We start from the raw sequence: 72,089 nt of genomic DNA, 5'->3' as shown, positions 1-72,089 counted from the left end.
ACAGAAGTGTTTCACTTTAAAGTTTCACTTTAGTGAGTGACTGCTATGTGCCTGGTCACAGAATTTCACAGAGAAGCACTATATAAGGTACAAAGAGTATAGAGCCAAAAGTATCAATGGAATCCTTGAAATAACAACAGTGAAAGTAAAGAGGAGTTTCCAGCAAGAAGAGATCCTGAACAAATAGTCTTCAAGCAGCAGATCTGGGACAGCAGAGTAACATAAAAGATAAAGGGTAACATTATCAATGGAGATCAAATTTTAAATCAAATTAAAATAAGACATTATGACATTTCTAACTTTTCCAAATATTGGTATGACTCTAAAATATAAGTAATATGACTAGAAAACAACAGAGTGACACAGATTCAGTTCAAATTCATTAAATACTGTGTGAAATCCTAGGGAGTCTTAACATCCTCCTTGGACCACTTTACAAAGTATATTTGGTTTTTCTTCTGTACTGTACATAATGAGCTATGCAACTCTCTTGTTCTTTGACTAATACTACGGTGGGATTTTATTCTGTGATGAGATGACAAATTTGAAGTGTGAAAGGAGGAGGCAGCTGGTTCACAATCTTGAACACAATATTTTATAGAAGCGATTCTTTTACTTTCTAGTCAAAATAAATATTATAAAGTCTCCTTTTGTAGGAATTCAATCAAGAGATTCACAACTGTTCTTCTAATTTTTTTTTTTCAATTACTACTTTTAGAAGTAAGTGTACTATAAAAGATGACACATTTTGATAATGAGAGGAAGAGGCTGGGTCCAGAAATTGTATAGGAGTCAACTGGCCTCATTTGATAGTGCCTTTGAAGAACAGTGAAAGGGAAAGATAAATTAAAAGTGACTCAGCCTGAATTACAAAGTGGGACAGAAGGTATAGCCTTTCATAAAGTCTGAGGCTTGACATCGAACAAAATAGGAGTTTTCTGGTTGAGAGAGAAGTCTCAAGAATCTTCCATTTTGCCACATAAATTGCCCACACCTGACACTATTATGGAAAGCACAAACAATTCACAAGTCATGAAATTTTAATCAAAGTCAACTTTACATTTTGACAACATACCATTCCACTTTTATTGCAAAAGTAATGAAGCTACAGAAAAAAAAAATGTTTTTTTTCACCTGTCATTTTGGGATCAGTTCAATTTCAGGCATGTTTGGTTGTTTGTTTTTTTGCTTGGCATTTGTTCTCTTCTTCTGATAGTTGCACCACCAATACCCCGCCATGACCCACCAGGGAACACCTTTTCTCCCACATGTAGGCACTTCTACCCACCGGTGGGAAATAGAACCGATGTCCTAGGCCCAGGCCCATCTGAGCATCCCATTCACTGTTCATCATGACAGGTGCTTATGAGTTAATCAGAACCAATGAAACAAAAGAATACTAATAATGATGGAATTTCTGGGCAAGAAACCTGCATTCTACCACCTGATTCAGGCTGAGGTATATCAGATCCAAAGCTGTTATTCGTGTCTTGGAAAGACAGAAAATACCCCTGAAAATGGAGTGAATCAGGACAAAGGAGAGCCTGGAGAGAGAGAAGGGGAAATATATATATGTACACATATGTATGTATATGTATGTATGTATGTGTGTGTGTGTGTGTGTGTATATATATATATATATATATATATATATATATAGACATTGTTGGAGTGCTTCCATCTAATTGCTATTTACGTGAAACCTGAACTTGATATTACAGTTACATCAACCAATAATTCCCCCTTTAAGCCTGTTTGGTTTGAATTTTATGCCACTTGCAAACCAAGAATCCTAACTAATATACCAACTGACTTTATTGATGCCCCAAGTTCAGCATTAGCATTTAATTTTTATGGAGAATTGCAGTGGCTTCTTCCTGCTCTTCTTCCAAGGTACTGATTTGCATACTAAGTCACCAATTTATCAATTTCAATCTCACTTTTTATGACTGGGTTTTCCTCTTTTCTTTCTTTCTTTCTTTCTTTCTTTCTTTCTTTCTTTCTTTCTTTCTTTTTCTTTTCTTTTCTTTTCTTTTCTTTCTTTCTTTCTTTCTTTCTTTCTTTCTTTCTTTCTTTCTTTCTTTCTTTCTTTCTTTCTTCTCCCGTTGGTTGGATATAACAAATCTTTTTACAATAGCTATTTAAAAGATTATGGAATAAAATTTGACACAAGATTGGTGTTCTCTGGGGTCAACTTAATCCAAGATTTTTTTCTGAAAGAAACATTTTGGGGTTCATTCTTTTCCCTGCCAAAGTATATTTAAGATTTGTTAAACAAATGATATATGAGTTACACAACATCCAGGGAAACACCTGGGGTATTATATACAATGTGTTCTTTAAAAAATTATAATCAAGGAGCACCATCAGTTATGTGTCCGACTTTGGCTAAGGTCATGATCTTGAGGTTCATGAGTTTGAGCCCCACATCTGGCTCTGTGCTGACAGCTCAGAGCCTGGAGCCTGCTTCAGATTTTGTGTCTCCCTTTCTCTGCCCCTCACCTGCTCACACTGTCTCTCTCTCTCTCTCTCAAAAATAAATAAACATTAAAAAATTATAATCAAAACATTCATTTTAATAAGCCTCGTCAATATCTGAACTCCTTAGCTAGACATTCATTTCATTCATTGTGCCAGTCAATGTTGACAATTGCTAACTACCTCTTGCACTATTTCCCTTCTTACATAGTCTGCTTCTGTCAGACTTAGAGCTCACTATTTCCTGGACTTATAAAAAAGTGTTTCCATTCCCATATCTTAGTTCTTTTGGAATATTTCCAGGTCTTTATTTGCCGATTACTGTATTTTCCAAATTTTACCAGTTTTTCAAGAGTATGTTCACCTGCCACTCCTATCACAAAACACTTCATTCTTTCCTTTAGAGATAATTTCCTGTCCCCCTGAACACTGAAATATTTTCACCTATATACTTTTCTTCTTGCATTTAGCACAATATATTTGTGCTTTTTCATGGTTTCATTTGCATATATATTATCCCTCTAGAATGAAAAAATTCTACACACTTTTAATCTTCAAATATGATTCAGCATCCAGAAGAATGGTGTTTACATAATGAAAAATAAATATTATACGTTAAATTAACTAAACAAGGAAGCCATTATAGTACAGTGGCTTTAATGCTTTGGTGACCTAAATAAGCAAACCAAAACCTAAGCCTGCAAATGCCTCAAGGTTAAGAAATCGAAACCTAAGGATAACTAATCACAGTCAACCAGGCTTTAAGCTATAGCCAATCAAATAAATTCCTTTCTTTGCTTCCAAACCTTCTGTATAGGAGTCTTGAATTGGTTTTACATTAACAACACTTTAGAAAATTGCAGTGTAGTAATATTTTGTAAAACCTGTAATAAAAATCTATACAATATTACACTTCATAAAAACTGATGCTATGTAGATATCATTTAGTTTTTCTAATTCAGGTAGAGTAGTTTTTATTAAGAATTTATTGTTGCATGACCTCTAAACATCCTGATTGATCCAATTAGTCTATGTCATTGTGAAGGATAGAGAAGCAAAACAAAGATTATGATCTTGAAGAGCTTTTGCTATAGTTTTAATGGCACATAATTCATTCTTTGAAAACAAAAATGTCCAAGAATTATAGAGAATAAATTTGTCCTAGCTAATGGAGATATTAAAATTTACTTTTGGCTGAAATTATTCAGATAACTATTTTGTTTCCTTAATTCACTTTATCTATATGGGCATAGCTTGAATGATTTGCCCTAAACATAGTTAACTAGGCATTAAATTGAAATTTAATAGGATCATTATTGAGGTTAAATAGATACTTTAATGATTTCTTAAAAGACACTTATGAGTATATAAAGCAATATATTCAGTATGTAGTTATAAATCCTCAACAAATATTTTACATTAATAATATATTATTTAATACATATAATTAAATTTCATGAGGATCTAGTTATAATAGACATGGGTTCTCATTAGGTGATTGTTAATAAAACAGATTTTGGGGGTCTGGGCTGTGCAAGAACTAAATATTGACATGCTTACTGGTCAACTGTCTCTCACAAGCATTATGTGGACTTACACTACTAAGTGTTATATGAGTTTAAATTAATTCCTTTTAAATTAATATTGTGGAATTTGATCAAACTATTATTTCATTCTCCGTATCCAGTTATGCCATCTATTATATATACTTTACTTGGATTTATGATTTTCAAATGTTCTGCTGTATCATTACATAGTGGTTAGGATATAGTGTCAAGGGTGGAATTTTTTGAAAATTGTATAACAAATAAATGAAGAGCACTAACAAATGTGTGAATAAATATACAAGATATAAGATATCAATAACAAAAAGATCTTTGGAAAATTCCAAAATACTCAGAAACTGAATAACATACTTGTTAAATAATTGGTTTATCAAAGAAGAAATCAAAAGTAAAATTGGAAAGTATACTGAACTAAATGAAAATAAAAATGCAACATATAATCTGTGGGATGTAGATTCAGCTATAAAATAATGATGAAACATTATTAACAACTGATAAGCATTTTTAAAATATCATTAAATGGATATATATTAGAAAAAAAGAAAGACCTCAAATCAAAGATCTTGTCTTTCATCTTACAACATAAGGAAACAAATTGAACTACATTTAAATAGAATATGTAATAAAAATCAGACCAGGAACCAATGAAATAGGAAAAAAAAAAAAAAAGAGGAGACAGTTGAAACTGAAACCTGGTTCTTTGAGAAGATCAATAAAATTGATCAACCTCTAGTCAGACTGATCAGTAAAAGCTGAGAGAATCCACAAATTACCAAATTCAGGAATGAGAGAGGCAGTATGACGGATTCTAGAGTTATTAAGAAGATAATGGGTAAATCTTATGGCAACAGAAAGCTGATCTGCGGTTGCTTGCAGATGAGCCGCAAAGGTGGGAGGGACAGGAACGCGTCAGGACAATGAAGCATGCACAGACTTTGGGGATGATGATTATGTTCATTATCTTGATTGCCATGATTTTCCAGTTGTATTCATAGGTCAAAACTTATTAAATTCTACACTTTAAATATGTACAGTTTATTTTATGTCAATTATTCCTCAATAGTTCTGTTTTAAAAAATAAGAGATGATGAAGTCATGAAAAAAATCTAGGGGCACCTGAGGGGCTCAGTCGTTTAAGCGTCTGAGTTTTGATTTCCATTCAGGTCAAGATCCAGGGTTGTGGGATCCAGCCCCTGCATCAGGCTCTTCGCTGAGTGTGGAGCTTGCTTAAGATTCTCTCTCTCTCCCTTCACCCACTCTGCCTTCTCTCCAGCTCACGCTCTCTTGCTCTTACTCTCTCTTAAAAAAACACGGCAGAGCAACAAACCAAAAAACCAAAAAACCAAGAAGGTAAAGGGGATGAGGTTATACACAGAAAGGAAAAGCTGTCTTAAGTTAGGAGACTACAAAGGATAAACAAAATGAAAGAACAGAGTGAGGATGTAGGTAGCAAATGCAGTGATCACAGTAATTGTGTTGGTGAAAAGTGATGGATGAAATTAAAAAAGAATTCCTCATATTAACAATGTCTAGAAAATTTAACTGTACTTATCAATCATGATTGTGGAGATTTATCTTTATAGCACAGAGTTGGATAATTCATTTTCCATATGACCTATGTAAATAGCAGGATATAAGATTTTAAAGGGTATGCCAATTATCTTGCCTCGCTACTCCAAATTTGCCTTGCTGTATACGCTCGCCCATAAGAGACAGAACTCTAAGCATCCTCCCTGCATGGTAAGCGGCCTATTATACTTCTCAGTAGAGGTTAGTGGGGAGACACGGGTTGGGGGGGAGGGTTGGGGAAACAGCTTTCTAGCTGTTGTCCAGGGCTGCTTGGTGGGTTACTTGTATGCAGATAAGAACATCTGGTTGATCGCTGCCCCAACATTGTGGCCTAGACTAGGCCTGGCAATAACCTTCAGTAGGCCCTGTATAGGAAAATCAGCTCTGGAGAGACCTCCCACCTGCATCTGCACCATGATTTCTCAGGCGGGACATTGTGGTGCTTTCCAGGGCATTCCCGGAAAGGTGCTTCACCCTCAGCACAGTGACGTTGCTTCCTGCTTATACCATGACTGCAGACCAGCTCTGGCCTGGGCAAGTCATTAAGCTTCTCTGTCATCCACTAGACCAAATGAAACCTTCTCCAACAAAATCAGAAACCCTTCCAAGTTTTCCTTCCCTGGGTACTCTCTCTTATCCTTCAGGCACCATGTGGAGTTTCCTTATAGTTTTCATAGTTCTTTATATCATGCTTTCCCTGGTTAACCTACTGTGTGATTTCTAATTCCTGACTTGATTCAGACGTAGATAGTAAAACACTAGCATAGAGGATTGTGAAAGATACTTGAAACTGAATCCCAGTAAGGAAATGGCTCTTCCTGACTGACAGAGGAAACAATCCTCCTCTTTTCATCTCATTTTAGGCATGCCAGAAAAATATCAGCCAATGGGAAAAACAGTAATTATGGTGGAGAGAATTAAAAGACATTGTGGGGGTGCCTGAGTGGCTCAATCAGTTAAGCGTCTGACTCTTAATTTAGGCTCAGGTCACGATCTCACAGTGAGATCGAGTCCCGTGTGGCATTCCTCACTGTCAACATGGAGCCTGTTTGGGATTCTCTCTCTCCCCTTCTCTGCCCCCCGCCCCTTGTGCTCATGTTCTCTCCCTCTCTCTCAAAATAAATAAAGTTAAAATAAAAGATAGTGTGATTTGTTTAATGATTAAAGAAACTATTGAATGATTTTTTATATTAAAAAAATGTTAGTTCCCAATTGTCCATTGCTAGTAAATACATACAATTGATTTTTCGTGTGTTGACTTTTTATTCTGTGACTTTACCAAACTTACCTTTGTGATATGTGATATGTTTTGTGGACTGCCTGGGACTTTCTACATAATCACGTTACCTGAAATTAGGGACTATTATTTCTTTCTTTCCAACCTCTATGACTTTCATATCCTTTCTTTCCCTTATTTCACTGACTAGGACTTCTGGTACAATGATAGGTAGGAGTGGTAAGACGAGATATTTTTGTTACCAATCTTAGAAAAAATTTAGTTTCTCACCATTAAGAATGATATTATTTGTAATTTTTTCTGTAGATGCTTTTTATCAGAATTCTGAAAAAGTCCCCGGCTATTCTTAGTGTGAGATATTTTCATCTGGGTAAATGTTGAATTTTGTCAATTTTTTTTTTGTCTATTTATATAATCCCATGTTTTTTTTTTCTTTGAAAAACAGTTATACATATTTTGAATTACACTTTGATTGATATTTGCATATTAAACCAATTTTTTATTCCTATGAGAAATCCTGTATTTTCATGGATAATTCATACATTTTGTATATTAATACTTATTTTTGTAAATTTTGTTTAGAATTTTCATGCCTATGTTCAAGAAGAGTAGTTTAGTTGTATTTCCTTTTATTTTTCTGGTAATACTGGCTTCAAAGAATTAATTGGAAATTTCCTTCCCTTCTCTTTTCTACAAGAGTTTTTCATAGTTGCTATTATGTTTTCCTGAAATATTTCGTGGAGTTCCCCAGTGAAGCCATTTTGATCTGGAGTTGTTTTTTTTGTTGTTGTTTGTTTTTTTTTTTTGTTTTTTTTTTGGAAAGGTTTTTAGATGCAAATTCAATTTTGTCCATAGGTATAGACAGAATTAGGTTATCATTTCTTTTTGGATGTGCCATAGCAGTTTGTGGCTTTCAACAAACATTCCATTTTATCCAAGTTTTAAAATTATTGTTACTATGCTGTTCATAATATTTATTGTGTATACTTTCATGATTTGCAGAATGTATAATGATATCGCCTCTCTTATTTTGGAAATATTAATATTCTCTCATTTTATTTTTTGATTAATCTAGTTGGAAGGTTTTTTTAATTGATATTCTAAAATAAATATATTTTAGTTGCATTGGTTTTCTTTTCTTTCCCATTTAATTGATTTCCTATTTTCATTCTGATAGTTTTTTTTCCTTGCTAATCTACATTTAATTGTATTTGATCATTACAGTATCTTAGCATGGAGATTGAGGTTTTTAGTTTTAGACATATTTTTTGTAGTGTAAGCCCACATTGATATTAATTTCCTGCTTAACAGCACCCTGTATATTTTGTTACATGTTGTTTTAATTATCATTCATTTCAGAATATTTTTAAAATTTTCATTTTGATGCTTATGTTTGGATTGTCCAGAGATCTTTCTGTCAATGATTTCCCCTTTATTTCCATTATGGTCAGAAAATGCACTCTGTGTGCCTTGAATCCTTTTAAACAACTGAGACTCGTTTGTGCCCCAGAATATAGTCTATCTCGGCAAATGTGTCATGTGTCCTAGGAAAGAATGTGTATTCTGTTGATGATTAAGAATCTCTGTCAATTAGGTTAATTTTGCTGACAGTATTGATCAAATCTTCCATATCCTTACTGATTTTCTCTCTCCTGGGTCTATCTCTAATTGAGAGAAGAGTATTAAAATGTGCTTTGAATTGTGGATCTGACTTTTCCTTCTTTCAATCCTATCATTTTTGCTTCATGTATTGAAATGTGATGTGCATAAATGCTTAGGACTATTATAAACTCTTGAATGACTCACCTCTTACTCTCATAAAATAGCCATTTTATTTCTGGTGATATTCTTGCTCAATCATGTACATTGTCTGATAGTAATATGGCTATACCAAACCTTTTATGATTATTTTTACCATAGTATATCTTTTTCCCACACAAATGTTTAAATTATACGTGTGTTTATATTTAAAGTGCATTTCTTGTAGGTAGCATATACATACATCCTGGTGTTTTGTTCAATATGACAATCTCTCACTTTTAATTGGCATATATTTACGTTTAATGTGATCATCAGCATCTTTACCCTTAAATCAATCTTATTATATGTTTACTATTGAGCTCATCTGTTTTGTTCCCTTTTTCTCTTTTTCTAACTTTTTTTGGGTTATTTTTTATGTTTTTATGATTCCACTTGATTTGTTGGCTTATTATCTGTTACTCTTTGCTTTGCCTTGTTAGTATTTTCATTTCTTCCCCCTCAACCTTTGTGTTATACTTGTCATATATTTTATCTTATTTATTTATTTATTTATTTATTTATTTATTTATTTATTTATTTATAGAGTTTATTTATTTAGTTTAAGAGAAAGAGTACAAATGGGGGAAGGCCAGAGAGAGAGACGGAGACAGACAGAATTCTAAGCAAGCTCTGCACTGACAGCATGGAGCCTGATAAACCATAAGATCATGACCTGAGCTAAAATTAAGAGTTCGACGGTTAACCCACTGAGCCACCCAGGTGCTCCATCATATATTTATCTTTGCACGTAACACCTCTGATGCATTTTTATTGTGTTATTTTCCTCTGCTGCTATCACAAATTACCACAAATTGAGTGGCTTAAAAAAATAAAGTTATTACCTATGCTACTGTAAGTCAGAAGTCTGACATACGTCTCATTGGTCTAAGCAATTCTCCATCATATGTGAATTACACCTATGGAGTGAATAGACTCCTCTGGAAAAGAAAATAGATGTTTTTCATTGTGCTTAAATCTATTTTTCTGTATGTTGTTATTGTTTGATTATGTGTTGGTTTTAAAATTAGAAAAAAAATACATGCTACAAACATGTATATATTAATATATAGAAGAAATAATGATTTAAGATATATATTTCATTGTCTGTCACCCTAAATATTTTTTGGATTAAGGTAGGATGTCAAAATATTATAGATTAATTTGAGAATATTTTCAATTCAAACAGTTATACGAAAAGAAAAAGCAGTGTTTTGTGGGAAGATATAGATTCACACATAATAATCTAATAATTAAAAAATGAAAACTAATCTTCAATCTTATTCAGGATGTGCCCTTATTTTACTATATACCTGTAGGTAGCCAAAGTTGTCAATGTTTGTCCCTTGAATTTAATTAAAGGAATTTTAATGGTTATTCTATCTTAACTTAAAAGAGCTACCATGTAAATTCACCTTTGGAAGCACTCCATATATAACTCTCACTTAAGAGTTTCCAATATTTATCTCAATTTTCATAGCCTACTTCAAAACTAAAGCATTTTTCATTCATTTGAGTTCCAGAACTGGTACAATTTAGCAACTAAACTTTGCGAAGAAGACATACTCTTAGTAATATATGACATAGCCATGCCCTCTCCATTCGATAGTCTTTAAAAGTGGTGTTGAAATATACTGACTAAATAGAAGTCATGAACTATATATTATGGATTAGGAGTGTGTATGCCCCATGGTGACTACCCCTATACCATCCTCTGTTTATTAGAACTAGTTGGGAATATTAAAAACTTTCAGGAAAATAAGGTGGAGGAGAAAATGGTGGGGGTGGGGGTGGGGGTGGGGCAAGGACAAGGAGGAGGAGGCTTGAGAACCCTGTCATTTCCCATCTTTGAACACATCACTCCCCATTGCTGTTGAGGACTAGCTGATCACTTTAGGCATCGATGCATTTGTTTCCTCTCCATAAGTATAGTCTATGTGGTGTCATTTGTATTCACCTCGGGCAGACACAGAGCCTCTGCTCATTTCATCAAAGAACTATTTATGAGGCTGTAAAAAAGATGAGTTTCTCCGAATAGTCTCCAAATTAAACTTTTTAAAGTTTAATGTTGGCACACAAGAATAATTACAGTTATAAACCATTAAACATTTAGAAGAAATTTATAGGATTGGAGGGAGAAAATTTACAGCTGTGGCCTAATATAATAAATTTCCTCTGTAAAAGCAGAACCACAGAAACATTTCTATTCTGGACTTCAGAAAAAGAAAATGCTTTATTAACATTACCCAAACATGGAGGCACTATATTCGGACATTATTTATATAGAAAGATGAATACCTTTTTAAGATATAGTTAATTAACCTTACAAGCAAAAGTCAACATATATATTTTTAACATCAGTAAATAGAGTGCACTAAACTCATTTGTAAGATTAGGCTATATATATTCTCTTATCCTAGAAGAGAATCCAGTGCCTTATTTTTATTTCTTCTAGGAGTTATTACGCATCAATTAGGGTGGGTTGGTGCTGGTGGTAAGGAAACTATGAAATGCAGTAATGATGTTTAAAAAAAAATTACCCACTCCCACAACTACAGTTCAGTTAGAGTTTGTCTTTCTACAAAATTCTAGTATGTCTTCATAGTACAGAATATGCTTGTTCTTTACTGTGTCTGCTCTAACAAGGGCTGCATTCTAATGGTGCATTAGTGTGATAAAGATGTCAGGCAACCACTCAGTCCCTGTGAGAGAGTATCTGGTCACTAAACAGACTGGCTATTCCATTAACTATAATCATCCACTGCTTAGAATTCAGTTCTATCAGCCATGCAACTTTAAACAGAACGTAAAATACACAAGTATTATTTTGTGACTTTTAGTAGCAATTAAAATTGTTCTTCCAATAGATCTTGTACATGTCTTACTGGTTCTTCAGTATTTTCTTTATTTTGGTCTTGTTTATATAAATAACGTGTTTCATTAATTTTATTACCTCCCTGGTTGTGGTTGCCCACCTCCTTATTGAATTACCATATCACTTGTAGTTTTAATTAATTCTCTTGGGCATTCAAAATAAGAAGTAATATCATCTACATGTAGGGATAATTTTACTTTCTCCTGCTTAATGTTTATCCCTTGTTTCTTTTACAACATTTAGAAGACTTTTAAATGATTGTGATGATAAAGGAGGTCTCTATGCGGTTCCCTGGTTGAAATAATAGGTAAATACATAGGTAAGTAAAATTATGCTTGCAAAATATTTTTATAAGAAAAATCTTTAATGAGTGTTTTTTGAAGTGTGTGTCTCATCACTGAGTTTTCAGAATCTAAGGAGATTATCACATACTTTTTAAAAAAGTTTTGGTCTACTGCTGTAGTGAATTATGCTAATAGACACATTAATAAAAAGAAATGCTTACATTCCTCTAATAAGCCCCACTTGTCCATGTTGCATTATTGATGATGATGAAGGTGATGATGATGATAACAACTGAACTCTCTGAAAATTGTCCTAAGGATATGTAGTAAAGAGAAACATTCATTCAAGGAAATCTTCTAAACCTTAGTAAGAATACCAAGAGTTTGTGGCATTTGAAGGACAACCTAATCCCTTGGTACTCCCCAGGTCTGCCTTAGGCAACCTGGCCCTGGGTGGGTGTGGAAACAAGGAGGCACCCTCTCCCTGTAGTTCCCTGTCTAGGACTATGATTTCATAACAAAGGGAGAAGGTCACCAGGGTACCTTGTCCTCCCTAGCCCCAGGTTGCAGAAACACTCCTTTAGGTGAGTGCTGTCAACCAGAACAGAAGCTCCCTTCAATGTCAAAAACAATGCAGACCTTGGGAGAAAGCAATTAAGAGAGTCTGGTTGCTCCATAATACTGACTACCACCAGTTAAACAGTGGAGTAATCAGAGATTTAACAGAGAGCAAACTGGGAGAAGGATAAGAGGAGCCCCCTGAGATCACATTCAACTCTGGGAACCAGAAAGATTGTGCACATTCACAGGGCTGTACCCAATGTCAGATTGGGAAATACTTGAAAACCATCCGTAAATCTCACACACATCCATTAACAGAGGGAAGAAAACCACTGGCACAGGGGAGTTAACTAAAATCTTTGATTAAATGTTGGCTAGACATTAAGTTACTCTAACTAAGGAACAACCTCTTGGAAGTTTATTTATGTCAAAATGAAACAACATGCACCTCTGGCCATCTGGAAGACTCTATGCATACCCAAGGCCATGCTTTCTCAGAAGAAATCAGAGTGAGAACTTCCAAGCTACCAGCTCTTGGCTTAATGTTTGCTAAAAATCGACTGCGATGACAGCTGACAAGCCACATACACATCCAACAATAAAGAGTGGAAATCAAACTGGTGAGGGGATGTAAACACACTTTTTGATCAGTAAGTGACCTATGGGGAAACCCTTCATAGACAGGCTAAAAGATAAAACAAGAAAAAGAGACATCTAAGCAGGGACATCAGAGGATTCAAATTGCATGGAACATAAACTTCAGAGTCATTTCAACAAAGTCATTCAACAAAAGAGAAAATGACCAATCACAAAAACAAAAACTCTCTATATGAGTTTGTGGGTGAAACTCAGTCTCCATAGTTTTGACAATATATTATCTTAAGGTAACAGTTTTCAACCAAAAAAACTATGGGACATGCAAAGCTCTACAATGTGTACTTGAAACAGATGAATGTAACATACAACACAAACTGTTTCTGTGGGACCCAGATTTTGGATTTAGCAGATTTCCAAGCAGCTAATATTAATTTATTTCAAGAACTAAGCGAATCACAGGTAAAGAATGAAAGGAAATCATAATAGTGATATCTCTCCAAAAAGAGAATATTATCAATAATGAGATAGAAACTAGAAGAAAGAACTAAGTGGAAATTCTACAGTTAATAAGAACAAAAAATCACCAGATGCTCAACAGTAGATTTAATGAGGCAAATCAAAGATTGAGCAAACTTGAAAAGAGACTATAGAGATGATCAGTCTGAATAACAGAGATAAAAATAAATGAAGAAATATAAACAGAGCCTTAGAAAAATGTGGGGCATCATTAAGAACACCAACATACTCACAATACCAAAGGAGAGAAGAGAGACAAAATAATAGGAAAAGTTTTTGAAAAATATGGCTTAAACTATTCCAAATCTGATGAAAAATATTAATATATACATCCAAAAAAATATAATGAATTCCAGGTAGGATAAATATAAAGAGCTCCACACTCAGTAATATCACAGTTAAATGTTGAAAGCCCAAGATAAAGAAAATATTTTGAAAGCAGATATAGAAAAACAACTTATCACAGTTGAGGAAAACCTAATAAAATTAATCACTGACTTCTTATCAGAAACAACAGAGACCAGAGAGTAGCAGACAACTTATCAATGTTGTGAAAGTAAAAAAAAAAAAAAAAAAAAAAAAAAAAAGAATCTTTCAAAAATGAAAATAAAATATGAATAATATGTTACCACATCTGTGTTATCAGAAGTAATGAAAGAAGATCCTACAGGTTGAAGGAAAGTAACAGCAGATAATTCAAAGCCACATGACAAAAACCAGAGTGCTGGTAATAAAAAAAATAATAATAAAAATAAATTAAAATAATAGAGTGCTGGTAAAAAAAATATCTTTATCTATATCTTTATCTATGTCTATCTATCTATTGGTAGTAATAGAAGACAGTGTGATTACATATTTCTTCTCCCTCTTCTTAACTGACTAAAAATTGAATACAATATATATATACAATTGCATTATTTAGGGTTTACACACACACACACACACATATATGTTTGTGTGTGTAAATACATATATATATAAACATGTAATTTGTATTATATTATACAAGTGTATTATACAACAGCAGCACAAAGGAGGCAGGTGGGAATAAAGATGGAATAGAGTGAAAAACAAACAAACAAAAACCAGTAACACAAATCTACAGGAAGAATTAAGAGAATCAAAGCTGGGGTGATGTAAATGTTCTATATTAGATTTTGGTCATAGTTACCCAGTTCTGCAATTTTATTAAAAAATTGAATTGTATGCTTTAATAGGTTTCTAGAGAAAGTGTCTTTGAGATATGCTATTAGTGAACAGAATTCTCACAAAGAAAATATGCAGAAGGCATGAAATAGTACATTTAAAATCTGCAGATATTCAGGTATAATATGTGGTGTGGTAAATGATGGAGTTTGTAACAGGGGTAATAGATAAGCAAAGGTTAGCCAATGAAAGATTTTTTACTACATGCTACAAGACTAGGACATTTTTATTTGTCTAAATGAATCTTAATTTGAGAAGACAAAATAAACTTTTGTAATAGGTCATCAGAATATTTGTATATTCATTCGTTCATTCTACAATATGTATTTAACGTATGTTAAGTAAAAGCACTTTGCTCGGTGTTAGACTTTATAAAGTTGCTTTGCTTGTCTGAGAGATTAAACAAAGACCAGTACAACTAAGTAAGGTTATAACAGAGACTTTAAAAAATGTTATAGATTGAATTGTCTATAGTGATTTCATAGACATCAATTATCAGAATAGCCTGTAACAGGAAACTGTTGAGCCATAGTATACGGATTAAGAGACAAAAGAACAGCATTTTCAAAAAAATCCCATCTACCCTGGACATGGAGTATATTTAGTTGTCCAGTAAGAAGAAAAACAAAGAGGGGGAATAAGAAGAGAAAAATAGCCAGATAAATAAGTTTGCACTATAAATAAAATCATATTCAGAATAACATTTAGTAACCTCACAGTCTGTGAGACACAGTTTTTTTTAGAAGCATGTTTATTCAGTTCTGAAGAAGTAGCACACTTAATGGACATTTTGAAAAATCCTGTTTCTTTTTCTTATTCTATTTGTGTATTGGATACTGTTTGAAATGGAAGAAGGGAGATGGCAGAAATTTGGAATGGTGAGAATCAGAGGGAAAAAAAAATAAAGATTTCTTTAATAGATGAGGCTGGTGCAGCTCCTTATTTCACTGTCTTCCTGCCCAGGATTTGTTGACTGGTGCAATCAAGTGAAGGAGCAGTGGTGATGGATGTCAGATGATTATAATTTCTGTGTTGTTGTTTCAGCCATCACAAGTCTGAAATATTTTCAGAATGCTGCAGCTGCAACTGATGCCATTTCTGAGCAATGATCATAACAATTTGCAAATATACATGGATTAGCGTCGTACTAATGTGAGCGTTGGAAACCAGTACAGCGCGCAGCTGTGTATTTACAGTGCGTAAATGTCCAGTCCTACGGGAACGGTGCCTTTGTAGCAGGACACGACTACCCGACGGCCTTCAGAATGGCACAAGCAGAAATTAAAAATTAAATGCATACCTGGAAACTATATTATCTCTCTCTACACACCCAAAGTCAAGAAATTAAAAATTAAAGTTTATATCTATGAACCAACTTCCTCTGTAAAGAATGTTCATGAAACTCTGGTTTGATTAGCTGCTGGTTGAATTAAACCAAAAGTAACGATTAGAGCTTTTGAAAAAAAAAATCATTTTTAAGCTGAAAAGCTTCAGAGAAATTGGTTTCCCATAAAATTTAATTCTTACTCCAGAATGGAGCTTCACCTAAGCAGTCTTTTAAGACACATTTTATTTTCCCTAATACAATTCACAAAATGAATTATGGCTCTTACCCATAGAAAAGCAAAACAAAACAAACTAGCAGGATAATTCAATTTTTTTTTCTCAATTATATTTTGTTTAAGTTCTTCCTCTCTTAAAAAGGATATATATCTTTAGGGAGAACAAAGTGATGTACACTGAATTTTCTTTAATAATCTCCTTTTGTTGGAACTGGTCTATTTTTAATGTTTTAAAATTTGTTGTTTAGCACATTGCTTCGCTATACAAACTAGATTTCAAAGCACATCAACTGTTCAGATCATCAAAATATTTTTCATTGGTGTTTCATAGTTTCTTGTTGTGATATTCTAAATGTTATCTATAAAGAAGGCATATGTGGAAACAGAAGTGTATCTACTTATCCTAATAGTATCTAGTTCATCTAAAGATTCAAAAAATGTTTGACAAATTTCAGTATCCTTTTTCCTTCGATGTTCATCAACACTAAACAAAGGTGAAAAGTAAGTAAGGTTTATACGTTAGTAATCTAGATACAAACTCAGTTGCCCCAGTCTATAGTGTACGTAAGAATTAGTGAGGCTCCTTTTAAAAAGTATTGGGCCTTATTCCATAATTCTCAGGTCTAGGACAGGCCTGAGGACTCTCTATTTCTACAAGCTTCTAGGTAATTCGTTGTCTTTCACCAAAGAATCACAGAATTTAAAAATGCTGCCCTGGTACAAGATTTAAATAAGAATTAAACAATGCCTATTGCGTGCTGTATGCATAATACATTGCCTGGGGCTGTTGGACATAAAACAGAAACTGAAGTCCTAGTCATTCATTTGAAAAAGCTAATGATACAGTTTGGGAAAAATTAAAAATGCACGTGAAGAAGTAACAGTGTAAAAGTGGTGATCAATCAAATGAACAGTATTTACTGAGGAACATTACTGTTAAAGGAGACGAGTGAAGGCTAGATTGTTTGATAATATGTCATAAAGATGATAAAATATAAGACTTCATCGGTTCTTTCAAAATGAGAACAATGTGAATACTCAGAAGTGAGTGGATACAGTCTTTTTGGTCACAGCTGTAGACTAGCCAGCTATGGAGGTAGTAGGAGATAAGAATAATACTTATATGTTGTGAGAACTGAGAAAATGCATCAAGTAAGTAGTGTGACATCAAATTATGAAGAAAATTGGATCCCAGGCTGAGTAGCAGATTTCATACTGATTCCTGTAAAACTTTGTCTCTTGCATGTTCTGAATATGTAGGCTATTTAATACAAGAATAATTCTAATAAAGTTTGCGTAATGATGAATAAAATACTGTTTTATAAAATCAAGAATGAGAATACAGAAGTGATTGTTGCTTACTTAACAATGTATTCTAATCTCAATAAACTATGTCCAGCGGAGTTTTTTTATTTTAAATCTAGAATTAGAAATGACCACAAAAACTTTTTCATCTATTTCCCTCATTTTCGAGTGCACAATTTTAACAGTAGATGTCATAATATCCAATTCCACTCTTTTCCTAATACATCAAGGTGCAATATGTTGAAAAAAGACTAATATTATATATTTCAGTTATGGTTATTTTATTTTAGGACATGCAATTAAAATTGTAAAAAATCAAGTTTGTCTATAAAATACTTCTGTAAATAAAATATAAATGAATTTTCTCCTCTATTCAGTGATTTTGACATTTAAATTATTCTGTGTTGAAATAATGGTATATGCTTTTCATTTGTACTTTTTATGAAATCAGTGATGGCCTATAAACACTAGATAAAAATAGAGATGATCAAGAACATAAATGGAGGAGTTGCCCTAAAAAAAAATCACTGTTTCTGCAATAAGGAAAAAATAAGCAGAGAATGGGTTGAAATATGAGAATGGGCAGATACAAGGAAGTGGTTGAAGAGGGTCTCTCTCTACCTGAAAATATTGTCACACTGGTACGAAAGTAGCAAGCTTAAAATCTGAGGATTGATATTGATGCTCCATATGACCATCGAGAGAAGTAGGAAATGGACCTACCTTGATTGAAAGTTTTACATTTTTTAAAGCTTATTTATTTATTTTGAAAGACACAGAGGAAGCAAGTGGGGGAGGGGAAGAGATAATCCACTATCAGTGCAGAGCCCCATGTGGGGCCTGAACTCACAAATCGTGAGATCATGTCTTGAACCAAAACCAAGAGTTGGACACTTAACCAACTGAGCCACCTAGATGACCCAAAAGTTTTGAATTCACTTATATATCTGTGTCAAATACCGAATGTTCTATCATAGACCCTCAGCTAGGAATCCAAAGGTGAATAAAGCATGGGCTTCTTCATCACCAGGCTTCTTCATCACCAGGCTTTACCACAGTAGTAAAAATTTGAGTTAGAAACATGGGTTTGTTGAAGAACCAATCACTAAACTTATGCTTTTCTTCTTTGTATGTTTAGTCATCAACCAAAATTAGAGATAGAAAGCATAGTGACAATTTACCTACATTGGAAGTTGACAGTTGGGGGTGTGTGTGTGTGGGGGGGGGGGGTTGTCTAAATAGAAGGGAATGGAGAGTGACAAAGGTCAATGTGTGGGTTAAGAAATAATAATATGGGATTATATTAGGAAAGTCACTTAATCTTTAAATCAGTTTCCTTATTGGCCAAATGGAGATCATTGGATTTTATAAAGTTCCTCTATGTATAAAATGGGATGATACACATAAAAGCACCTAGAAAGAAAATACTCTTCATTTACATCATCTTAGAAAAGTCTGTGAAAGAAATAATTCCTCCGTTTTGTCCTAAATTGACAAAGACCTTCTAAGGTAAAAGATAATAATAGATTAATAAAAGGAATAATGGCAGATTTCCATTATCTCATTTTTCCTAGTTTGATCAGTGATGTTCACTGTGTTGGATGGAAATGTATATTTATTCTTAAACAGCTTTTGATGTTCTATGACTGAAAGCAGTTAACAGGCAATCAAGTTTATTGACCTGTGGAGAAAAATGGATAGTCTTGAGCTCTCTATAAAGGGTATAGTAAATCTAGTAGCTGTGTAATTAACTCATAATTATGTAAGCAATAAAGACATAATTATAAGATTATTAATATGTGAAAATTATAAGAAATTTTCTGGCATTTAATTAACATTTACCAAGGCAGGCTAGAGCAAATTAAATATCAATTAATAAAAATAGTGACATTTATATAGATACTCTATTAGTTGTCATAATTATTAACTTGTTATCGCTGGCTTTTAAAATTCCGATTAAGTGCCTAAATATTCCTTACAATTTTTATGTGTTAAAAATCTAATTATATTAGTGTCCTGTAATTTAAAATTGATTACACAGCATCTCTCAAAATAAATCTCAATACTCTCTTAACTGTCAATTGATGCATAATTGATGTGTACTAGTTTATAAAGCCAAATAAACTCTTCCACAGAAACTAAGCACTCTTAAAAATTCTCTCTTCATTTAAAGTATCCAATCCTATAAACCTCTAAATAAAAAAAAAAAAAATTTAAATGAAGGAAACTTGTCCATTGCAAAACACTGAATGTGGCTCTATGCCTTTGGCTCAGACCCACAACACAGAAGAAGTGCTCTCACACATATAGCTGACTGCCTAAACTGTATTTATGTAAAGTTATTTTATGTGTTTTAATCTTAATCTTACTGGTGGTCTTGGGAAGTTTACAGGTATAATATCATTTCCCAATCAACCAGTGACTCTTGTGATCAAAAGATATAAAAATATGCCTACATAGTACTGCTAAGGTGAAAGATACCTTAACTTTACTGTGAAATATTCACCACAGCACTATTAATCCCAAACTCTCACAAGTCAATTATTTTACCCATAACCTCCCATTACCAAGATGAAATAGTAGGTAAGATATCCTTTGTTTCTTTACATCCATCACATAGTGGTAGAAATGAATGCTGTGGCTTTTACCTAGAATTAAGCTCAATTTTACCAAAGTATAGTCTGCAAATCGTGGCTAATAAGAACCAACTTGAAAAGATTTTATAGTCTTATACACTTATTTTTTTTTTCTTCAAGAGTCAAGGTATGCACTAGCAAATAGAGAAGGATGAGAAATCCTGCTGTAAAGAAATCTATTTAAGTTTGTCAAATAGCATTTAAACACACAACTTTTATTTTATATAATGCATATTAACCTATCAACAAACTAGAACACAGAAAGACTCTAGAAGAAAATTTTATTAAAAAAATAAAAATAATCCATGTAATGTTTCCTAGACTATCTTAATCCTGAGAGCTTTAGTTATGGAATATGGTGTATGTGAAATAAAGTGCTAAAGATTTCAGTTTTCTGCTTAATTTATAAAGTTAAGGAGGAATGTGTTCCTTTTAGCTAAATCTGTGCCATCTTAAGGGTGTGTGTGTCAAAAGTGTCATTTTAAAAAAAAAGAATGTTTCATTTTTCATTCTGAATTCCACTTCATTCCTTGTTTTATAATAGCATAACCTGGCTTAACAAAAAAGGTAGGCTTAAATGTTTGACTCTCATCAGGTAATCAAATATTACAGACATATGAACAGTTTGATACCACATTAAGAGAAAATATAAACTTTTCAACTAGAAAAAAAAGTAAAATATTAAACTCGTTTTTAAACATTTTTAATTAAAATTAAATTAAATTAAAATTTAAAATTTTTAAATATATTTTTTAACATTTATTTTTGAGAGAGAGAGAGAGATTATAAGCAGGGGAGGGGCAGAGAGAGAGAGGGAGAGACAGAATCTGAAGTGGGCTCCAGGCTCCAAGCTGTCAGCACAGAGCCCGATGTAGGGCTCAAACCTATGAACCACGAGATCACGACCTGAGCCGAAGTTGGGTGCTCAACCAACCGAGCCATGCCGGCACCCCAAGATTAAACGGTTTTAAGTAAATAAATCAGGTAAGTTGTGATACAGTCAATGTATGAGAAATATATGGAAAACCTTTATGGAGTGCAAATAATAACAAGCCGATGATAATAAAGCAGAGCATATTACTTCTGTATCTGAGATGTCCTCTTCAGGAAATATGTCTTTGACTCCCATTTTAAATATTATCTTAACTATCATAACTGCCACTTAGATTTTGTGGTTCTAATTCAAACTAAACTGTTATTTTTGCTAATATCCCCTTAAACGATCTTGGAAATCAGCTTTTTTCAAAATTAAAATTGGCATCATTTACATATTATAGCACCTGTCAATCTTAAAGAATCAGACTGTCCACTTAACCTGAAACCTCCCTTAGGTTTCAAGAAGTAAAACGTTGCCAGCATTTCAGGTGGCCCTGGCGCAGCTCGTTGCAATTAAAATTCCTTTCTTGGGGTGCCCAAGTGGCTCAGGTTGAGCACCTGACTTCCATTCTGGTCATGCTCTCATGGTTTGTGAATTCTAGCCCCGCATCAGGCTCTGTGCTGACAGCTCAGAGCTGCAGCCTGCTTCACATTCTGTGTCTCCCTCCCTCTCTGCCCCTCCCCTGCTCGCAGTGTCTCTCTCTCTCTCTCTCTCTCTCTCAAAAATAAATAAACATTAAAAAATATTAAAAAAATAAAAATAAATGAAATTCCTTTCTTTCCCCACTGGATACAACCACTATTTTGATGGCAATGATAAATAAACATTTTCTTCCCTTTTGGTATAGTTTTACCAACTGAGTATGTATTTTCACACATTATATTTTGCATTGCCTACTTTTAAAACTTCATATATAAAATCATGTATACTCTTTTCTCTCTAGCTTTATTTATTCAAATTATACCTGGAATTTCATCCATTTTGTTGTATGTCATGAAGTTTGTTCAATGCTCTTTGCCTATTCCACAATTTATTTATGCATTCTACTATTGTGGATGTTTTTTATTTTTTCAGTGTTTGGTTATTATAAATAATGCTTCTAGGAACATCCCTATACATGTGTACATGCATGCATTTCTGGAGTAAAGAGGAATTACTTTATGGACTTTGGTTCAGTAAATATATGTTCCATGTTGGTAGATATCACAGCACAGTGATTTTTATCAATTTGTACTTCAGACCAAAGTTCATGGAAATTTCCATCTATCTACACCCTCATTAAACTTCACTATTGTGTGTCATTTTTATTTTGACCATTCTTTTGGCTGTGTAGTTGTATCTAATTTTCATTTCTGATGAATAAAAAGTAACACCTTTTAATATGCATACTGACCCCTGGAAAATCCTCATTTGAAGAGCCTGTACAGGCCTTGTACACATTTCTTATTAGTCTGCTTTTTTCTTAGTTATTTGTGGGACGCTGTATATTATCTGGGTACAGGTCTTGACTTATGCATCGCATACATCTTCTCACACTGGTTAATTTTCACCTTCTTCATGGTGTATTTTAATTCATCTTAATGGAACTTAATTCACTGAATATCCTTTTACATTACATTCTGCTAAAAACTTTGCCTGCTCCAAGGAAATAAATAAGAATGTTTTCAACTAAAAGCTTTATTGTTTAATTTTTCTCCTTTAAATCTATGATGTATCTGTAATTGACTTTTGCATATGATAAGTATAAATCAAGGGTTATCATTCCCTTTTTGAAAAACATGTATGTCTAATTGAACTTAAACCATTTAAGAGGTAATTTTGACCTTTTCTTGCTGTAGTCATTTATCAAAAAAAAAAATGATACATATCCTATTGTTTATTATCTGTCCTTGTAGTAAATACCACAACTTTTAAAATACTCCATATTTATAATGGATTTTGGTGTCTGAATCTTTCATTTCTCCAGCTTTGTGTTTCTTCTTCCAGTTTTCCTTGGCTGTTCAAGGCTTAAATTACCATGTACACTTTAGAAAGAAGTTATGGATTTACACAAATGTACAAACTTTTACAGGATTCTCATATGATTTCATTGAATTCATAGGATAGTTTTAAAATTCATAGGATAGTTTAAAATACAGGATAGTTTTAAAATACTATATGTTTCAAATAGTTGAACATTTTCCAATCCAAGAAAATTTATTCATATTTTTAAAAAAACTTCCTGTGTTTTGTATTTATAAGGGTAGATATTTGTGCATACATTTTGTTATATGTATTCACAGGCATTTGATGTTTTCTAATGCTGTAATGAATGCCACCATTTAAAAGCTTCTCTTCTGTTTGTTTTCTAGAAAACCAAAACAACCTAGTTTCACTGTTTTTACTCCATAATGGTTTTACATGTGTATCTATTCGGTATCTATGTAACAGCCTTGGAATAATTTTTATTATAATTGTATTGTTGATGTTAACACCACAGGTCTTCTAAATTTGGTATACATAGCCATGTCAGTTAAGACTTAGAAAAAGATACTTCAGGAAAAATACTCTCCATCCAGATCCCAGATCCACGTACAGGCAGATGTTAATATGTTGTCCCTCATTAGTGGTATATCTTTTTTCTTTCTGGTCTAAAGTACTGCTCAAAAGCTATCACTTTAGATATTCTAGTTTTACTAAGCTACCGTTTTCTGTCTCCTTAAGTCCAAGCCTTGTCTCCAATCCTCACCTGAAGATGAATATGACAAATCTTCACTTACTAGGAATGAAACTGCTCTTGAAACAAGAGGCTACCTGTTATTTCTCGTGTGTTCAATGCAGAAAATGCAGGAGGATTTGTACTAAATGAGATTGGATTTTTTCAAATTTAAATCTATGACTCAGAAACTGCTATATTAAGATAGGTATGGTTTGGCATAAGATATTTTGAAGCTTCCATTATGTCTTTGTATTTACCCGTGAATGGGCGTGGCAAATAATGAACTGCTTTTTACTTAGATGCTCCAAAATAAATAATGAAGAATTGTTACTTAGTGTCAGTAAATTGACCTACTTCTCTAACTGCTAACTTAGTTGACACTTCTGTAGAGAGTTTTCACTTTAGCATTGAAAACATAAGGGTTAACAGTGCTCAGGTTTCAAGGGACTTCTGTGCATACAAAGTAAACTGATACAGGTGCAGTTAAAAATAAGTTAAGTGTTGGATTAGCTATCAGTAAGGTTGCTGAAGGAGACATCAGATATGCACAGCAGTGACATTGTCAATAATTTGGGAAGTAATTTTTCTAGAGTAATCAGGGGTTGATGCAATCAATAATAAACTAGACCTATGTTACTTTCTGGATTATTCTAATATTTAAAAATTAATATTTACACAACAGACAGCTAAGATATTCATAATTCTGAGCTATTTATTAAAATCTGAATCCTAGTAATGTACTATGATATTATATAGGCCAGGCAAAGTATGAACTTAAGATAACTGAATGCATATGATTTCTAAAAAAAAAAAAAAAAAAAAAAAAATTCTGACTGAATTTGAAAAAAACGAAGAGTAAAAAATCTCCATGTTTCCAGCAATGGAGGAGTTGATGTGTGAGGAGTAGGAGTGGTAGTTATTCATTGGCTGCACCCATTTAAAATTCTACATTGTTGGGGCGCCTGGATGTCTCAGTCAGTTAGGCATCCACCTTCAGCTTAGGTCACGATCTCATGGTTTATGGGTTCTAGCACCGTGTTGGGTTCTGTGCTGACAGCTTGGAGCTTGGAACCTCTTTGGATTCTGCGTCTCCCTCTCTCTATGCCCCTCCCCCACTTGCACTCTGTCTCTCAAAAATGACTAAACGTTAAAAAAAATGTTTTTAATTTTACATTGTATTGACTGTCATGGTAACAATGGAGGTGGCTTACTGATGTACAATAATTTATTATAGATATGTAACCAATGAATATTTATGTTTTATTTTATGACTAAAGCTATTTTACATTATCTATATCAATCATTCATTAAGATTTGGATATGATAGGTAATCAGTAAGAAGTCATTGCTTTCTAGAATAATCCTATAAATCACAAACATCTACCTGTTATTCTACTCATGCTTCATTAAAGTTTTAAAAAATTCTTCTTACAGTATATCAAAATCCTCAGACCTGTACTAGGTAAACACATCTTCTTTGTTTCATAATCCAAATTCAAACCAAACAGAAACACTGATATTTTTAGAATGGTTTTATAACCAACTGACTTGGATATGGTATAAAAATCAATTTGTGTTTATTTAGCATACGATATGCAAGCCATGATGCCATCCCTTGAATATTTAAACATCCTTTTAAAGAGTTGGCCCAGGAAAAAAAACTTTTCTCATATTTTTGGAGATTAGCATTTCATCACAGAAGTTGATTCCCAAAGAAATTATCAACAAGGAAATATTGTTTTGGAAACCTTTCCTAGACTTGTTTTTACTTTATGTACCATGTTTTTACCCTAATACATGGATAAATAATTCAGTTTCTAATATTCTTATTCAGTAACGATTTTTATTTTTGGAAGAGGAGAGGGCTCCTAAGTCCTTTTATTTTCTTGGAGAGCTTTCTTGATAACTTGCATGTTTTCTGCCCAGAATCAGTCCCTTTGCCACAAAATTCTGGTTTCTTCTAATGGGAAAAGATAAATCATGATTGTTATTAGTGCTAGGTAAGCAAATGGCTGTTGTGTTAGTCATTGTTCTATGATGTTTTTAATGGATGGAACTAAGGATATACATTAAGAATACATACTAGCTAGGAACTGTGTGTGTGTGTGTAGATATTGCATATAAGTATCTTAAGGTATAATATCTAACGTTTTCATACTGATATTTCTACTCTATATGTGCCATTACAATGTTTTTTACTTAACCTCTCCTACGTCACATCTGGATCTCCCTACTCCCACTGGGATAGTTCTAGTTTTCTAGAAGACTTGAGATGAAAAAATTAAATTTTCCTAATTACTTATTTTCAGTGTCTTCTTTACATTTACTAGTTTTAGATTAATATTAATATGAGCTATTGGGGTGCCTGGGTGGCTCTGTCGGTTAAGCGACCAACTTTAGCTCAGGTCATGATCTTACGCACGGTTCGTGAGTTTGAGTCCTGCATTCAGCTCTGTGCTGACAGCAAAGATCCAGCCTGCTTCGGATCTGTCCCCCTTTCTTTCTCTGCCCTCCCCAACTTGTCTTTCTCTCTCTCAAAAATAAATAAACATTGAAAAAATATTAGCTATTACTCCTGTCATCACCAATTATTTTTTACTGAAAACAGTTAACAGTCTTGATACATGCTACCCCATTTTCCTCTCCATTTTTCAATCATCGTACTGCATCTAAATTACCAACTAGGCATTGCATGCTATTTTGCCCCTTTTTAACTTGCATTTAATTATGATACTATAAGAATGATATATTTAATACTCACCACCTCTTCCCTCACTCTCTGTCTCTCTGGTCATTTTGTTTTCTGGAAGCTTGTTCTCGAGTAAAATCTTTAGGACCATGTTGCAGAAACTATATTCTCCGAGTTTTCACTAGCTGTAACATTTTTACTCTGTGTGGGATACATGAATGTCAATTATCCTGGATTTAAAATTCATGGTCCGCATGTTCTCTCCTTGAATAACTGAAGTATCTGACTCTGTATGTTTACATTAAAATGACTATTGAAAAGTCTGATGATATTCTAACTTAATTATCACACGCCCTATCTTTTCTTAATTTTAAGTGCATCAATTTTGCTAGAAGAGGTCTTGATCGTGATTGTCAATATTCTCAGGTCTGCAGTACATCTATTAATGTCAAGTTTAAATGTTTTCTGAAGTTTCCTTGAAATGTGCATTTGTGTTATTTTCTCTGTTGTTTCCTCAAGTTCTTTAGGACCTCTAGTATGTCAATACTCTTTATCAGTCTGCCATACATATCCCTTTCTCTTGAATCCTTTATTTCTTTTGTTATTTTACATTTAATTTTGTTTCTTATTTTCTACATCTACTTAGAATATTTTTTATTGTGTTATCTTGTCATGTGTTTCTTCTAGTTTAGTCTTCAGTTTTAAAGCTATCTGATATTATTTCTAGGTATGTTTGAAATCCTGCCGCCTTACTCTTGAGTATTTGTAGTTGTTATTTAATTTTTTTGTGTGTATTTTCTTAATGTCTAACTTGTTCTCATATAGTACATTGCAATCTGTGTCCTTTAATTGTTTTCCCCTTGGTACTTCAATACTTTCAATAGCTGTAAGGATGTTACAATGATCTCTATTTCCTTCAAATAATTTTCTATAAAATTTAACCTTGCTATTTTTTCTGATACAGTTCTTTTTGGATTTAGTTTTCTCAAGCATAGAGAAAAAAAGACTTCACTCAAATAGGTTTTTCTAACTTCCCAGAGCTCCCCCTTCTGTTATTTTAGGGTAGTGTTAAAAATTACCGTGAACTGCTTTCTGAGATTTTTCTCCTTCCTGTTCCCCTCCTCCACTTTTCTTGGGACCTTCTCTCGCCTGTCTCTGTCCTTGGTCTCTCGCCTGCTTAATTATGACAGCATCCCCTGCATTTTTTCCTCAGTAAGGAGGGAGCCTTCAGTCCAATGGGACCAGGCTTCTTCAGACTTTCTAGACGTTACTACCAGTCATGAGAGTTAAATTCTTTTGGAACAGAAAATAATCCAACTGTTTTGAGTGGGACTGAAGCAGAATACTGTTCACTGGTCTAGACATTTATTACCATTCTCTGACTAATTTATCAGAGTAAAAATAAAATGTTGCAATATCAACATGTATTCACAGGAAAGAGGTAGGTTTTTGGGTTTTGGCTTCCCCATCCCCCTCTTTATCAAAAGCAGAAAGTGAAAACCCAGATTTATTTTCTTTCACTGCCCATTTTCCCTGACTTCTGCTTTCTCATTTTAGGAAAATTCACTAAAGTAAGTTAGAAATGAAGGCAATCTTGGAGAAGATTCTGAACAAAGATCACGTTTATGTAGATATCCAAACCCATTCAGGGTTGTCAAAATTAGATGAGTTGCTATTGTTGCCTGATGATGGCATAGAAAGTGAAAATGATACCGAAAGTTTCCATAATTATAGGCCACTAATTCTAAATTCCCAAAAGTAGGAGATGAATTTAATATACGTAGTTGGAACATTAAAAAAAATATGTTCTTGTGCTTATGGTTTTGGAAAAGCCATTTCTTTTTTTATTTCTATTTTTTAATGTTTATTTATTTTTGAGACAGAGAGAGAGACAAAGCAGGAGAAGAGGAGGGGCAGAGAGAGGGAGACACAGAATCCAAAGCAGGCTCCAGGCTGTGAGATGTCAGCACAGAGCCTGATGCCAGGCTTGAACTTATGAACCATGAGATCATGACCTGAGCTAAAGTCGGACGTTTAACCAACTGAGCCACCCAGGCACCCCTGGAAAAACAATTTCTAATTTAGCATCAGTGAATGAAAGAAATGGATATGTTTAACACTCATGTTAAAAAAAAATCCTGTAAATACTAATATTGTAAACAAAGGTATTTTCTTACATACATGAACTATTATAATTTCATGATGAACACACTGTCATAATTTTACTTTTCAAGTCGCTGTTTGAATAAGCTATATTTTATCTGAATATTTCATGCCATTTGATTATGCAGTATGTACATACTGCAAAATGCCAAAATATGTATCGAAATGCAGATGCTTGGAGCAAAGTCTGAATAATATTATGGAAGTAAGATGATCACCACAGTGCTTTAGGACACATATTCAATTAAGCAACCATTTGTTTAAAAACCAGGGGACCAAAATGTTCATGTTTTATTCAAAATTAATATCTCCTTAAGGAAATTCTAAAATATCATGGAATTTTGGTCCTACTTCTTACTGTCCCTCCCCAGGTGTTTGTTAATCTTACTGATAAAAACTCAGTAGTTGGGATTTTCATTGCTAACCATCAGAAGTCTCTTAGAAGGATGTGCATGTTCACTTAACAGGCACTGATTTTACAATAAGTTAAAGTGAATAAATCTTATTCAGTAAAATGAATGCTCATCTATACAAAGGAAAGCAATTTTTTCAGAATTCCAAATACAATTTCAAGAGGTACATAGTGTGCCTTTTACTTTCCTTCACACATAAATATATGCATTTATTCACAATTGCTTATATACATAAATATATAAATTTGTAACTAAGTGTACATAACATTTAATAATTCACAAAAATTAGTGAAATATTTTATAATAGCTTCATTACTATATAATTTACATACATATAGTTTACCAATTTAAAGTGTACAATTCAAGGGACACCTGGGTGGCTCAGTCAGGTAAGCATCTGACTCTCGTTTTGGCTCAGGTCATGATCTCACAGTTTTGTGAGTTCCACCCTCACTTCTGGCTCTGTGCTGGCAGCACGGAGCCTGCTTGGGATTCTCTCTCTCCCTCTCTCTCTCTGTCCCTCCCCTACCTATGCTGTCTCTGTCTCTCCCAAAATAAATAAACTTAAAAATGAATTAATTAAAAAAAAATAAAGTGTATAATTCATTGATTTTTAATACATGCAAAGAGTTGTGTAATCACTACCACCAATTTTAGCATATGTTTATCACTTCAGAAAGAAACCTTGTATACATTAGCAGTCACTCTCCATTTCTTCTTAAGCCCTTACTTTCTCCCCTTCCCAAAGCACTAGCCAATTGTTAATTTGCTTTCTATCAATATAGATTTGCCTATTCTGGACATTTTATACAAAAGTAATAATTCAATAGGTGGTATTTGTGACTGGCTTCTTACACGTAGCATGTTTTCAACGATTATCCATTTTACAGCCTCTATCAATACATCATTCTTTTAGTTTATTCCTAAATACTACTCCACTTAATGGATACACCATGCTTTGTTTATTCATTTGTCATATGTTCATGGACAGTTTGGTTGTTTCCACTTTTTGGCTACTAAGAATAAGGCTGCAACACACATTTCTGTACACATTTTTGTGTGAACATATGTTTTCATTTCTCTTGGGTATATTTAATAGAATTGCTGGGTTATAAAATAATTCTGTTTTACATTTTGGGGAACTGCTAGAATATTTTTCAAACTGGTGCATCATTTACAAGCCTACCGGTAATAGCTGAGGGTTCTAATTTTCCACACTCCTACCAACACTTGTTAGTATCTGTCATCTTGATCATACTCGTCTAGGTATGGATTAATATCTTGTTGCATTTTGAATTTTAATTTCTCTGCCATGGCAGTTTCTCTGCCTTTTTATTATTGAGTTATAAAAGTTCTGTATATATTCTAGATACAAATTCTTTATCAAATATGTTATTTGCACATGTTTTATCTGATTCTTTGGGTTTTTACTTTCTTGATGGTATCATTAGAGCACAGAAGTTTTTAACTTTAATCAAGTCCAATGTATTTACGTTTTTTCTTTTGTTGCTTGCACTTCTGTTATCATTTAGAAAAACCATTTTCAAAGTTTTAGTCTTATTAGTTTCTAAGCTTTCACTCTTATTATTTAGATATTTGATCCATTTTGAGTTTTTGTTTTTTATTTCATTTTATAAATTTATTTTATTTTAATTTACATCCAAATTAATTAGCATATGGTGCAGTCATGATTTCTGGAGTAGGATACAGTGATTCATCCCCTACATATAACACCCAGTGCTCATCCTAACAAGTGCCCTCCTTAATGCCCATCACCCATTTAGCCCATCCCCCCACCCACAACCGCTCCAGCAACCCTGTTAGTTCTCCATATTTAAGTCTCTTATGTTTTGTCCCCCTCCCTGTTTATATGTTGTTTTTCTTTCTTCCCTTCCCTTATGTTCATCTGTTTTATATCTTAAATTCCACATATGAGTGAAGTCATATGATATTTGTCTTTCTCTGACTAATGTTACTTAGCAAAATACCCTCTAGTTCCAACCACATTGTTGCAAATGGCAAGATTTCATTCTTTTTGATTGCTGAGTAATATTCCATTGTACATATATGCCACGCCTTCTTTATCCATTCATCTGTCGATGGACATTTGGGCTCTTTCCATACTTTAGCTATTGTTGATATCACTGCTATAAACATTGGGGTACATGTGCCCCTTCAAAACAGCACATCTGCATCCTTTGGAAAAATACCTAGTAGTGCAATTGCTGCATCATAGGGTAGTAGAATTCTATTTTTCATTTTTTGAGGAACTTCCATACTGTTTTCCCGAGTGGCTGCACAAGTTTGCATTCCCACCAGCAATACAAAAGGGTTCCTCTTTCCCTGCATCCTCACCAACACATGTCATTGTCTCAGTTGTTAATTTTAGCCATTCTGACAGGTGTGAGGTGGTATCTCATTGTTATTTTGATATGTATTTCCCCGATGATGAGTGATGTTGAGTATCTTTTCATGTGTCTGTTAGCCATCTGGATGTCTTCTTTGGAAAAGTGTCTATTCATGTCCTTTACCCATTTCTTCATTGGATTATTGAGTTATTTTTTTATATGGTAGGGGATAGGAGTTCAATTTATTTTTTTTATTTGACTATCTAGTTGCCCCAGCTCCATTTATTGAAAAGACTATTCTTTTATCATTGAATTCTTGTGGCAACCTTGTCAAAAATCAATTGACCATAATTGACAGGGTTTATTTCTGAACACTAAATTTGATTACATTGATTTATATGTCTCTCCTTATGATAGTCCTACACTGTATTGTTTGCAGGATCCTTGTAACAAATTTTGAAAACAGGGAGTGTGCATCTTAAACTTTAGTTTTTTCTTCTTCCAAACTGTTTTGCTTATATGGGCCTTTTTTTTCCTTTTATCTCTTTTTCTCTCTTACTTGTCTTTTTTTTTTTCTTCTTCTTCTTTTTTTCTTTGAATTTCTATCTGAAATTTCAGCCTGTCAATTTCTGCAAAAAAACCAGTCAGAATTGGATAAGAATTGGGCATGACATTGAATCTGTAACTCAATTTGGCAATAATACCATTTTATCAATATTAAGTCTTCGAATTTTTGAATATAAATTTTTTTCATTTATTCAGATCTTCTCTTACTTCTTACAACGTTTTGTAGTTTCAGAGTAAAAGTCTTACATTTATTTTATTCAATTTATATCTAAGATTTTATTTTTTTAAATATTTTTAAAATCTCTCATCCAGCATGGGGCTTGAACTCACAACCCAAGATCAAGAGTCGCATGTTCCTCTGACTGAGTCAACCAGGTACCCCAGAGATTTTATTCTTTTTGGTACTATTACAAATGGAATTGTCTCATTAATATTTTCTGGATTGTTTACTACAAGTGTATAGGTATATAATTGACTTTTTAAATATTAATCTTATATCTTGTAGCCAATGTGAACTTGTTTCTTAGTTCTAGTTTATTTGAGTGCATTCCTTAAGATTTCCTACGTACAAGATTATGTATCTACAAATAGAAATACATTTATTTATTCTTTTATAATCTGTAAAACCTCTTATTTCATTTTTTTTTGCCAAACTTCCATTACTAGAACTTCCAATATAGTGTTGTAGAAATTGAAAGCAGGTATCTGTGTCTTATGCCTGATCTTAAGGAGAAAGCATTTACTCTTTCCTCATTTAGTATGCTGAGTATGTTTTGTAGATGCCTTTTATAAGGGTGAGAAAGTTCTCTATCATAGTCTTTTTTTAATGTTTTTATGATGAAAGTGTGTTGAATTTTTCCAAATGTTGTTTCTTCATCTATTGGCATGATCATATGGCTTTCATCCTTCATTTTACTGATATAGTGGATTTTTTTTAAATTTTTTTTAACTTTTTTTTTATTATTTTTGAGACAGAGAGAGACAGAGCATGAACGGGGGAGGGTCACAGAGAGAGGGAGACACAGAATCTGAAACAGGCTCCAGGCTCCGAGCTGTCAGCACAGAGCCCGACGCGGGGCTCGAACCCACGGACCGTGAGATCATGACCTGAGCCGAAGTCGGACGCCCAACCAACTGAGCCACCCAGGCGCCCCATATAGTGGATTTAATAAACTGATTTTCAGATGTTAAACCAAACTTGCATCCCTTAAATAAATTCCAACTATTAATGGCATATAATCCTTTTTATGTATTGCTTAATCAGTGTTTTCACATTTTGTTCAGGACTTTTACATCTATACATTGGTCTGTAGTTTTCTTAACTTGTTTTATGTCTTGTCTGTTTTTGGAATCAAGGCAAAACAGACCCCATATGGTAAGCTGGGAAGTATTTCTTCCTCTTTATTGTTTGGAAGAACTTGTGAAAAAGTGTTATTAATCATTTTTTAAATATTTGGTAGAGTTCACCAGTGAAGCCATTAGGGCCTGTGCTTTCTTTTGGGTAGACTTTGTTTGTTTGTTTTTAACTAAATCAATCTCTTGTTATAGATGTATTCTGGTTTTCTTTTTTTTTTCTTGAGTTAGTTTCAGTACCTGGCAGCTTTTTAAGAGTTTGTCTATTTCACCATTGTTTTGCAAGTTTAACTTTATCTCATAAGTGTTAATAAGCTGCCTTAATTTTTAATCACCGTGAAGTATTTCTCACTTTCTTTGTTATTTCTTCTTAACCCATTGGCTATTTAGGAGTGTAGCATATAATTTTCCACATATTTATTAATTTCCTAAATTTCTTTCTTGTTTTGACTTCTAATTTAATTCCATTGTCATTAGAAAACATAGTTTGTATAATTTCAATTCTCTTATATTTACTGAGTCTTGTTTTGTAGCCTAGCATATTGAGAACATTCCATGGGCAGTTGAGAATATTTATCCTGCTGTTGTCGGACGGACTGTTACATGGATGATTGTTAGGTCTAGCTGCTTCAAAGTGTTCAAATCATCTATTTCCTTGTTGATCTGTTGCCTGGTAATTCTATCCATTATTGAAAGTAGAATAGTGAATTCTCCAACTATAGTCGAATTATCCATTTCTCTCTTGAATTTTATAATTTTATGTTTCATGTTAATTTAGGGCTTTTTTGTTAGATGCATATGTTTTAAATTATGATATCCTCCTGGTGGATTAATTTTTTATTATAAAATGCCCCACTTTGTCTCTAATACCATTTTTTGTTGTTGTTGTAAAGTCTATTTGTCTTAAGGTAAATCTGGCATCTGGCTCTCTCCCAAGTAAGTGCTGTCTCCTTTTTAGTTTGTGTTTTGTTTTTGTTTTCTGTGTATTGGTCCCATTGTCTAATGTTTTTATATTTCTCTTTTTTTTTGTTGAAAAGTGGACATTTTAGATAATATACTGCAACAGCTTTAGTACTGACTCCCATCCCACCACAGAGCTCATTTTTATCATTTTCCTGCTCATTTAGTGATTTGGCTGAACTATTTTTGCAAAATCTATTTCTCCCTCAATGAGAAGTCTGCTATCTTGCTCTTTAGAGGCTCAGCCTTAGACATGTGTGTTACTCTTGGATGAAAGTAAATTTTTTCAGGATTCTCCTGCTCTCTTCCCCCGATTTCTTAGTTAACCTACCTGCCTCTGTTGGTATCATATATAGCTAATAGGTTTCACTAATAACAGATGATTGCTGTATACAGTTGATCCTTGAACAACATGGGTTTGAACTCTACAGGTACACTTATATGCAAATTCTTTTTTGGTAAATATAGCATAGTGCTATAAATATTTTTTCTCTTATGATTTTCTTAAAAACATTTCATTTCTCTAGTTTACTTTATTGTAAGGATACAGTATACAATACATATACAAAACACGTGTGAATCTTTGGTTTAGGTTATTGGTGAGGGTTCCAAGTCAAAAGTAGGCTATTAGTTGTTAAGTTCTTGGGGTGTCACAAATCACACACAGAGTTTTAACTGTGTGTGGGGAGTCAGTCCCACAACCCCCATATTGTTTAAGCGTCAACTATAATTGTTGGCAATGCTTTGGAGCATACGTTACCCCATAGTGTGATTGAATTAAATTGAGCCCCCTTTGCGGGGGTAGTTTTTGAGGCAAGTCTTTGAGGTTTGTTCTGATACCAGGAGGGGCTTTCTTAGCTATAGATTTTCTCAGATAAATGTTTCCTCATTTTCTGTATACCCTTAGGGTAATTGCCATAGACATTCAATGATTTTTCAAATAATTGTCACCAGTTTTGCTTGTTTTGTTAGAGAGAGGGAGTCCATGGTGTTTCTCACACTACCATTTGAAAGTAGAAGTTGTATATTAACTTTTATAATAGAACTTCCTAAAGGGTATAACCAAATTCAGAGTCACAAGTTTATCTGTTTGGGGGCCTTTTATAATCATCATTATGAACACAAGCAAAAATACACATATTAGTGTTCAAAAGTCCAGGATAACTTAACATCTAACACTTGAAGTTCCCTATTCCATGGTGTTAACTTTCTCCAGAACAACCCATTGTCTACTTTATCCATTTTCCACATCTTGTCTTCTCCTATGATCTGTCCTACAACCCAAACCACAGATTTAGTTAGGATGACACTAAGGAATAAAGACGCAGTGAGGCCAAGTTTCCTCTGATCCATATTTCCCAGGTACCAACTTGCTGTTCAAAAAGTATGATTATATAAGAGAATTACTAGATGTAAACCCCGAGAAATAGACTTTCAGGCTAGGGGAATAGAGCAATGCAGAGTAGAGAAAGATAAGTGATGAAAACTTTCAGTGCATTTGGTAACACAAAAAGCAACTTGAGGAGTGGTAAGTATAGATACAAGGAGGAGAAAGCCACAGCCCTGATTCAACATAGCTATAAAGGATCCAACATACCTTGAGGATACTAGAAAGGCTGCACATTATATGTATGAAAGAGCAGAAGGGGGAGACAGTGGTCCAAAAATATGGGTTAATTGAAATTCAGGACATGGAAGATCACATCCCAACCAAGTTCTTATTCTTCTGGATCACCAAATGTTGTAAGTAGGCTTTGTAACAAGGTCTACTTCTTTAGAGAAAAACTCTTGGATTTTTTTTTCAGGGATAGAAACATGCGATTGTGCCCTCAAAACCTATAAGATCTTGTCCCCTTTTTTTCTTTGCTCAATATTGCTTGAAATTATTTTCACTAGAGATTTTCCTTTAAGCATAGTGTTAAACTCATACATTCAAGTCAAATTCTGTCCACAAGCTGTCAGTGACCTCCCAAATCACTTAACTTTTGTGTGCTTTGGTAGCAGTACATGTTAAATGGAGATAACAATAGGACAACAGAAGATGATTAAATGTCAAATCACACAATCTACAGAAAGCTCACTGTTATTAATTTGACAATTTCCATCATAATCAATTAAAAAAATAAATTTTCATTTATTTTCCATCTTAATCTATTTTGATACTAGAACTGTGAGAAATCAGTAAGTCTTTGCGTTTTGAGTTTAAAGAGAAGTAAAGAGGGGCACCTGGGTGACTCAGTCGGTTGGGTGTCCGACTTCAGCTCAGGTCATGATCTCACAGTCTGTGAGTTTGAGCCCTGCGTTGGGCTCTGTGCTGACAGCTCAGAGCCTGGAACCCGCTTCTGATTCTGTGTCTCCCCCTCTCTCTGCCCCTCCCCTGTTCATGCTCTGTCTCTCTCTGTCTCAAAAATAAATTTAAAAAAACATTTAATCAAAAAATAAAAAATAAAAAAATAAAGGCGAGTAAAGACAGGACACAGCAAGGGAAAAGTTGGTGTCAATGGGATGCTTTAGACATAAAGGTGAAAACTAAGAACATATCAATGTGAGAACAATATATATCATTTATTAGTAAATTTTGTTTGTTCTCATACAAGTAGAAAGCCCTTAAATTGAAAAAACTTACCTGTCCCTGTGCTAAATAACAACAGTAAAGACATTGTTTCCTATGCTAAACAATCCTGAGGTCAAGCTAAAATAACAAAGCTGCTTTCTCCAAGAAATATTTGCCACTAGAAGACTGGACTATGAACCACATAACAGTGTACTTCTCAAAACTAAAATCCTGCTCATCACATACTTCAAGATCCCTGATTTGCTGTGTCAACCAGTCCTAAGCTGTTAGATCAAAAATTGTGACCAACCTTCACCAGTGCCCTTCCTTGCAAGATGCACCTAAACTACTTCAGTCCAAGTCCTAAAACCATATTCTTCTCTGATTCCTCCCTCGAAGGCACCATAAAGACTCTTTCAAGTCGGATTCTCCCTAAAGGACTAAATCTGATAAATTTAACTTTTTAAAAAATATTTTTTTACCATTTATTTATTTATTTTATTTTAGTTTAGTTTCTTTTTTAATTTTTATTTTATTTTTCAATATATGAAATTTATTGTCAAATTGGTTTCCATACAACACCCAGTGCACCATTTATTTTTTTTGAGAGACAGAGAGAGATAGAGCATGAGCGGGGGGAGCAGAGAAAGAGACAGAATCTGAAGGAGGCTCCAGGCTCTAAGTTGTCAGCACAGAGCCCCACGCAGGGCTGGAATTCACAGACCGCGAGATCATGACCTGAGCTGAAGTCAGACGCTTAACTCACTGAGACACCCAGGTGCCCCATTTTAACTTTTTGATCAAGAGGTTTTTCTGGCAGTCTCTTGGGAAGGCAAAACATGACAATACCTTTCATGGATACAAACATACATATTGTGTGACTCAAGCAGTTAAATAATATAGAAGAAACCTGATTTATTGGATAACTTGACTTTATGAATTAATCTTAACTTTTAAATATTTTTAACATTTTTGAAATAATTCTTTTGAAGAATTATTATTCACTTACGTAATTTATATATTCTAACATTTATTAATGAAAATGCAAGATATACTCTAGCATTACTCTAGTAAATACAGAGTTTTATTAACTTTATGACTATATAAATTTACAACTAAAATGTGTGATTTGTAATAAAATTTAAGTAACATTTTAAAGACTTTCCAAATGACCACATAGGGAATCTGGCTGAGTTTAATATCCAACCCTCAACATATTTATGCCTACATAATACCCAATGATTAGGACTGCAAAACCATATTTATTATACTTTTACAGGTGACAGTTAATAAATGTTGTTGAATACCTCAAGGGTATCTAAATTATCATTTCTTGGTTTTATATTATACTCAATTTCTTACTGTAACTTTCCTCATAAATATGATGCTGTAATAATTACAATCTCCTTCTGTGCCCTGTACATCTTTTCCAAAAGAGCATGACAGCATCATATGACTTGAAATTCTGATGCAGATCAATAATATAGGACTGGAGAATGTTTCACTTTTTAAATGTAAGATTCAAGAAAGAACTGTTAATGATGGATTAGAAGAACAAACCACACTGATACAAATTTGGATTGACAGGCTTTTTCAAGTATGGTTTAAATAATACTAAGTTTATAGAACAATTCCAAATAAAATATTTATTGGAAGATATTCTTCATCAATTTTCTATTACTGATGGATCATAATTTGTTCATTAGGTCTCCTACTGCACACGTTATGATATCAATCTGTATAATAAAAAATTTTCCTGGCAAAACTTATACCCATAGGATCAAAGCAATTTTAATACTACTTGCTTTATCATATATTCTAAATTAAATTGAGGTTTGCATTAAAGGGGTTTCTCTATATTAATCATACAAATGAGGCAACTGAATTATAACTAGAACATACAAAATACGCAGAATACTTTTCAAAGGTACAATTCCAAATTAAGCCCAAAGCCTTGAACTTTGGTTCTTTTTTCCTGCTATTAAATAACACCATTAAACAAATAAATGTGTAAAAGCAATTGCTTATTCTCTTTGGGGATAGCAATAAACTCCAATCCATGTAAAGAGATAATTTGTTTTCATTCTCTTCAAAAGTGAGATACGTTTCTTTAGATATCAACATTGTCCCTGGTCTCATAAGCTTTTACCAAATAGAGCAGATCGTAAGTTCTGAGGTTTGATATTCAGTGATTACTGTAGCTGCATATATGTGGAAATGCTCTTTCAAGCTTGTTTTATTTCCTATTTGCCACACTTCATACCACAGAGTAGTACCTAAAAGTTAAATGCATTTTCTTGAAATGAGCCACATGATGAAACAGTGCATAAGAAGAAGGCAATAGGGTGCAGTGCAAGTGCGCTGTGAAAATGAGTAAACCAGATGTCAGCAATGCTTGAGCTCAGTTGTGGATGTGTTAATTTTCCCCTAGATCTGCTCAGGAAGCTGGCAGCCAGAATCCCTTGTCTCACAGATCAGGGAAATAGCTCAGAGAAGGCTCAGAGGCAGAAAATGCAATTGACAGGGGAAATTCATTGAAGCCCTTCTTTTTTTTTTTTTTTTTTTTTTTAAGTGAGATTATTTTTAAGTAGTTTTTTGTTATTGTTGCTTGGTTGCTTAAAAGTAGACTTTACCAATACAAACTTTAACATATAAAAAGTAATGAAACAGAATAGAAGAGGATTAAACTCCATGTTGCCTGATTGAGCTAATCAACCTCTACTTGTTATTGGATTGGATCAAAAAGAATGACAGGGGGCACCTGGGTGGCTCAATCGGTTAAGCACTCAACTTCCACTCAGGTCATAATCTCACAGTTAGTGAGTTCGAGCCCCGAGTTGGGCTCTGTGCAGACAGGTCAGAGCCTGGAGCCTGCTTCGGATTCTGTCTCCCTCTCTGGCCCTCCCCTGTCTCTCTGTCTCTCTCTCTCTCTCTCTCAAAACAAAAACAAAAATTAAAATTAAACAAGAAGAAGAAGAGAAATGAGGTTAAGTGAGTTAGTGAACATTATTCTCCGGGTCTACGGCAAAATAACCTGTGTGCTTAGATTTTATATACAGTGTTTACTCCTAATCAAAGTGAAATGTTTCAGTGAATATTTTGCATTCATCCTTGCAATAGTTTATTAAGAATGGAAAACAGCTATGTCTGGGTCACCGCCATCATGTCTGCATGTAATTGATAACATTTTGGTTTTGAACGAACTAGTTTTGCAACTCACAGAATCAACACTGAATGTAAAAATTAGTCTTCTTTTAACACAGTTTTCCCCTAACATTTATTCAGAAATGTTCCAGAGTCTGCTAGCTGTCCATCAATATCTATTCTCCCCATCACCTGTAACGGAACTATGAAAGTTTATTTGCACATCTGGTTGCTCAAAATACTCTATTTTACAACCTCTCTTGTAGTTAAGTTTGTTTCTATGACTAATTAATGGCCCAATGATACATACTGGGAGTGGTGTGTACAAATTTTACAAAATGCTCTTAAAAGGAGGGGGTGTAAAACTTCTGTTTCCTACTTTCTGTGGTTTGAATGCAAGCATGGTGGCTAGAGAGCTGGACTTGAAGCTAAAGGATCCATCTGGAAGCTTAAGGCTTTGAAATTAAGAAATCTCTAACCCTGACAGCAGGAACCAGCCACGAACCCCTAAAAAATGAGGGACTTTTACGTGAGAGCCAAACAAATTTCTTTTTTGTTTAAGCTGTTGTTACTATGGCTTTTGTAATTGTCAGCCAAACCTTATTCTGTTATAGCCCTACTCTGTACCAGGAACTGTTGAAGATAGCACAGGGAAAAAACTTTTCTGCTCTCATGGACTTATTCTAGTGTAGGCTAATAAAAATGGGTTAAAGGGATGGAAAGATCCAAGATGGAGGGTTTTCCCTTTCACAGAAGAGGGCCAGCAAAGCTCTATGAAAAAGTGACATTTAAGCAGAAAGCTTAAGGAAGTATGGAAGTGAATCATGCAGAAACCTGAGGAATGAAATATTTAAGATCCCGAGTAAGTAAGCTTATTTCCCTTGAAAGATTGGATGAGCAGTCAACATGTGGCTGTGCCAAGAGCACAGCGAGTAGTGGAGAGAGTAGTAGAGAATAGAAGATGTCACAGGTCATTAAAAGACTGTGACTTTTATGTAGGTTAAGATAAAAAGCTATAGGAAAGAGTCTTGTACAGAGAACTAACATATTCTGGCATATTGATAAAGGTTACCTTGATAACTGTGTTACATGACCAGAGGAAGTTATAGTCTTACCAAACATTGAAGGGAAATTTAAAACTACGTGATCCCCTAATGCAATATTTTTGCTCAAGAACAGAGAATGTGATGACTTTTTCTGAATACAATCCTTGACATGAACATGTGAATTGCTATGATCCGTATGCAGAGATTTTATATGCAGCAATATGTATGCTATTGCCATTTAATCTTCACAACAAATCCTAAGGTATTTCGTATCCCCATTTTACATATAAGGACAAATTTCCCAAGGTTACATAAAGAATAATTAGGAGAGACAGATTTCAGACTTGGAAAATCTGAATCAAGGCCCTCTCGCCTCCTCAGCTGGTCTCTTAACCGTTATGCAGTGTTACTTTCCAATTAGATTACACCTGTGAAGTGACTTTTCAATCAATGAGTAATCGTATCATAGAAGTGACAGAACATATGAAACAATTCACATGTTAAGCACCATTGTACTTTGATGCATTCTGTGTCACCAGAACAGAGATTTTTAAAATACAATTCTATTTCATTTAAACCTATGGTAAATGAATGGAGTACTACAAAAAGGGTTAAAGAATCCCAAATCCACAGTAGTTAATAAACGCTCTTTGGGGTTTTGTTTATTTCTAACGGGTGGAGAATTAATTTGTCATGTTCCCCAGGGGTGCCAAGCTCCAATTAACACCCCACGTGTGGTTAGTACATTTGTAATGGGTTGGCTGTGTAGCAGTATGATAGAAAGAGGCTCAGGCCTCGACACTTACAGTTGCTGGGTCCACAGTTTCTGGATCTCGCGTTAATCCAGGAGTAGACTCAAGGACCTAGAGAGTTCATTAGGTGCTTAGTGAAGACAGGAACATCACCCATGGCCATTCTCTATTTGGAAGAGATCCAAAAAAGTCTTTTGATTAGATTACATCTAAGGATGCAGTCCTGGGTTACTAGCCAATAGGTAGGACTGTTTAAAAAAAGCATTTTTGAAAATTCAAAACAGCCCAAATTCTTAAGCTATAAAATGTATGAGATTCACACCTACATAAAATGGTATCTGCTAGTTTCATCCAACTTTTGTTCAATTTACTCAACAATCAGATTACAATAGGCTCTGTCATGAGGCAGTCAATCTGTAAAACCACATTCTGACTTTTTTTTTTATCTTATTTTCATACCAGAATATAGTCAGGTACTATTCAAAGAAATGTTTTGATTGAGTTCTAGTTTGGGATTATTTTAATGATTTTGACTAAGGTTGCTGAAAGGATAGAATTTCAATTTTCAATTAGCGCTATATTAATGTAATAAAAGCCAAGCTTCTTTGCCAATTGCAAGATTATTTCAGTCATTGTTAATGTCCCCTATCCTTTGTATTTAACATGGCAATGCTAGTAACTTGGAGTGAATTTAAAATGATGGGGAAATAACTGTAAATGTAGAAAAGTGAGATATTAATAAAATAAAGTAAAATGCTGAGAAAGAACTGAGAGGGTACAATGATATAAGCGACGTGTTAATAAAGAGAATTATGCCAAGTGCAATAATTACCAGTCATCCCATGGTACAATTCACCTTTAGTATTAATTGCATTTCAGTCCTTTTTTTTTTTTTTTCCAGAAGTGTGGGAACAGGAGTGGCAAATTATGCTGCTTAATCACTCATTTATAAATGTTTCATTTCATTTAATATAGTAAAATACATATAACCTTACTTTAGACAAAAGTCTGGAATTATAGTGGGTGTGCCAAAAGGCAATTTTCACAAAAACGAATTACTCTTTGAACAATTGCATTTTACTTAATTTATTATGTCAATCCATCAGTGCCTTAGATGATCATACCTATCGAACAGCATTTTTTTTCCTTTTCTGTATCCCATGCTCCTTTCTACCACCATTGCCCATTCTGGTCCTGTCGTAAATGATCGGCTTAGGGATATTTTATTTCAACTGGAAACCGTATTTTGAGTGAATTCTCTGACAGGAAGCAATAAGAATAGAAACTCTCTTTCTGGTCATCTGCTGGAGTGCATAGTTCTATTTTTAGGAGACTGGAAAAGACATTGCTGTAGCTATCATTGGTCACTGTGAAGAATGCGGGCAACAGGGCAGCAAGAGAAAAGACTAAGAAAGCTAACAGGGAGACTGAAAGTAGACAAGCTTTTTCCTCCAATAAGATCATGAAATGATTTTGCCTCACTTATAACGTTAATGAAACAAGTGGTCACTTTTGTTATTATTTGTGTGTGTGTGTGTGTCTTTAAAAAGAAAGACATACATGAAACTTTTCTGTTTAAAAGCACTTATTACAAAAAGGAATAGAATACTAACAAGGCATCCAATAAGATCTTTTATTGAATAATGAAAGAAGGATGGTATCAATATTTTTTTTATCTGGTCAAGAAATTTCTCTCTGAGAGTCTTTTGGTGCCTAGAGTTCTAATGGGCTTATGACTACTAATGGCTTTTTAATCTCATCGTCTGTAATGTTAGAGTTTTAAATCTATTTACTTCAATTTCCTGACATGCATCAGAGACAAAGAGGGTATTTACTGGCTTTGTGGGCTTTGTGTTACATTTTTTATTACATTAGAATGTGCCCAGACTTTTGCATCAGCAACTCAACTGGAAGGTTTTGGCGGAAGAAAAACACAAGTCATCAAATATACAGTTTCAGAACTATCATTGTAATCGATATAAAGCTTTATGTTAGACTCACACTATGTGAGTGCTTTTGTGTACCTGGAAACTTTTGGCAATGTTGCTAGCTTGTGAATGGGCCAGATGAAACAAACATGGTTCTCCTATACTTAATTCACATCAGATTATACTTACATTCACTTCTGCTCTTTATTTCATAATCCTTTATGGTTCAAGCTCTTGCTTTGTTTTGACATGGATTATATCCTGTATCTATAGCTAATATATATTTTTTATTTCCTCCTAGTAGAGTGGATACAGAGGAGGATCACTTGGGTCATCTTGGACAATTCACTGAGGTTTTCTTGTTTTGATGTTCCTCAGAAATAAACCGAAAGATTACAGTATTATCTTACCTGGAAGCTTTTTAAAAGTAGACCACTACCCAAAATTACTTTGTAAATGTCCACATATCAGGGAGAACCAAAGCACGTCTACCCTGGAAAAAAAAAATAGAGAGGTAAATCAAACAAAAGTATCATAAATATCAAATAATAGTATATGGCATTGAAAATTCCATTCTTTCAGGGGAGCCTGGAGGCCTTGGTCAGTTAAACGTCCGATTTCAGCTCAGGTCATGATTTCATGGTTTATGAGTTCGAGTCCTGTGTCGGGCTCTGTGCTAACAGCTCAGAGCCTGGAGCCCGCTTTAGCTTCTCTCTCTCTCTGCCCCTCCCTGACTCATGCTCTGTTTTTCTCTCTGTCTCAAAAATAAATAAAAACATTAAAAAATTTAAAAAATCCCATTCTTTCAATTCTGTTCTCCATCATCCTCTCACAAAAATGGCACTTTGAAAGAACTCTTTGAATATGCCTCATTTATTTTAAAAACATCTGGAAAAAAAGTCTGCTTTTCACAGACAAAAATAGATACAAGATAAGCTAAAATTAAATATAAAAAATTAAATATATATTCAAATATTAACCTACTTATTCGGCCAGTTATCACTGCCTGATTTTGTCCTTCTTTACTCTTTGACCACACTTTGTTTGTGCTCCTGTTATGATGCCTAAAAGATAATTAAAAATTATTGTATATTATATCATCAAATCCTATGATTTACATTTTTTTTTACAAACTTGGAGCTAACAATAGTGCCTGGCATAGAGTAGAGTCTTAATTATTATAGTTGAACTAAATGACTAACTCATGAACTCAAGTCTATTTAAGATTAGAAAATATTTTTTAATGTTTATTCTTTATTTTTTGAGAGACAAAGAGAGACAGAGTGTGAGCAGGGGAGGGGCAGAGAGAGAGAGGGAGACACAGAATCTGAAGCAGGCTCCAGGCTCTAAGCTGTCAGCACAGAGCCCGACTCGGGGCTTGAACCCCCGAGAACCGTGAAATCATGACCCGAGACAAAGTCAGACGTTTAACCAACTGGGCCACCCAGGCGCCCCTATTTCAGATATAAATGATCAAGAGTAAAGTCATGATATATTTAGTATTTAGATAAGCCAATAAATGTATTTGTGAAAACTTTTTAACACCAGTTACTGAAAACATGCAACGTTGCACGGAGATTCTTACTTCATTGTATATAGAGAGAAAAAATGTATGTTACTTTATTAACGTGAATTGAATTAATTTTTTTCTGAAGACTTAAATTATTGACGTGATTTAGATATATTTTGTACATATGGCTCTTAGCACAATTTTAGCATGTTCATGGGAAGCATTTCCTAAGATGCAATCACCTCAGGTATATTCGTCAGGATGGGCTAGAATATGATGCAACTGCCCTGAAATCTCAATGGCTCACAACAAAATTTTATTTTTCACTCAACGTCTGACACAGTTCACTTTATTCTCCAGAATAGTATTCCAGTGTGCAGTGACTTAGTGGCCTACTTGCTGCTCCTGCTGAGTCATTCCATGCCAACAGGTGGCCACCAGAATAAGTATAGAAAGGGAAGAGAGAGCTGGAGAGTTGCAAGGGATGTTTATATTGTCAAAATCTAGAAGAGGTACACATCATTGTCTTTCAAAATTCGCTTACCAGAACTAGTCCAATGGCCCTGCTCAATTACGAGGGGGTTAAGGAATGTGGGCAGACACGTGGGTGTTCGTGGACATTAAATGTTTTTGCCACAGGAGAGAATAATGAGACTAACCCATCCAAGAAGATTGGATAATGAGACCACTAATGAGACTAGTCTATCCTGTGACGTTACTCGGAAAGGACGTTGGAAAGGAAGATTCTAATAAGCTGTGAAATTTTAATAGAAAGTGAAGAGATACTAGCATTTTACAGGCCAGCCTAGATTTTACCTTAAAAAAAAAAATAAAGATGACTTTTAAAATATTCTTCAAGGTAAAGGGACACAGCCAACAATAGTCTTGCTAAGCATACTAGTAATGACAAGTATATTATTTATAGTACATTGTTCTGTAGATGCGTAGGTCCGAGTCTTAATTCCACTACTTCTCAGTTGTGATTTCGAATAAGATACTTAACTTCTCTGTAAATCAGCATCTTCATCTATAATTGTAAAAATTACACAGACCTGTCTAATAGCTTTGTGGAGCAATGGTGAGGATTAAAGGAAGTGATATTTGTAGAAACCTTACATTAGTGCCAGGCACATAAAAATAATAAATTAGTGTTTGTCAAATAACTAGAAACATTTGAAAACCACTTTATTGATTTTCTTGGCATATTCTAAGTAGTTTTGAGAAAACATTCTAAAGATTCAGAGAATAAAAAACAGCCTAGAAGATAAGAAAATAAAGTATTAGAAAAATACATATTAATGGCTGGCTGTCCTATCTCTCCTCTTTTCCTATTCTGCTACCACCAATCCTTTCTTCACTCTGTGTGTGTGTGTGTGTGTGTGTGTGTGTGTGTGCATGTGTGTGCAAATAGCAGACCTAGCTTAGGCTGAGTTTATTCAGATTAGTCATAAATTGAGAGACTCTAGAAAAGGGAACCATGCATAGATACTGAGATATAAAATGAAATAAAAATAAACAAAATAACAAAATAAGGAAACAGATTAATAATTTGCAACACATTAAGAATTATTAAGGGAGGGATGCCTGGGTGGCTCAGTCGGTTGAGAATCTGACTTTGGCAGGTAATGATCTCACAGCTGGTGAGTTTGAGCCCCGTGTCAGGCTCTGGGCTGACAGCTCAGAGCCTGAAACCTCCTTTCGATTCTGTGTCTCCCTCTCTCTCTCTGCCCTCCCCCTCTCGCATTCTGTCTCTCTCCCTCAAAAATAAATGTTTAAAAAAAAAGAATTATTAAGGGAAACATAGTAGACTCTAAGAAAAATATCTTTCCATTCTCTCGAAAAAATTAAGGTCAAAATACCTGTGGGAAAAAAATTGAAAGAGAGATATAGGTATTTTTAAAAGAAAAGATAAAGCAGAAGAGTAAGTTGAAAACTTAGACAAGTTGAGGAAACAAAATGAACTTGCATATTAAAGCTATTATAGAAGTAGCAATGGGAAAATGCTGAACAGAGTTAGTAACAGCAAAATCTGTAGAAAACCACACTAAACATAAGTAAAACTGAAAGTGATAAAACAGAACAGGATAGCTAGATAATTCAAAGAATATTTAATGCACAATTAGCATTCCCTAAAAAGAGAAAAACTCAAAGGTATCAATTGGAGACAAATACTTAAAATAATTCAAGGCCTGAATCTGTAGTTAGTTCTTTTTAAACATGTACTGTTATGACATCTTGTCTTAATGTTATCATTGTATTCCGAGTAAGGTTTATTTATGTTAATACTCTCTTTATGTCCTTTCTTTTGACATGAATTAAATGGTCTCCTTGTTTAGACTGTAGACATGTGTATTTACCTCAGTTTTGAAGGCCGTGTTTCTAATTGTTCAAGTATTTACTTGAATAAATGTAAATTGTAAACTGATATCTATTTCTAGATTTTCCAATTTTTAGGTGCTAATCTATCCCACTGGGAATAAGAAGAGAATTCGAATAAACTACATAGTGAGAGATGCCTCTACAATACAGAGATTCCTAAGGACTGAAAAGAAAATGATGAACAACAGAACAAAAGCTTATGACAAAAGTAGACCAAAAAAAAGAAAAAGGAGGATGTTAATAAACTAACAGTCCTACAAATGACAGTTACAAACTCTAAACTAAATAAAACAAAAACATAACCCCCTCCCTCCCTCCAAAGAAATCAGGCTGTTTTTAGGAAAAAAATTCTTTGAGGTCATCTGTACTAGTGGCTTGTCCATTAGTGAGTCCTTACCCTGATGGCTACCATAGTTTCAGTGGTAGTAGCTCAGGGTGGGTCTGATTCTCCCAATAAATAAACATGACCTTTCTAGCATCACAACAAAGAACTCCAGGGCAACCAGAGACACCAAATATGAACAAGGAACCCCAGTAAAGAAAGCTCCAGAAAGGGAACACTAATTCTTTGTATAAATTCAATCTCTGGCTAACTCCGGAGCCATGCCAAGATATGCTAAAACTAAAAGTAGCTCCTATGAAGACAAAGCACTCAACTGAGACATTGCCCCCTGCAGGCTTGGTCAAGGCTATAGTCCAAGTGGGATCAAGTTAACTGGTTGCTGAGATTTAAAAAAATAAATACATAAAAAGAAAAAAAATCAACAGATCTCAGAAGAATGTCATTAAATCACAACTATTTACAATATTAATATTCACACTATTCATATGAAATGAAAATTACTAAGTTTAAGAAGAGCAGAAGAAAACGTGACCCATTTTCACGAGAAAGCACTGTTAACGAGCACAGCAACCCCATGGTAACTACATACAGGACTGTCAGACAATGACTGAAGAGTAGCTATTAGAATTGGCCTTAGCGAAGTAAAAGAAGATACTCGAGATAAATGAAAATATATAAATCAGCATAAAGAAATACAAACATAAAAAGGATGAAAATGAATTTTTAGAAGTAAAAAAAAAATACGGTATCTGAAGTCAAACACTCACTCATTGGTTTAAGAGCAAAATATAGATAACAGGAGACTCGGTAAACATGAAGAAAGATCAGTAGAAATTATCCAACCAGAAGGAGATGCAAAACCTTTCACAAAATGAATAATAACCCATGAACCTGTGGAATAATATCAGCATCTGACATACAGGTCATCAGCATTCCATAAGGAAAGGAGAATGAGAATGGGGCAGAGAAAAACTTCTTGAAAACCTAATGGCCCCAAACATGCCGAATCGGGTGAAATACATAAATATAAATGTATACATTTACAATTTCAAGAAGCACAGAGAACTCCAAAAAGGATAAATTCAGAGAATAATGCATAGGCATATACTAGTAAAAATTTTTTTAAAGAAGAAAGGCAAAGAGGGCTCCTGGAGGGCTCAGTCCATTAAGCATCTGACTCTTGAATTTGGCTCAGGTCATGATCCCACAGGGTGGCGCCTGCCTAAGGATCTCTCTCTCACGCGTGCGCATGCACACGCGCTCTCTCTCTCTCTCTCTCTCTCTCCCCTCCATGCCCCTCCCCCCCAGCTCACTCTCTCTCTCTCTCTCTCATAAAAAAAAATAATAAAACAAATGTTTTTAAGAAGAAAGGCAAAGAATAAATCTTAAGTAGCCAATGAAATCTCATATTACATATAGGGCAATGTTTATTTGAATTATAATGAGCTTCTCTTCTGAAATTACAAAGGCCAGAAGACACAAGCAAGATTTTGAAAATGAAGACAGAAAAGATAGTACAGAATTTATAAACAACTTCCCACTTTATTAAAAGAAGAAAGTCAAATGACAAGATTAGGCAGCTTGAATAGACAACCAAGAAATACATACTTAGGGCAAATAAACATATTAAGATATATTCAACATTACTATTTATCAGGGAAATGAACATGAAAATCATAATGAGATACTCCTAACCCATTAAAGTGGCTAAAATTAAAAAGAGTGGCTAACGAGTGTGGCTAAAATGGGGAGAGACTGAAATGATCATATACTACTTTGTAACCCCTTTACTCAAAGATTATAAGGTTTAGAGAAGATCAAATATCAGAAATCTGCTTGTGTCTAATAACCAAAAATGACATATAAATATACACACCAAACTAGCAGAACATGTAAGGGAGAAACTTACAGAGATACAATGTTAGAACATTTTAGCTCATTTCTTTAGACCACAAAAGTACAGAAAAATGTTGAGATATATATTTACACACACACACACACACAATATCATATGTAATATAATATATATACAGATAATAGGATATATCTGATATATGCAGATAGCATACCCTGGATGAAGATAATGTAAACGACTTACATAGTTCAAATCTAAGATTGCCTAAACAGAAGTGTAAGCATATGCTACTAGAATTCATTCTACTCTCAATCCAGCTTTCCCATTTCCAGAAATTCCCTACAAGTCATTCTTTACTGTTATTAACATAAATATGCATGCCTTCTCCAGCCCACAACACTCCACTCCTACCTAAACTCTGGAGATTCTGAAAATATCTCCCTCTAGACTTTCTAAAACAGCAGTTTATTAGAAGGGGCATAGTTAATAATTAACCCAGAAATATGATTAGTGAGAAATGACAAATACTAAACTTGCCAATTCTCTATTAATAATTAATCATTTAAAATATCCATTGCTATTACTTCAGAACTTTCTCATACATCTCATTTACATGAGTGAGAAATGGAATTTGGGAAAGAAGTGATTTGGTAATTTTTCTTCCATCATTTTTTATTTGCTTTTTTATTGGGACTGATTATCCAGTGGGGATAGAAATCATTTTCTTCCTCAGCACTCCCACATTAGTCTTCCATACCTATTTTAGCACAGTGGCTAAAATACCAAGCTGTGGAACAAAAGAGACCTCGGTTTCAGTGTGAGATGCATTCTCTTTTAAACTTTCGGACTTGAACAAAGAGCAATTACCTTCTATCTCCCTCATCTGTGAAAGTGAAATCTTACCATGGCCCTTGGAATATATAGGAGAAGCTGAGTAAGTGGTAGTCAATGTTATCATTGACCACCCTAATAGTTAGCAAAAAAAGATTCACCTCAGGTCCCAGTCTGTTTGACACAATTAACATCAACAATCCTAAATACAACAAGGGAAACATTCTGTATTCTACCATACACATGCCTATTCCCTCCCAATCTACTACCAGTGCTAACTCTTATGACTCAAAGTGTTTGTTTCCTAATAGCTATTTAAATGCAATTATTCTGTCTTGTTGAGTTTCTGCCATAATGTAAGATTTTAGGTCCAATGCTTTACTGCAATAATACACTGGGATAACCTCCCTAAACAAAGAAGATAAAGCAATAATGAAGGGTTACAACAGAACTGATCTGGGAACTTAAGATCAACCCTGATACCACTGGGTACGTCTGAGACAAACTTTAACGAACATGTCTCTGAAGAAACCTGATACATGTTTAAAATAAATTTATTAGTTTGTTCTCAAAAGTCAGCTTCAAAACATAACAGCAAAAGAAGTATGGTTTTTACCCAAGAAAGAAGTAGAAAGTTCCTGATGAAATGATAACCTGTTAATTTGCACATGTAAATGTTTTCACCAATTCTTATTAAACATGGCCTACTTTTGTCTCTTCCTATTAAAACGTCCAAAAACAAAATAATCGGAATTACTGTAAACAGTGTGTTGGGAAATCTGTAAAAACTCTGTGGAGATTATAACAAAAGTTCATCACTGCCCCTAGCATCCCTTTGTGATTCTTTTGAGGTAATATGATTTTGTTGTTGTTTATTTTTTTTATTATTTATTTATTTTTGAGAGAGAGAGAGAGAGAGACAGAGACAGAGACAGAGAGAAAGAGTGCAAGCAGGGGAGGACCAGAGAGAGGGAGACACTGAATCTGAAGCAGGCTCAAGGCTCTGAAGTATCAGCACAGAGCCCCAACACGGGGCTCAAACTCACGAACCACAAGATCATGACCTGAGTGGAAGTTGAACGCTAACCGACTGAGGCACCCATGTGCCCCGAGGTATTATGTTTTTAAGTATTGCCTTCTTTTAACCAACCCAACAGTGAGACATTTAGTGCAATTCTCTGGATGGATTTTATAGCTTTTCAGAGATTCCTACCTCCTGTTTCTGTTAGAAATACTCTGTTATCTTTGCACAACAATTTTCTGAAGGCCTATCTGGCATATTGTTAGATAAGAAATGCCAAGGTGTAACTGATCTGGCCTTGTAGTCCTCTGGCTGAGCTACAAGATAACTCTCACACAGTTTTGTGAGTTGGTCAATAAATTCTCTGTTGAAAGTTAAGGGCAAGTATGTTGAAGTGTTCTTGAAAATGATTTACCATATTCTGGTTCCTCTTACAATAATTTGGAGAATATGAATCAAAGACACTTCTATGGTTTGTAAAATAACACAGAGTTTTAAATTGAAATTCGAAAGAGTAAGATAAAGCATTCCCTTAGAAAAGAGTGCACAGATAGTGGTAACATCTAATTAACCACTGGGCAGGGCAGCAAAGTATCTTTATTTTTTGAAACTTATTTGGGTATTTCTGAACATCGACCACATGTCACTCTTCCCGGCTCTTGCAGAGATGGTGGAAAATACGAGAGATAAAGCCTCTCCTATCAAGAAGTTTACATTCAATTGATAAATCCCATGGAGTTGGAAATAACTTTCCATTTTAATATACCAATGTCCAGAATTCTGCAGAGGACCTTTTTTTCTTTTGGTGTCGTGTCTGAATAGATGGGAGTGGAAACATTTACAACAATGAAGCTATCATAAAATACTTGTTTCTAAGACTTTTTCAGCATTCAGTCTTGAAACATCCATTTAATCTTTTATCTCCTAAGACAAGAAGGATAAAAAAGTGTGTTGTTGGTTTTACTTTTGTGGACTATATTAAAGTATTGTGAAGCATTCAGAGTGGGATTCTTTTAAGCTTATTGAGGCTAAATAACAAGTCAGCCATTTAGTATCCAGAGACAAAAAAAAGATGATTGAGGTCATATCAGATTAAACGCCAACAATGAGCAGTTTTCATCTGGTGGGGCATACTTATAAAAGGCAGGCTAGTTTTATCAATATCATTTTTCTACTTCATTGGCTTTTTTAGCCTGGAGACTGCGGAGGGGGATCACAGATCTCTTCACCTTAGTCCACTTCTATCAAGCTGTGAGGAAAATGGCAAGAAACTTTATTAAGCCCTAAAGGGCAACCATGAATAGATCCACTCCCTTTCCTGCCTTACCCTCTAGAACTTCCTAGCAATGCTTGATGTGCATTCAAGAAAAGCATGCACTTTAACAGAAACGTTCCCTCAATTTCCTTCCATTTTATCTCTAGGAATTGTGTAAATACTTCTTTGAATTTAGTGGGAAAGAAGTGGGGTTTGCCTCTAATCAGAGTCAACTAAATAAGGCAATATTTAATAGAGAGGATCATCTAGCTTATATTACCTGGATCCACCATGGGGCCAGATCTGCAGAGAAATTTGATGCTTGGGACACAAAAACATTACAGCAAACTACTTAACTTTCTCAGAGTAGCAGAGTGGAGTGGAAAATCCTCATGTGTGTCCAGCAAAATTCCCCAACCCTTTCTTACTACATACGATTCAGATAGCCTAAGCATCCCTATGGTAATTCAATTTAAAAATATTAGACACTTTTTTTATGCCAGCTTTATTGAGAAACAATTGACATACATCACTTATAAGTTTAAGGTGTATGGTATGATGCTTTGATTTACATATAGTGTGGAATGATTACCACCATAGGTTCAGCTATCATTTACCTTCACATATACATACAATAAAAATTTTTAAAAAGGAAAAGGGAAAAAAATCCCCTTGTGATGATAACTCATAGGATTTACTCTCTTAACAACTTTTAAGTATCACACAACAGTATTAGCTTTACCCATCATGTCAAATATTTTATCCCTACTTATTTGTACTTATTTGTCTTATAACTGCAAGTTTGCTCCTTTAACCACCTTCCTCGAATCTTCAACTACAAGTCTGATCTTGTTTACCATGAGGTCATGAGGTTTTATTTGTGCTTCAAACTTTTTTTTTTTAATGTTTATTTATTTTTGAAAGAAAGGCAGACAGAGCACGAGCAGGGGAGGGCATAGAGACAGGGAGACACAGAATCTGAGGCAGGTTCCAGGCTCTGAGCTGTCAGCACAGAGTCTGATGCGGGGCCCGGACTCATGAACCATGAGACCGTGACCTGAGCCAAAGTCGGGCACTCAACAAACTGAGCCACACAGGTGCCCCTGTTTGTTTGTTCTTTAAAATTCCACATATAAGAGAGATCATTATTGTCATTCTCTAACTTATTTCACTTAGCGTAATGCCTACAAGGTCTAATATATTGCCACAAATGCTAAGATTCTCCCATTTTTATGGCTGAATAATATTCCACTGTCTGTGGTATACTATATATTACACACATATATGTTACATATGTATATATATGTATGGATGTGTGTATATATGTGTGTATATGTATATATATAATAAGTTATTTATCCACTTATCCATCAGCAGACACTTTACTTATTTCTGTCTTCTTGGCTATTATAAATAATGCTCCTGTAAACACGAGGGTACAGATATCTTTTTGAGTTAGTGTTTTCATTCGCTTTAGATCTATTCTTTTTTTGTTTTGTTTTTGTTTTTTTTGTTTTTTTGTTTTTTTTTGCTTCGGATCTATTCTTAAAAGCGGAATTGCTGGATGGATCATATGGTAGTTTTACTTTTAATTTTTTTTTGAAGATCTTCCATATTGTTTTCTATAGTGGCTATACCAACTTACGGTCCCCCCAGTAGGTGTACAATGGTTTATTTTTCCCCACATCCTCACCAACATTTGTTATCTCTTGTCTTCTTGATAGTGACCATTCAACAGGTATGAGTTACCTCATTGTGGCTTTAACTTGCATTTTGATTAGTGATGTTCATCATTTTTCATGTACTTGTTGACCTTGCATATATCTTCTTTGGAGAAATGTCTGTTCTGGTCCTTTGCCTATTTTTTTAATTAGTTTGTTTGTTTGTTTGTTTGTTTTTTGCTGTTGAGTTATATGAGTTCTTGACATATTTTGGATATTAACTCCTATGAGATATATGACTTGCAAATATTTTTCCCCATTCCATAGAAGAGAACCCAGCTTTATTGTTTGGGGACCCAAATCAGTCCAGAGTGTGCACCGAACTCCCTGGTCAAGTCAGGCCACTGATTTACTCATGCATGTTAGAGAAGCCACAGGCTGTGCTCACTGTTCAAGTGCCACCGTACGTAAGGTTGTTGTAGGCACTGTACAGCTTTCCATGTGCTCTGGTTAGGTTCTGTAGTCAAGCTGAATTTACTGATGAGCAGGATTACAAATGATATTCCCTGCCCAAATGCAGCAGGAGAAGCACCTTTAAAGCTGGTAAAGCTCTTTGTCTGTTGTTTTCACTCAAGCCAACCTGTACCCCAAGTTCCCTGACTGAACAGGGCCACTGGCTTTGCTCTGCAAACTACTGGCTCTGTCTGCCCACCTCTTAGCTGTAGGGCTTCTGGACCACACAGCTTCAAGGAGTTGTCACTGGACATTCTAGTCATATGGGTTTGGAAGACACTCTCCACAGTGAGTGAGGCTGTGTCTCAGCTCTCTTGCCTGGGTTAGTAGACCTCTCTGCGTGGTACTGTGCTGGCCTGGGGGAGGGGCAATGTGGTCAAGGAGTAGCCACTTCTCTAATCGTCCTAGTGCAGACTGTTTCCAGACTCTCCCTATGGTATAGGGAGTGCTTCATTTCACTATCAAGGACTCTCACAGCGGTGTCTTGTTTGAACAGTTAGCTCTTCTTGTGTGGGGGAGCAAAATCAGGAACAACCTAGGTCGCCATCTTGTTGATGTCACTGTAGTCTAACACTCTTAATGCTCAGTTTCATCATCTCCTCTTTCATACTGCTCAGTTGAACCTGTCTTAGACAATGAAACACATTTCTCAGATTCTGGTATACTTGTGTTTTTTTGTTTTCTTTTATGTTTTATTTTTTAAATTTCTTCAAGGCTGCATTGTGTAAAAAAAATATTCATCATTGTCATTTACTTTCATTCATCTCCTTTCATAACCATCCTTTTCCTTTAAAGAATACGTATCAGTGGCTTAGCATAAAAAGAGAAAATCCTTGATGGGGTTGTCTAGGTTTATATCATTAAGTGGAATCTGAAATGAGTTTCTTGAGGTAGTAAAACATTGATCCACCTGCTATAAAAATTCTTCTGTGAGGACAAGTAAGAATCAGAAATCTCAACCGGCAACTGCAGTGCTGAGCACTAATATTAATAATACATTGATGTTTGCCTAGGAACTCATCAGCTATTACACTTTTTAAAATAGTAATTATATCATTCCCCTACGTAGCCACAATTCCCTGCTCAGTTTTTTTTTTTCCCCCTAGAATGGCATTAGAAAGAAAGTTCCCCTGGTTTAAAGCTTCTATTTGATATAGTAGTTGACAGCACTTTGGGAGAAACAAGGCATCTTTAAAGTTTCAGTATCTTCTCAGTCTTTCTTGGCTTCCCCTGCCCCTTGGCTACTAAAAATATGAAAGGCACTCAGCAAAATCAACTTGCAATTTCAAAGAATTTGGCTGTTTTCAAGCCTACTTTGTTCAAAATGAATTTAAATATCGTTCATCATTTGAAGAACTGAAATTCATACATTACAAATAACCTGAGGGCAGCCCCAGAGTTTCTGGAGTGCTGGGAGAATGGGGCAGCCAGGTGTGCAGGGAAGCTAGATGTAGCGCTTTGCCGAGGGCTGGGCCACTCTTAATTCAAAGCGTTCTGCAAGTGAGCAAAACTCAAAGCCACCAAATCAGCTTTCCGCTTCACACCACATTAAATATATTTTGTTTTCAATCTCTTGGTAATTATAAGGCAACACACACTTCTGAAATACATGGTGCATTTATCAATTCTTCAACCACAGAAAGAAAATTCTATGTTGTGTACAGTATATCCAAGGCAGGAGAGATTAGAATGAAAATCAACAAAATTCATTGGCTCCTGCAATAATGTAAAGGAGAACCAACACCAAGGGAATGGAGAGGAGTCCAAGTCCTACATCATGGCATTCTGTCCTTAGACTTGCCTAATATAAAATGTGCCTATCATGGGAACTAGAGATTTTTTATGTTATGAGTCTGAGATGAAGCTTGGGAACCTGTTTAATGAATACTCCAGATAATTTTTATCCCCAGGAGAATTTGAGGGAATGCTAAGGTAGAGGGTATGTAATTAGGGTTGCCTATGAGGAAACTCAGATAGGGCCTTTGCTAAGGAGCTACAGGGGTATGCCGAGGGGCACCCAGATAGGAAGAAACCTCCTTCTGATAACATATTGCATGATCTAAGCATCATTAAGAGATCAAGTGAGTTGGATATGGATGGATTTATTCAGTTGCTTGCAAAATTGGATGATTACAGTAGAAAAGGTAGCAAAGAAACAAGCAGACACATACGTCTTGAGATATAACAATGAGTTAAAGCATAGCACAGGATGGCCCGTCTTTTGGCATCATTTCTTTCTCATGTTAAGACCATATATGATATTTTCTTAACGATGTAGGCAACTACAACAAGAGGGATACAATTTCTGTGTTACTAAAACAAATGATCATTTAATAGTAATTTAAAATATATCACTTTTTTATGTTAATTAATCTCCATTTTGATGATAGGGTTATAAATACAGAACACAAACATTTGTATTTCCTATAAAAACTGTTAGTAAGGCCCCCAATTTAAAATTTATATTTCTAGAGGGTTCTCTCCCATCCTGGAAAAGTTTCACATTTAAAAGTAAATAAATCTGTGTGATACAGATATTTGCTTTTTTTCCCCCTTGTCTCTTTTTTTTAATGTTTGGGTTTTTTTGGTTTGTTTGTTTGTTTATTTATTTATTGAGAGACAGACAGAGTGAAGCTGGGGAGGCACAGAGAGAGAGGGAGACAGAATCCAAAGCAGGCTCCAGGCTCTGAGCTGTCAGAACAGAGCCCGACGTGGGGCTCGAACCCACAAACCATGGGATCATGACCAGAGCCGAAGTGGATGCTTAACTGACTGAGCCACCCAGGTGCCCCTTACCCCCTTGTCTTAGAGGCCTATTTCGTCTGATTTGGCAGGATATGTAAAAACTTGGATCTTGTCACATTTTTGAGCTGTCTGTTTAGGAAAGGCTTCTTTGGGCCCATGCTGTCCCATTGTATTTGGAATGCTAGCCTATCTTACTACTTTCTTTTCTTGATGATGCTGAAAATTCCTTTATCTCTGGGAGGAAGTGCGCTTGATAGGTTGATGTTGAAGCCTCAAAGCTACCAGCACTGACAGGAACAGGTTTTGGGAAAGGCTCTGTATCTTTTCATTTTCTCCGGGGCTATTACTCCAGTCTCTATTAATACCAAATAAATTTATTTAATTTAGTGTAGCACATTAAAGAAAAAACAAATCAAATGAAGAAAAAGACACTGTTTTCTGCTTTAGATAAAGACAATTTTCAGGATTCAATGTTTAAATTCAGAGTTTCATTCTTCACAAGGGAATATTCTTTGGGACATCATGGGTGGACCTTTCTGGGTCTAACCTCAGGCCCCTGTACTCAGCTGCTTCTGTTGCAGGAGAGCCCTTCTTCACAGGACCCCTCATTCTTAAAACCTCACTTCTTTGATTGAGGTCTCTTATTCTCTGAATCACTCCTGTTTCTTATATATGTTTCCCCAATTTGTTGGTTTCATTTTTGTTTTTTATTAAATCAAAGGGATTCCTATACATTACGTTTAAGGGAAGATATTAGTTCTCAAGAACTATGTAGTGTCTACCCAATTGAAGATATATGTATATATCTTGGACATCTTTTGCATTTGGAAACAATCCATTATGCTTAAGATTATTGTTTAATTGCTTAAGTGATTTCCATTGCAGTCTGCCCGACTAAAAATGGAGCCATTCTATTTCCTTGCTCAACTCTATTCCATCATGCAATTCTACTTTATAATTTTTATAAGGAGTCTTTAAAATCTCCATTTCAAGAAATGCTTGATTAAAGACAAAAATTACTTTAAAATACACCATTATTACATAAACCACTATCCTTATGGGGTGCCTGGGTGGCTCAGTCGGTTGAGCGTCCGACTATTGGTTTTGGCTCAGGTCATGACCTCATGGTTCGTATGAGCCCCGTGTCAGACTCTGCGCAAGCAGTGTGGACCCTGCTTGGGATTCTCTTTCTCTCCCTCGCTTTCTGCTCCTTCAATGCTGGTGCTGTCTCTGTTTCTCTCAAAATATATAAATATTTTTTTTTAAATGGAGGAAGAGGGGCACCTAGGTGGCTCAGTCGGTTGAGCATCCAACTTCGGTTCAGGTCATGGTCTCATGGTTCATGGGTTTGAGCCCCGTGTCGGGTTCTGTGCTGACAGCTCAGAGCCTGGAGCCTGTTTCAGGTTCTGTGTCTCCCTCTCTCTGCCCCTCCCTTACTCACGCTCTGTCTCTCTCTGTCTCAAAAACAAATAAACATTTAAAAAAATTTTAAAAATGGAGGAAGAGATGGTAGATATGCAGATAAACACGAAGTTTTATTTTTCACCATTTTCACCTCCAATTTTGGATCCCCCTTCATTCCTGGGGTTTAAACAATGATATTGACTTTCTGATTATCTTTCCGTACTTTTAAATAGATGTTTATGTTGTTCACTGGCCATAGATTAAAGTGGGTTCATTAATTTATTACTGAGTTGGTCATAGCTTTGTAACAAATATAACTGTTCAAATTTTGTCACTTTCAGAGGATTCATTCATATAGAGCTACGTCTGAAAACAATGTATCATTGGAGGAAAGACAAATGATTTATCAATTGGATACGCCCACTGATCCTCATCCTGCAATGATCCAATGCCTCTGCACATCTAGACTATGTGACACTGGTCCTCTAGGACCACTGAGGTATGTAGAGCCTCTCTTTGCAAATCAAGTTCAGTTAGCATTCAGGAATCCAAGTAGGGGCTTGGAGGCATTGGTTTTACACATCACGTATAACCCTTGTTCTTTAATGATGGTGTGTAACCTTGATTACATGAAATAAAATTTATTAAATATGACAGGACAGGTTTGGCCTTAGTCTCACAGTCAATTGGTCGAATGCTAGCAGTAGCCTTATTGAACCAATGCACACAACTACATTACCATGAAAATAGGGTACTTCAATAAAAGTATTTGGTTCTGAATTGTAAGAGTTGAAAATTGTTAAAAATGTTTCATTTCAGTTTTTAAAAATAGAACTTTTTAAATTAAGTAATTTAAGAGGAAAAGGAAAGGGCTTACTCATATGCCCATCAGAAAAGAGATCATTAAAAATATTACCAATAATTTGAAGATGACAACCATAATAAAGTTTTCTTCTTCAGTATATTTCATCTTGAGTAAGTAATTCCTGTTCCTCTGGATCTTAGATAAAGCAATTTGCTTTCATAAAGTATATCTGCTTCTAATCTAAAACAAGTTCTGGAAGTTCTGATCTAGATACCTGATGTTATCTCAAAGCTGTTGAACCAATGTCTGCTCAGATCCCTACACCAATGCCTCTCTCTCTCTCTCTCTCTCTCTCTCTGTTTAATGAACCATGATTTATTTTTCACTTTTTTCTTTTGTTTTTTTAGTGTGATAAATAAAACAAATAACGTGAAATCTATGATAAAAAATATTTTAAGTGACCCGTACATTACTGTTAACTATAATTATAGTGTTGTACTGATCTCTAGAACTTATCCATCTTGTAACTGAAACTTTCTATCCATTAAATAGTGATTCTTCATTTCTTCCTCGCCCCATTCCCTGGCAACCACCATTCTACTTCCTGCTTCTATGGGTTTGGCTTCATTAGATATCTCAGATAAGTAGAACCATGTAGCATTTTTCCTTCTGTGATTGACTTATTTCACACAGCATAATGTCTTATCTATGCTGCTACATATGATAGGAGGTCTTTTTTTTTTTTTAATTAGGATAGTATTCCATTGTATATATATACCACATTTTCTTTACCCATTCATTTGTCAATGGACATTTAAAATAAAACCACCATATGACCCAAAAATTCACGTCTGAGTATTATCCAAAAGTACTGAAATCAGGATATCAAAAAGGTGATTCTCTGCAACATGAATGTCTAGAATTACCTAGTACAGTAATTTACATAAGGATCTGGGACTGATCTTTATTGAAGGTCAGTTTCTGCTTCATAACTTACAAAGAACTTTTAGGCAAACACAGTAAATATGAGAAAAAAAGTATGAACTATTTTGTTGGTAAAACGGAATGTGGTTGTGGTTACCTTATAATAACTAATAACGGGGACAATTCGAATGGAGAACAATTACTTACTGGGGTACAATAAATAGTATTTTTTAAATACTTGATTAATTTTTCCTCCTTTGAAGATAAACAAATCTTTTGGAAAGTGAGGGCATAGACATTTTCCAGAGTTGTTCTATAATGTGCACACCTTTAAAATATATCTACTATTAGGGGCATCTGGGTGGCTCAGTCGGTTAAGCATCGGACTTCAGCTCATGTCATGATCTCACAGTTCATGAGTTCAAGCCCCATGTTGGGTTCTGTGCGGACAGCTCAGAGCCTGGAGCCTGCTCTGATTCCATGTCTCCCTCTCTCTCTCTCTCTCTGCCCCTCCCCCACTTATATTCTGTCTCCCTCAAAAAAATAAACATTACAAGAAATTAAAATGTATTTATATTAATAACACTTTGCCTAACCGGAAAGAGATGTCACCTACTATAAATTATCCTATTCCTAGATTGCTTATGAATTTAAATGTGAGAAATACTGTGAGGTGATCATTGCTAGTGTGTGAAAATAGACATTTCTCTGCTGATCCTCACAATATTGCGCTGGCTATGAGAGATTCCATTACAGAGAATAACATACACCAGCAGTTATGTTAGAATGCAATTCTTGTATCTCTTCAGCAGTGGATAAAAAATATATATATCTAAAGAGGTTTAAGTGAATTCATTTCATTTTATTTATTAATTTGAAATCCTATCTTTTCCTCATATTATTTCATAATAAGGAGCATGACAGATGAAAGTGTTACATATGATTCCATTATTCTCTATAGTAAACATCTCATCAGATGGTCTACCTGGCATCTCAATCCCCTAAAACCTCCTTCCTTTCCCACCATTCACGTCGCCATGATGAAAAAGGACATATTCTTGATATAGCTACAGCCAGCTATATTTGATTGGTTCCAGTTTTTGATTTCGGTGTTTGCTGAGGCCATGAAGGTTTTCTATCCATGGTCACACAGCCATTAAGTAGAAGAACCAGCTCTAAAGCACCAGTGTTCTCATTCCTTTTTTAACTATCCTGTCAGGTAAACTCCGAGAAGGTGGAGATGTTTGGCTTGCCTGTTTGAACATTCTATACCCAGTTAATGGAACACCAATGATGTCCAATAAATAGTATTTTAATAAACGGAAACCTCTAACATATTCTATTCATATTACTAACCAAAATTAAGCTTATCCATCTAGTCAAGGAGTTGGGAGTAGCAATACAAGCTATGCAATAGATACGTGGCGATTTTCTTTGCGTAAAGATGCAAAACCATCCAGTTTAACCCATTGTACTCATAATTAGTAGGCATATTTTGGACAAAAGAGATAACTGTATGCATGCTTATTCCACATGTAAAGTAGTTTTGGTGTACTTTCTAAACCCTATTTTAATGTAATAATCTCTAAGAATGAGGACATGTAAATAAATACTTGTTCTGACATTTAATGGATGATGAACAAATGTCATCTTATTGCTACTTGCACATATATACTTTATAAGAACATGGACTTCTTAATCCAGTTTGGCATTTCTTACTACTATTTCCTAACCTAATATGCTTTTATTGCATGAGTGTTGATGAGTCAATTACTGGTCTTTGTAATTATAAACTATCACAAAATAGAAAGAATAGCATAAAAGCATGCATAATTTCTATATTTTACTTCTATATGAACATGACTACTATATTTTTATCACAATTTAGGTAAACTGTACCATGCACTAATTTCAAATGAGTACTAATAATGTCTCTAAAAATGAAAAGACAAGAATGGCAGAGGCAAAAGTGATTGCCAACCAACACATGTGAAAACCTGAAAAAAAGAAAGCCTCTCCCTATTTCGTTGTCTTTACTGAAAGAAAAATGTTGAGATTTCTCCCAAAAACAACAGTAATATGGAGAAAGTAAAAGAGATCCAAGAAAGACACTAGACCTGTCTACTAGAAGAGGCTATGAATAGCCTGAAAGAGTTACAGAAGCCGAGAGGTCTTGCCCAACAGCAGGTGACACTATCCAGGATGTGCGAGAGCAAGTGAAGTTCTCAGCAACAAAAATGGATGGCTCAAGAGTAAGTGAAGCAGCTGAAAGGCATCCAGAAAATCCATCATCAGGAAATTCTGATTCCATTCTAATGACCATAGTTCAGAAGCAGGACTCAAGTCGCTCAGTGTCACTGAACAAGAATGAGGCCGTGTTTTAGTACCAGATATAGGATACCAAGATTAGAATCCATTAAGGAAAACTGGAGAGTGAAGTGTTGGTAAAAATGAAGCAAAATCCCACTGAGAAGAGATAGGGTACAAAGTTGAAAAAAAAAGGGGTGGGGTGCGGGGAGGGTGATGCTGCAAAGAGGCAGTCTGAAACTCTTTAAACTTTTCTACTTCTGGTCAGGATGGCTCCTACATAGGTATCAAATGGTCACAATATGAGAGGTACAAAAAGAACATCAGCTATGGATCCAGGATCAGTATCTTACCAATTTTCCTCAAATAGACAAGTTAGCGGTGGGTGGTAAGGCAGTCAAGACAAAAATGAAGTAATTTAGCACACATATTTATTGTTAAGCATGTGAATTTTAATTTTGACTCTGTCCCTCCTTAACTGTTTACTCTTAAATCACTTAACTTGAATATGAAATAGACATACTTCATTTATAAAATAAGGATAATAAGACTATCATAACTTTGAAGATGAAGCTGAGTTATATAATGTATATAAATAACCCTTTACCACAGTATAAACAAGCAGTTGCCTATAACTAGCCGCATTAGCATATGTGTACTTACTGAAAGGTAATAACCACTTAGGCCTACACAAAAATTCATAAAAATTATAAACTAAATAGTAGACTTCACCAGACTCTAAAGTTAGCTAAGAACCTGCTACAGAATTGTGAATTGGAAAAATTAAATGTGAATCTTTTTAGGAGATGTAAACTAAGCTGAAGTTTTGTGGGGTTTTTTTGTTTTTTTTGTTTTGTTTTGTTTTTTTATGTATTTTGTTCCTGCCATAACCTATATACATGTTAACTGTTACAGCAAATACATTCTTCATCCCTGGTAATAGAAGGCTTTAAATTTCAGGCATACAATTTTTAAAAGTAAATGTCTGTCTCAAGACAATACATTATAAAGGTTATTTTTTTTCATGATTACTCATTACAATTGGCTTTTTGAACATTTGGTAAACTTTTCTCTATGGTTAGTGTTTTTTCTGTATCTTTCAGGTGTTTCTAAGTCAAGATAATAAGAAAGAGTGGTTCCGCAATGCCCATATAAATTTAGGTTAATAGCATCATGGAGACGATGTGGATATAAGATCCATCTTCAAACTGAATATGACCTTGCAATTCTCATATCTGTACTATGGCAGGGTCTCTGTCGCAGGTTAGCCAGGTTCTGCCACAACTTGCTGCAAACTACCTACACTTTCACAAGTAATACTTCCTAAAATTGAATCTTTAAGTAAGGAAAAAAAGCAGAGGATATGGACTCTTTTTCTTTGAAATAAATGTTTTAAAATTTCAGCTGGCTTCCATAATTCATCTTATTATGAGTGCTTTGTATTAAAAATATCATTCTTAGAAAACTTATCTAATCATTTAAACTGGTAACAATAATGCACTTTTATGAGGGGTACATTTCTAATTATGCTTTTGTCTCTCAATAGGTACTAGTTTGTTTAGACTATTCAGGGAAATTTCTAGGGCTCAGTATTCTATTTTGACAAAACCAATAATAAAATGTTCAATGGATTCATGACTAAAGATTACTGTACATAATTTAGTAAAATGCTTGAAATAAAAACAATTTAACACTGAAATTCAGAGAGAGCTAAGATAACCAACTTCCATCAAAAAGAGAAGGGAAAAGTAAGATTTCTAATTTACAGGGAAAATGCAAGCATCAAATATAAACATCATCTCAAACTTGCACCTTATACCTACATGCTTCCATATCAAGTAGATATTTTTATGAGCATGTATAAGTATGTTGGTGATTCTCATTTATAAAAGCTAATCAGAAACTGACGTGTTATATTAAGTTTTTGTGTTTCTCTTTATAGCAGATCAGCTTTCGAGACAAAAATTTCACTAGCTAGACATTCAAATATAACCATTAGGAAAATATAATATTTCTAGGAAACTATTTTAATTTTAACTACAAAGATTAATTTCATACATATATACATATCCAATATTATAACGTTATAATAAAATAGTTACTTGGGGTGATTAGTGTTTATTATTTAAGATAAAATTAAATCGGTAATTACAGAGGTAAATGGTAAACATTTTCCCACAATTGCTCTAATTTGTCAAAATATAATTTTCTAAAATTCTACCTGAAAAAAATATGTTAATACAGAATAATAAAATAACAAATATTAAGTGTGTTAATATCTCTGAACATATCTCTGAGCTTTACCTACCTTAAATCACTTCATCCTTAAAACATACTTATTATATATATATCCGTAAATACATATATATATATATATCCACATATATATATAGAGATATATATGTGGATCCATATATATATGGGTATATATAAAATTATATATCAAATCATTATGTTGTAATAAAACCTGAAACTATCGCAAGGATAGAGGTCAGTTATACCTCAAAAAAACTTATTGTGAGGTTGACTTATACTCATTTTACAAATGAAAGAAACCTAAGTTTGAATTGGAAATGTTACGTGATCAGAGTCATAGTCAGTAGAAATGCTGGTATTATTATACCAATTATGTATGCCATAAATTACATACAAACTGAAAACAGGAACATATCATATCTATAACTTGCAAATGCACGCAGGTATACATGGATGAAGTGTGTGTGTCAGGACAAGGGTGGTGAGGCTAATAAAGTGCCTAGGGGACAAAATTTAAATTTAATTTCTCTGAGAATTCTGGAAATGTGAGACAGTACTTGAATGATCTGTGTGTGTGTGTGTGTGCGCACGCACGTGTGTTTTGGTATAATTAATATACAATATTAAATTAGTTTCAGGTGTACAACATATTGATTCAACAATTCTATATATTAATCAGTGCTCACTATGTTCAATGTAGGTACCATCTGTCACCAAACAACATTATTACAATATTATTGACTATATTCCCTATGCTGTAGTTTTCATCTCCGTGACTTAGTTTGTAACTGGAAGTTTGCTCCTCTTAATCTCTTTTATCCCCTTTAGTACTTGCATGATCTTAATAGCATATGCTTCTTTACATCGTGTACCCCAGATACTTCACTTGCCACAATCCCAAAATTAGAGTGAGTGAGTTGGTCCTGGGAGAAGATAACGTATAACCCTAGTGTGTGTCTGTTAATCTTCCTTCAGCGTTTCTGATTCTCTGCTTTCCTTTCCGAAACCATGTCCACTGGTTGAACCTTTGAGCAGAAACATCCTCTCAACAATCAGTTATGAATATTTGTAATGGAACCTTTCTTAGGATTTTAAAATGGAAGAACATAGCACCAGTTCTTTGCAGACTAAAACAAACACCTTAAGCCTATTCTCAGTACTAGGAAGTACTTAAAGAAGCCAGAAGCTCATGGAGGAAGGCAAAAAGGCAACTACCTCATGTTGAGGGTCTGTTCAGAGTCAAGCACTTTCCTCGGCGCTCAGCAGATATTTACTGAGCACCTACAAATGTGATCGGCATTATTCGAGCCACTAAATCAGTGACAAAACAGATAAAAATTTCTGACCTAAAAAGAGTGCACATTGTACTAGAGGCAAGACAATTAACGGAATAAATAAAATATCTAGGATGTTATAGTACAACACTATCCTAAATGGTTGGGCCTCATTAAGAAGCCTCCATTCTTGCCCGGTTCCTCATGACTGATCCCTGAGGGATGGAGAGTCCTCTCTGGGCGTGCATCTGTAGACCAAAGAACCAAGATTTGTTTGCTGCAGATACGTGAAAAGCTATGGCTTGATGTCTGGGAAGAACACATGGATTGTCAGTGCAATGAATGGGCCCTGAAGTAGAAAGATGAGAGTTTCGAAATTTGAACCCCCAGGTGAAACTCTGAGGAGCCTGGCAATTTGAAATGCAAAACTAACCTTCCTCATTGTCATGAAAGTACATGTACTGGGGGAGAAGGATAAAACATGTTTCATTTAATATTTTGTTACCTGGATAGAAAACACTTAAATATTTATATTTATTGTATATGGACTTCTATTTATACTCTTGCCTCAGGCCTGGCAAATGTTAGAAGCAAACCAGTTAAAACAAACAAATGCTACAGAAAAATAATGCAGAGGAGTGAAGGGGATTAGGTTTAAAACAAATGGGATGCAATTTTAAACAGAATGCTCAGAAAAGGGGATTGTGGAACAGACTTTAAAGATGTAAGAGAATTAACCACGCAGTTATACGGAGATATCCCAGGCAGAGAGAAAGCTTTCCCTAAGAGAGGAGTGTCACTGGAGGGTTTGAGGGGTGAGGAATAGCAATCAAGTCAGTGTCTATGGAGCAGACTAACAGACAAGGTCAGAGATACAGAAGATGGGTGCAGTGTTGTGTCATTTTAGACACTGACTGGTCTTTTCCTAAAATATGGAGATTTTGGAGGGTTAGCAACAGAGGAATAATAGGGATCTGACTTACATTTGGGGGGTTTTGTTTGTTTGTTTTGTTTATATAGTTTGTTTATTTTTGAGAGAGAGAGTGTGTGTGCAAGCAGGGGAGAGGCAGAGAGAGAGAGGGGGTGAGAGAATCTCAAGCAGGCTTCGACAGCGCAGAGCTCATCGCAGGGCTCAATCATATGCACTGCGAGATCATGATCTGAGCTGAAATTGAGAGTGGGACACACTCAGTCAACTAAGCTACCCAGGTGTCCTTGACTTACATTTGTTTAAAAGATTGTCCAGGCTATTTTGCAGACTTTTAAAAATCACTCAATGACATGCATTGAAAATCAGAAGTAGGGGCTGACAATGGGAGGTGTGAGTGACCAGTTAGGTTATTGCTGACAAAAGTTTATGGTCACTGGAACTGGGATACTAGCTGTAGTGGATTCTGGCTATACTCTTGAGCTTTTGAACCTTCTTTCCAGGACAAAGCCTTGAAAGTAATTTATGATTACCTATCACAACTCTTACTGATTTATTGAAAAAAAAAACTGGTATAGCTATAGAATACACAAGATTAAGTTGGTTATTATCAGATGATTTATATAGCAAATGTGACAGATGGAGTATTTTAGTAGGGAAGTTTCACTTCATGTATAAAATTTTGCAAAATAGGTACACAGATTTGTCTAATATATAGTATACTGCCAGTACACAGCAATAGTTAGGTATCAAAGTGATAAACACTAGAAAAATAAACTTATTTGGGGCCATATTATTTATTCATTTGTATACTATAATGTATTGCAATGAAAAGAAAGTCACTAGGATACAGCAGATTCAAATTATGATCAGAATTTATCATATTAAAAATACTAATTCCTCAGAGAATGAATATAAACTGGCCGCATAATTTTGTAATGAAATTGTTTAAAAACATTTTTTTTGATGTGTTTATTTACTTTTGAGACAGAGAAAGCACAAACTGGGGAGGGACAGAGAGGGAGAAAGGAACCAAAGCAGGCTCTATGATGACAACACAGAGCCCAATGCCAGGCTCAAACTCACCAGTGGTGAGATCGTGACCTGAGCCGAAGTCAGATGCTTAGCTGACTGAGCCACCCAGGTGCCCCATAAAGAAGTTGTTTTTAGATAATTTCAGTATAAATGCTATGGTAGGCAGAATCATGCCCCTCCTCACTCCCAAAGATGTTAATATCCTAATCCCTTGAACCTGTGAATATGTTAGGTCACATGGTAAAGAAGAACCAAGGTTACAGATGAGATTAAGATGACATTAACGGAATCACTGAATTGAGGTAATATCGTTTTCTGGATTATCAAACTGGTCCAAGGATACTTCTATGAGGGAGGGAGGTGAGTCAGTGACAAAGAAGTGAGGACAAAGCAAGATTGTAGAGACGTGGTGTGGAATGATGTGGTATGATGGGATGAGATGAGATATTAGGACTCAACCTGCCAATCCTGGCTTTGAAGATGGAACACAGCCATGATCCAAGGAATGTGAGGGCCCCTAGAAGGAGGATCATGGAAAAAACCAGAAACCAAAAAACGAAATTATCCCCTTAGAGCTAGCAGAAATTAATGAAGCCCTGCCAACACCTTGATTTAAGCTCAATGTGAGCCATTTTGGATTTCTGACCTCCAGAAGTGTAAAATGATGAGTATCTGATGTTTTAAGCCACTAGGTTTGTGGTAATTTGTCATAGCATCCACACAAAACTAGTAAAAATAGGAGCCTAGGTTTATCAGACTTATCTATGGTTATAAACTGTAACTACTTTAGCTGAAATCTTTGAAAAGATTTTATACTTGATAAATGGGTTGGGTAAAAGAAACCCAACATACCTTCTAGCAAAGGGAGGTTACAAATATCCTGTTGACTTGGCCTCAGTTCTGATTAGTAAAAATGTCTCCATCCTACCTTCCCCCGATCATAATTAGAGAATATAAGCATTCAATAGACAAATGAAATAGTATGTGGAATAAAGTCAAACAGAGAATGAAAACAACAAAGTAAAGAGAAAAAGTTGAAAAGGTCAAAGAGAAAAGGCAGATTACCAATCAAGGAACCACAGCTATGTTGACAAAAGATTGTTTAAGAACATTAAGAGAGACCAGAAAATGATGAATACTTTTTGAAAGTTCTGAGAAATAAGAACTATCAACTTTGAACTATGTATTAAACTAAATAGTCATTTGTGAATCAAGTAAAATTAAACATATTTTCACCAATAGATCCACAATTAAAAAAAAAAAAGAAAACAAAACAATTAATAGTAAATGAATTCAGTATACTGGATAACTCAGGATTTGGAGAAAAATGAAGAGTTTGACAAAGAGCCTAAACCTGCATTTGTTACATTTCATCAAACCAGTTGTTGGATCATCAATGATTATCATGATTCTCTGCCGTTTTTTATGTTTGAGAGATCTCATCATAATTTTAAATGATTCTAATATGAGAAAATGGATAATAAAAACAGGGTTGTAAATGACAATTTAAGAATACTCTGAGAATTCAAAGGAAGAAAATCAAGATAAGAAAATGTAACAAGTTGAATTGAGTGGCACAGCTTCAATTGATAATTAGCATCTGGAGGACTGAAAGTAAATAAGTTGAAAACAAGCACAGGCACAATAGAATAATTAACCGAGTTGAAAACCACAGCCTCCTTAACAAATCCGTGCGCAAAGTTAATCTTCCATTGCTCCAGATCAAATGAATACAAAGAGGGTGGCAGCTGGATTTCATATGGCAATTTAAAAGTATCAGAGATAAAGTTCTTATTAGTATCCAGGAAGAAAATCTAGTGCGTCAATAACAAAAAGAATCAGAAAACCTCAATTTCCTCAATTTTCTCTCATTTATTTATTTATTTATTTATTTATCGTTTAAATAATGAACACTTGGCACTATATCTAAATAGCTAAGCTGAAAATGTACAAATGCAGTTGTTTTGCGAGAGGTTGAAATAGTCTTCTCTCTGTAACTGAAAAAACTGGTAGGTAAAATAGAAGGAAGATATTGGGTACTATAAGTGAGGTTGAAGTATTCAATGTATTAGTACCAATACATGTATTTACACTAAAATTAGCACCTAATAAACATATACTATACCTTATATTCAAGGTTTTGTAAAAAATTCACAGAACTTACAATCTGCCCATCTCTTCCCGATCATAATTTTGTATACACGTATAAACACATATGTATTTGTGTATTATAAACATATATACACATAAATCCACATATATTTATTTAGTATCACTGTACTATGCACAAAATAAGGGAATTAGAGGACAAAAATGAAGTAACTGCAATAAATGAAAGTGGCAATTTAGAACTGAAGTTTCAGGCCAACCTGAGAATATCTTTTATTCCCTGGTGGCCTTTAGCTGTTTTAGTTTTTATTTGTTTTCCTAGATGATGCAAATCTCAGTGGACCAGATACAAAGTCAGGGCCCACCTTAATAGTATTACCTTACCTAAAACTAAGCCTTGAACTCTACCAAGTATGAGCTAGGAGAAAACAATACTATGGAAGAGGACATTGTGGAAGCTTGCAAACTTTTACACTGGGTAACAGTGAGAAAAATAATAATCTAATGTGAAAATTTTAACTATAAGTAGGCCTTGTGAAGGACTGTGCCCCGCAGTCAAACTCAAGTTGAAAATTGCCCCTCAGTGCCTGAGAAAAGTAAAGACAAATCCTCTCTGGAACAAACACCTCTTAATCTAAGGTCGCAAAAATTCCACAGAAAAATTCTGAAAATGAACTCATAGTTACAGATCACAAAACCGCTGAGGACACAAAATACCATGAGAATCAGCCAGTAGAAAAAATAGACAGTCTTCTAAAGCCTTCAATAGAAGAGGTCAGAATAATAAACAAGAAGGGCTATCTAATCTCTGGTGGAGTTTAAATGCTTTCACTAGGGGACTGGTGAAAGAGTAATGAAGGCAACTTCGTAAAACTAAATATCATCTAGATTTGAGTTTTTGACTCTTCAGTTACATTAAATTTTGGTATGATGGTATATGGTACGATTGCTGTAATCCTTAGATGTATCTAATGCAATGGATTAAAAGGTTTGGAGAAGATATAGAACAATGTGGGAATTATCTCGTGTGTGTAATTATCATTTCTTTGGAAACTCAGTAGGTCTATCCCCTTGAAGATCTGTCACAGCTCTAAGGACCTTGTATCTTCAATTCAGCATCAAAGCTTTAAGCTGATACTATCTTGTTAGGAAGTGAACCATCAACATATCACCAGAGCGTATTACTTTTTATCACAAAACAAAGCATCAAATTAGCATATCGTAGGTCTCATTTACCAGCTACATATTTGCTAG

The 72,089-nt window shown here is 34.6% G+C and overlaps 1 long non-coding RNA gene across 1 annotated transcript; it reads right to left on the bottom strand.

Annotated features, from left to right (window-relative positions):
• Window positions 1–25,639: 25,639 nt before the first annotated feature.
• Window positions 25,640–44,174, bottom strand: LOC122233244. The gene is made up of 3 exons (XR_006210768.1): window positions 44,091–44,174; window positions 41,807–41,918; window positions 25,640–25,723 (listed from the first exon to the last, which is right to left on the bottom strand). It is a non-coding gene; the product is annotated as an uncharacterized LOC122233244 (long non-coding RNA).
• Window positions 44,175–72,089: the final 27,915 nt, after the last annotated feature.

The sequence above is a fragment of the Panthera tigris genome, chromosome D4 (genome assembly GCF_018350195.1).
Source record: "Panthera tigris isolate Pti1 chromosome D4, P.tigris_Pti1_mat1.1, whole genome shotgun sequence".
In the NCBI taxonomy this organism is placed as follows: Eukaryota; Metazoa; Chordata; class Mammalia; order Carnivora; family Felidae; genus Panthera; species Panthera tigris.
This window is presented reverse-complemented; position numbering and strand designations above follow the sequence as displayed.